This window comes from Humulus lupulus, chromosome 2, assembly GCF_963169125.1.
Source record: "Humulus lupulus chromosome 2, drHumLupu1.1, whole genome shotgun sequence".
Lineage (NCBI taxonomy): Eukaryota > Viridiplantae > Streptophyta > Magnoliopsida > Rosales > Cannabaceae > Humulus > Humulus lupulus.
This window is the reverse complement of record NC_084794.1, coordinates 8,953,831-9,017,975: the sequence shown is the minus strand read 5'-3', so window position 1 is coordinate 9,017,975 and position 64,145 is coordinate 8,953,831. Positions and strand designations below refer to the sequence as shown.

At 38.7% G+C, this 64,145-nt stretch overlaps 1 protein-coding gene, 1 long non-coding RNA gene and 1 other non-coding gene across 3 annotated transcripts; 1 reads left to right on the top strand and 2 right to left on the bottom strand.

Moving 5' to 3' along the window:
- Positions 1–19,989: 19,989 nt before the first annotated feature.
- Positions 19,990–22,242, bottom strand: LOC133813888 (uncharacterized). The gene is made up of 5 exons (XM_062246921.1): positions 21,589–22,242; positions 21,071–21,465; positions 20,761–20,983; positions 20,248–20,685; positions 19,990–20,160 (listed from the first exon to the last, which is right to left on the bottom strand). The coding sequence occupies exons 1-5, from the start codon at positions 22,240–22,242 to the stop codon at positions 19,990–19,992; spliced, it is 1,881 nt and encodes a 626-aa protein (XP_062102905.1).
- LOC133820293 (small nucleolar RNA R71) lies at positions 21,698–21,804 on the top strand. The gene has a single exon (XR_009886712.1). It is a non-coding gene; the product is annotated as a small nucleolar RNA R71 (small nucleolar RNA).
- A 4,437-nt stretch (positions 22,243–26,679) lies between the features above and the next one.
- On the bottom strand, positions 26,680–33,933 carry LOC133817189 (uncharacterized). The gene is made up of 3 exons (XR_009885507.1): positions 33,608–33,933; positions 31,958–32,005; positions 26,680–27,081 (listed from the first exon to the last, which is right to left on the bottom strand). It is a non-coding gene; the product is annotated as an uncharacterized LOC133817189 (long non-coding RNA).
- Between the last annotated feature and the right edge of the window lie 30,212 nt (positions 33,934–64,145).

The following is a 64,145-nucleotide window of genomic DNA, read 5'->3' as shown; positions in this document are numbered from 1 at the left end:
ATTAAATAAGGGTAAAGTTTGAATGTTATAGGGTCAGTCAGCAGCTTTGAATACGTTGAAGGCTTAGTCAAGGCTGTTTACTCCATTCAAACTTAGCTAAAAATGTGTAATTTCGTGTTTAAATATTCAGCGTGTGCCGATATATCGCAGCTATAGGGGGCGATATATCGCAGCACGTAGATACGGAAAACACGAGACGATGCACGGTCGCCTCGGGTATACTGGCCCAGGCGATATATGTAGAGTCCAAGAACTTTACTTAGCTAATTGTTTAGTAGTATTATAGTATGTTTAGTGTTATCATTGTTACTTTGGATTTTTGGTTCAGACCGGGAGTTATTTGGACACTCATAGTAGTACTTATAGATTTTCTAAGTTTAACCTATAGTTTAAGAATATTAAGTATAACCTAAGGTTTGATTAATGTGTCTGATATTAAGGAATATATTATTATATTATAAGGTTTAGACATCAACCAATAGGATTTTAAGCACATGTTTTGAATGGTAATTAAGGATTTAATATTTTTGAGGATTAAATTAAATAAGGGTAAAAGTTTGAATGTATAGGGTCAGTCAGCAGCTTTGAGCACGTTGAGGGCTTAGTCAAGGCTGTTTACTCCATTCAAACTCAGCTAAAAATGTGTAAATTCGTGTTTAAATATTCAGCGTATGCCGATATATCGCAGCTATAGGGGGCGATATGTCGCAGCACGTAGATACGGAAAACACGAATCGATGCACGGTCGCCTCGGGAACAAAGGTCCAGGCGATATATCGCCTATAGGGGGCGATATATCGCCTCCACCAGCATGAATTCAAATACATTTGAATTCTTTTCCCTTCAGCCATTCAAACTCCTTCAACAGTCCAGCATCTTCTGAACGAGTCTTCAGCCTCTGCTGAACGATTATTCAAATGATTTTCACCTAAAAAGCCATTATTTTTATTCAAGTAAAATCAAGATATGTTCATTCCCAAACTCTATAAATAGGACCTAGTACCCAGCCATTATTCACCATTTGCTCTAAGTTCAGAGGCTGCTAGTGTTAAGTGAGTGAGAGAGTGTAAACACTTGGTTTGGGGAAAAACTATAAGCTTAAACATCATAAGCTTATCAAACACTTGGGAAGTAAGTGAGTGCTATAGTATTTCGGTGGATGTTAGATTGATCTTGCAATCTTTGAGGTAAACCCAAAACTCTAGTCCTTTCTGTATTCTATGTTATTTCTTTTCTCAAAACCTTCTACTCAGTCCCCTAACCTTATTCTTATTTTGGTTAGGGAATCCAAGTTCTTAAGCACTTAAGTGGTGGTAAGCATATTTTCGTTTAATGGTTTAGTCTTCCTATTCTCTTTCATTTCATCTCCTTTCTTTAGACTCACCCTTGTTCATTGTGGTTTTAGGAGTGTTCCAAAAGTCCTAACTCAGTCCATTTTATCCCGGTAACTTTGGTAAGGAAAATAGGCTAGAATTAATATGTTATGTGCTTATGTTATATGTTTATGTTATTAAAAGTGTTATGATATGTATATGTGTATGTTTGTAGGCTTGGGCATATGACCCATATGACTAACAAGACCCCAAATGGGTTATGGGCATATGACCTACTTAGCTAGTAGGACCCCATTAACCCCATGGGCATATGCTTGTTTAGTCTATGGGACCCCAAGTAATAATGGCCATTATAATAAGTGTATGTTATATGTATTATGTTAAGTCTTTATGTTTTCTTATGAAATTGTGTATATGACTATGTGTTAGTTTTTTTCCTTGCTGGGCATTAGGCTCACTCCTTTCTGTTTATGTGTAGGAAAATAAGCTTAGAGGCGGTAAGATTCGTGATGCTTGGGAGGATGTGTATCGATGATGAATGGAGTCAAGGGGCCGAGCGTTATCGATTCGAGGATGTAGTCTCCTTTTATGTTTTTTATGGTTTTACATGTATTTTCCGCATTATTATGTAATGTCTTTTATTTTAAATCTTATTTTGTTTTAAAGACAATGGGATCCCAAAATCCTTCTTAGTATTCTGTTTCTTTGTAAATAACTCTTATTTTCAAGTTACTCAATAAATTATGGTATTTTCGTAAAATGTAAGTTTTTATGTATAGTTTCGATAATGGTCCAATTAGTCTAGATTAGTGGGTCATTACAGTTGGTATCAGAGAAAACGGTTCCTTCGCATGAAGTTCTCCTCGATACACATGCTCAAAGCTCCGAATCGGACCGCCAAGTAAGTGTTTAAGTTACAAGTTACAAGTTACTTTGTCTATGTGTATAGCTAACAACTTTAGTGTTTATGTTTCAGTTAAAAATGAATGGAGCTTTAACCTACCAAGATATCCGAGCCATTAAGGCCTTAAAAAGAATAAGGGAGCCAAGAAACACCGTAGGAGCCTTAGAAAGGATTACACGAAGGTTGCTTTTGTTTCACCAAGCAATAGGTGGCCTTCAAGAGGCTAAACAAATAATGCTAAGATCAACAGAACAATATGTATTAGTGATTAGGTTGTTTAAAGATTTCCATCCTGTAATAGCAGCCTTAGAAGAAATATGGGAAGAAATGAATGATGAGGATGAATCACCATTAGCAATGAGATACTATTTCCTCTTAGTTAGGTTTACCGCAAAATTTGAATTTCAATTCACCAAGGAGCAAAAGAATAGGATTCTCACAAACCTTCCTAGAGGGCATTTTGATGCTCATGATAATGATGACTATGAGGCTATAGATGATGATATGTTAGATGACGGATCGGATGTAGAAGATCCCGATTTTTAGATTAGTAGTTTTTATTTGTTTTATTTACTTTTATGTTATGATTGTAATAAGTGAAATTGTTTTCCAAATGAATAAACATGCTATTTGAATATCATGTGTGAGTTTGAAATTTTTTTCACAATCATAATAAATACTAAATAAAATGAATAATGACTGAGTTCGGTGAGGGTGGATACGAATCAATGAACCTGGTTTCCTTGTTGAGAGTTAGGGGGCCTTAGTAGTGGGAACGATTTTACTGATCCCAGCCCTCCCTCAATATGGTTAACTTTGGAACAAAGATAAGTTTCGAGCCTGAGAATTAAGTCATATAGGATGATTAGAAACACACTTAGAAAATAAATATGACTTGTTTTTCTAAGTATAGAAACCCACTCTAATAATAAATAAAGACCTATATAATTTTTCATAAAAAGTCATAATAAATAGGTCCGAGATATGTTTGTTTTAGAATAAGTTTTTGCCTTAGAGCCTATTAGGAAAAAGTTCTAACATGTTTCTTTTAACTGTTAGAACTCTGCTACGATGTCTCTCCGAAGATCTGCTCGCACCAACGGGAACGCTTCCAACGATGTTCCAGCGACCAATGCGGTCCCTACCGTTCGCCGAAGGAGAGTACGTGTTACTGCTCGCCGCAACGCACCGGCACAGCCAGCTGACAACACTGCAGAGATTGCCAGACTACGACAGCAAGTCGAGGAACTTCTGCAGCAACAACGCCAACAGGCTCAATCTCAGCCTCAGCCTCCGCCACAGCCGCAGCCGCAGCCACAGCCAATGGCCCCAGCACCCCAACAAGTTGGTCCGTATGGGGGATGGCCTATGACGAACTACGCTCCTTATCCTGTTCAGCACATGGAGCCAGTGTACGAGAGGTTCCGCAAGCAGCACGCTCCGAACTTCGAAGGGACTACGGACCCCTTTGAAGCAGAAGAATGGCTAAGGAATGTGGAGCCGATCCTAGCCCACATGAACCTTAGTAATGCAGACCGCATATCCTGCGTCTCATCTTTGCTCAAGAAAGATGCCAGGATATGGTGGGACTTGGTCCAGCAATCCCACGATGCTGCCACCATGACGTGGACCCGATTTGTGGAGCTCTTCCACAAGAAGTACTACAATTCAGCAGTGCTTGCTACGAGAGTTGAGGAGTTCACCAATCTGAAGCAAGGGAATTTAACAGTGGCGGAATATGCTCGTCAGTTCGATCGCTTAGCGAAGTTCGCAGCAGAGTTGGTTCCAACCGACTATCTAAGGGTGAACAAGTTTGTTAGAGGACTTCGCCCGAAGATCGAGATGGGGGTTAAACTAGCAAACCCGGGAAACACTTCATATGCCGACGTTCTTGAGACGGCAATTGAAGTAGAAAGGTTGCAAGCCAACGTGAGCAAAGAAGAAGCCAGCAAGCCGGAACCTAGGCAGCAGAGCCAACCTCAGGCCAGTCGGAACAACAATCAATCCAGCAACAGTCAGTCCAACAACAACGGTAACGGACAGAAGAGAAGGCATCCTGACAACAAGCAAGCCGACAACAATAAAAGGGCACGACCAAGTAATGGGGGAAATAGGTCGGGCTACGTGGAATACCCGCCATGTGCCAAATGTCAGAAGAAGCACCCCGGAGAATGCCGTGCCAACACCAAGGAGTGTTTCAACTGTGGTCAAGAAGGGCATCGTAAAAGAGACTGTCCTCAGCAAAAGCCGGAAGGAAAGAAGGACGAAAAGATGGTTCCTGCTCGGGTTTTTGCCTTAACCCAAGGAGAGGCGGATGCTAGCAACAAGGTGGTCACAGGTCAGGTTTCCATCCTCAATAAATTATGTCATGTATTATTTGATTCGGGAGCCACCCATTCGTATATTTCGTTAGGAATGATAGATAAACTAGACAAACCTAGTGAAAGATTTAGAACTAGGTTTGCAACCGAGTTGCCTTCGGGCAAAGTAGTTCTGTCATCACGAATTGTACGAGGCGTACCAATCAAGATTGAGGACAAGGAACTAGAAGGAGACCTGATAGAGCTGGTGATCAAAGACTTCGACGTCATACTAGGCATGGATTGGCTAGCACGGCATGGCGCAACGATCGACTGCAGACGCAAGAAGGTGACATTCGATACTCCTGACGGCCAGAAACTGTGCTTCATGGGACAAGCTTCAGGACTACGCACACCGTTAGTATCATCTCTCAAAGCTCAGAGAATGATGGAGAAAGGATGTCAATCATTCTTAGCCAACATCACGAATGTGGAGAAGGAGACATCACTCAAAGTTGGAGATGTTCGAGTCATACAAGAATTTCCAGAAGTTTTCCCCGATGACTTGCCAGGATTGCCGCCAACTAGAGAAATAGACTTCACGATAGAATTAGTACCGGGCACCGAGCCTATCTCTAAGGCACCATACCGGATGGCACCTACGGAACTCAAGGAGTTAAAGACGCAGCTACAAGAACTCCTAGACTTGGGTTTCATTAGGCCAAGCCATTCACCATGGGGAGCTCCGGTACTATTCGTGAAAAAGAAGGACGGAAGTATGCGCATGTACATAGACTACCGTGAGCTGAATAAAGTAACGATTAAGAACAAATACCCGCTACCTCGGATTGATGATTTGTTTGATCAACTCCGAGGCGCGACTGTATTCTCTAAGATCGATTTACGGTCCGGGTATCATCAGCTCAAGGTAAAGGGGGAAGATATTCCTAAGACAGCCTTTAGGACTCGTTATGGACATTACGAGTTCTTGGTTATGTCTTTTGGTCTTACTAACGCGCCAGCCGCGTTTATGGACTTAATGAATAGGGTCTTCAAGGACTACTTGGATAAATTCGTCGTTGTGTTCATCGACGACATTTTAATTTACTCCAAGGATGAAGTGGAGCACGAGGAACACTTGAGGATAATTTTGACGCGATTGAAGGAGCACCAACTCTACGCGAAGTTCAAGAAATACGAGTTTTGGCTCTCACAAGTGGCGTTCCTCGGGCACATCATATCGAAAGACGGAGTTGCAGTAGATCCATCGAAGGTAGAGGCCGTGAAAGATTGGCCTAGACCAAAGAACGCGTCGGAAGTAAGAAGCTTCTTAGGGCTAGCAGGTTACTATAGAAAGTTTGTAGAGGGCTTTTCTAAAATAGCCACTCCACTCACCAACCTGACCCGGAAGCAACAAAAGTTTAACTGGAATGATAAGTGTGAGGAAAGCTTCCAGTTGCTTAAGGATAAGCTTTGCTCAACACCAGTACTTAGTGTCCCAACACCCAACGACAAGTTCGTTGTCTACTGTGATGCATCAAAGTTAGGATTGGGATGCGTACTGATGCAAAATGACAAGGTGATAGCCTACGCGTCACGTCAGTTAAAGGAGTATGAACAACGCTATCCAACTCACGATATGGAGTTGGCAGCGGTGGTCTTTGCGTTAAAAATCTGGCGCCATTATCTTTACGGAGAACGGTGCGAGATTTATACGGACCACAAAAGTTTAAAATACTTCTTTACTCAGAAGGAGCTTAACATGAGGCAGCGCCGGTGGTTGGAATTAGTAAAGGATTACGACTGCGAAATCCTATACCACCCGGGGAAGGCAAACGTAGTTGCCGATGCACTTAGCCGAAAAAGTTATGGGAACTTAGCAGCCTTATCCGGAATAGAAAAGCCACTACAGCAGGAGCTTATCAGTGCCGGAATAGAAGTGGTTGTAGGCAAGTTGGCTAACTTGTCTATCCAATCGAATATGCTAGAAGACATACGGAATGGTCAGAGACATGATGATTCACTAGCAACGCACATGGATGCAGTCAGAGAAGGCAAGACTACAGATTTCTCAATATCCAGTCAAGGTTTATTGAGATATAAGGATCGGGTATGCGTGCCAGACGATCAAAGTATTAAGAAGACGATCCTAGAAGAAGCGCACAACACCCCATACTCGGTTCATCCAGGGTCTACCAAGATGACTCATGACATCAAGGCAGTCTATTGGTGGCCAGGGATGAAGAAGGACATAGCAGAATATGTATCTAAGTGTCTGGTATGCCAGCAAGTGAAGGCGGAGCATCAACGGCCTGCAGGATTATTGCAACCGCTTAGCATACCGGAGTGGAAGTGGGACGATATAGCCATGGACTTCGTGACGGGTCTGCCAAAGACAAATAAGCAGCATGATTCTGCTTGGATAGTCATAGATAGACTAACCAAGTCGGCTCATTTTCTGCCTGTTAAGACTTCTTATACGGCAGACCAATATGCAGACATCTACATCCAAGAGATTGTACGATTGCATGGAATCCCCAAGACGATAGTATCAGATAGAGGATCAGTGTTTACGTCAAGATTTTGGAGAAGCTTACAGCAAGCCATGGGTACTAAGTTAAGTCTTAGTACAGCTTTCCATCCTCAGACAGATGGGCAGTCAGAGCGTACGATTCAGATTTTAGAGGATATGCTACGCGCATGTGTACTTGACTTCGGAGGATCGTGGAACAAGTACTTACCGCTGATCGAGTTCTCGTACAACAATAGCTACCAGTCGACGATCGAGATGGCACCTTATGAGTTGCTATATGGAAGAAGGTGCCGATCACCGTTGCACTGGGACGAGGTAGGAGAAAGGCAGCTTCTAGGGCCCGAAGCTGTTAGGCAAGCTCAAGAAGCAGTAACGCTTATTAGACAGCGTATGCTTGCTGCTCAAAGCCGACAGAAAAGCTATGCAGATACCAAGAGACGCGATGTGGAGTTCCAAGTTGGAGATCAAGTCTTCCTGAAGATATCTCCTATGAAGGGTGTCAAGCGGTTCGGGAAGAAAGGCAAGCTCAGTCCCCGATTCTTAGGTCCTTTTGAGATATTGGACAAAGTGGGACCAGTTGCGTATAGACTAGCCCTACCGCCAGCACTAGCCGATAGTCACAACGTCTTCCACATCTCGATGTTACGCAAGTATGTGTCAGACCCATCTCACGTCCTCAAGTACGATACCATAGCACTCCAGAAAGACTTAAGTTACGAGGAACGACCGGTTAGCATCCTAGATAGGGGGATGAAGCAGTTACGGTCCAAGAGCTTTCCTATAGTTAAAGTCCTATGGAGCAATAGTTCTTAACGCGAGGCAACGTGGGAGTTGGAAGAGGACATGCAGAGCCGGTATCCGGAGTTATTTGGTAAGTAAATTTCGAGGACGAAATTCTTTTTAGTAGGGGAGAATTGTAGAGTCCAAGAACTTTACTTAGCTAATTGTTTAGTAGTATTATAGTATGTTTAGTGTTATCATTGTTACTTTGGATTTTTGGTTCAGACCGGGAGTTATTTGGACACTCATAGTAGTACTTATAGATTTTCTAAGTTTAACCTATAGTTTAAGAATATTAAGTATAACCTAAGGTTTGATTAATGTGTCTGATATTAAGGAATATATTATTATATTATAAGGTTTAGACATCAACCAATAGGATTTTAAGCACATGTTTTGAATGGTAATTAAGGATTTAATATTTTTGAGGATTAAATTAAATAAGGGTAAAAGTTTGAATGTATAGGGTCAGTCAGCAGCTTTGAGCACGTTGAGGGCTTAGTCAAGGCTGTTTACTCCATTCAAACTCAGCTAAAAATGTGTAAATTCGTGTTTAAATATTCAGCGTATGCCGATATATCGCAGCTATAGGGGGCGATATGTCGCAGCACGTAGATACGGAAAACACGAATCGATGCACGGTCGCCTCGGGAACAAAGGTCCAGGCGATATATCGCCTATAGGGGGCGATATATCGCCTCCACCAGCATGAATTCAAATACATTTGAATTCTTTTCCCTTCAGCCATTCAAACTCCTTCAACAGTCCAGCATCTTCTGAACGAGTCTTCAGCCTCTGCTGAACGATTATTCAAATGATTTTCACCTAAAAAGCCATTATTTTTATTCAAGTAAAATCAAGATATGTTCATTCCCAAACTCTATAAATAGGACCTAGTACCCAGCCATTATTCACCATTTGCTCTAAGTTCAGAGGCTGCTAGTGTTAAGTGAGTGAGAGAGTGTAAACACTTGGTTTGGGGAAAAACTATAAGCTTAAACATCATAAGCTTATCAAACACTTGGGAAGTAAGTGAGTGCTATAGTATTTCGGTGGATGTTAGATTGATCTTGCAATCTTTGAGGTAAACCCAAAACTCTAGTCCTTTCTGTATTCTATGTTATTTCTTTTCTCAAAACCTTCTACTCAGTCCCCTAACCTTATTCTTATTTTGGTTAGGGAATCCAAGTTCTTAAGCACTTAAGTGGTGGTAAGCATATTTTCGTTTAATGGTTTAGTCTTCCTATTCTCTTTCATTTCATCTCCTTTCTTTAGACTCACCCTTGTTCATTGTGGTTTTAGGAGTGTTCCAAAAGTCCTAACTCAGTCCATTTTATCCCGGTAACTTTGGTAAGGAAAATAGGCTAGAATTAATATGTTATGTGCTTATGTTATATGTTTATGTTATTAAAAGTGTTATGATATGTATATGTGTATGTTTGTAGGCTTGGGCATATGACCCATATGACTAACAAGACCCCAAATGGGTTATGGGCATATGACCTACTTAGCTAGTAGGACCCCATTAACCCCATGGGCATATGCTTGTTTAGTCTATGGGACCCCAAGTAATAATGGCCATTATAATAAGTGTATGTTATATGTATTATGTTAAGTCTTTATGTTTTCTTATGAAATTGTGTATATGACTATGTGTTAGTTTTTTTCCTTGCTGGGCATTAGGCTCACTCCTTTCTGTTTATGTGCAGGAAAATAAGCTTAGAGGCGGTAAGATTCGTGATGCTTGGGAGGATGTGTATCGATGATGAATGGAGTCAAGGGGCCGAGCGTTATCGATTCGAGGATGTAGTCTCCTTTTATGTTTTTTATGGTTTTACATGTATTTTCCGCATTATTATGTAATGTCTTTTATTTTAAATCTTATTTTGTTTTAAAGACAATGGGATCCCAAAATCCTTCTTAGTATTCTGTTTCTTTGTAAATAACTCTTATTTTCAAGTTACTCAATAAATTATGGTATTTTCGTAAAATGTAAGTTTTTATGTATAGTTTCGATAATGGTCCAATTAGTCTAGATTAGTGGGTCATTACAATATATCGCCTCCTCCAGCATAAATTCAAACATTTTTTAATTCTTTTCCTTTCAGCCATGCAAACTTCTTCATAAGTCCAGCATCTTTTGAACGAGTCTTCAGCCTCTGCTGAACGATTATTCAAATGATTTTCACCTAAAAAGCCATTATTTTTATTCAAGTAAAATCAAGATACTTTCATTCCCAAACTCTATAAATAGGACCTAGTACCCAGCCATTATTCACCTTTTGCTCTAAGTTCAGAAGCTGCAAGTACTAGGAGAGTGTGAGAGTTAAACACTTGGGGTGGGAAAGTCATAAGCTTAATCATCTTTAGCTTATCAAACACTTTGGGAAGTAAGGTTCTTTGGTATTTCGGTTGTGGTTAGATTGGTCTTGCAAGTCTTTAAGGTAAACTCGAAACTCTATTTCATTTGTTTCATGTTATTTTCTTTCTCAAAGCCTTCTACTCAGTCCCCTAACCTCATTCTTATTTTGGTTAGGGAATCCAAGTTCTTAAACACATAAGTTGTGGTAAGCATATTTCTCAATGGTTTAGTCTTCCTATTCATTTTCATTTCTTCTTCTTCATAAGACTCACTCTTTCTCATATGGTTTTAGGAGTGTTCCAAAAGTCCTAACTCAGTCCATCATATCCCGGTAACTTTGGTAAGGAAAATAGGATAGAATCTATATGTTTATTGCTTATGATATCTTATGTGTTATGTTATGAAATATGATACATTATGAATATGTTATGAATGTGTATGTTTGTAGGCTTGGGCTTATGCCCTATTTGACTAACAAGACCCCAAAAAGATTATGGGCATATGCCTACTTAGCTAGTAGGACCCCACTAATCTCATGGGCATAAGCTTGTTTAGTCTATGGGACCCCAAGTAATAATGACCATTATAATAAGTGTATGTATTAAGTGTTATGATATATCTTTACGTTTATTATGAAATTTATGTTCATGACTATGTGTTAGATTTTCCTTGCTGGGCATTAGGCTCATTCCTTTCTGTTTTATGTGCAGGAAAATAGCTTTAGAGGCGGTAAGATTCGTGACGCTTAGAGGATGTGTATCGATGGTGAATGGAGTCAAGGGGCCGAGCGTTATTCGATTCGAGGATGTAGTCTCATTTTATCTTTTATGGTTTTATATGTATTTTCCGCATTTCTTATGTAATTCTTTTCATTTAAATCATGTTTTGTTTTTAAAGACAATGGGATCCCATATCCTTCTTAGTATTTATTTGTAAGTAACTCTTATTTTACAAGTTACTCAATAAAATTATGGTATTTTCGTAAAAATGTAAGTTTATGTATAGTTTCGTTAATGGTCCAAAAAGTCTAGATTAGTGGGTCATTACATGGGCACTCCTTGATCCTTACATAAACTTGTAATTAGCGAAGCATGTCCATGACCACCAGATGTGGCCCCTCGCGCAATATAACTAATACTCTCTGCGATAAGCCTCCCAACATTGATTGACTTGCCCGAACAAATACAATATAACAAGTATAGGCGTTCAATAGTTACCTCCATTTGTTGAGTGGAAGGCATAAGAGTACTAATAACGAACCTGTTCCAAAGCCTCCCATACAGACTCAAACATGTGGCCTTGATTGATCGTGGAGTAACCATGTCACTCCCCATTTTGTACGTAGAGTCGGGCTTAGTCATTTCCTTTAAGAGCAAATCATAATCCTTTTCATCGGCTCCTGCGCGATAATCATCATCCCATGGATCATTGAGGCCATAGAACCTGTTTATTACTTGAGGAGAATAACAAACATTTTTACGCCGAACTAAGACTGTATGATCATCCCTCTCCACAAAAGCATTGGCATAAAATTCCCTGACCAAACTGATATTGGCTAAAAGTTTGGGCTCACATAACTGCTGCCAATTTCTATTAATAATCATCTGCGGAAGAATGCCATCCAATTCACTTGGTCGAAAGTGAGATTCCACAATCACTGTTTTATTTTTAACAATCCATTCCTCAAATTTGTTTTGATCAGTGGGGTTAACAAAGGTATGAGGAATAATGACATTGGCTCGTTGGACTGTGGACATGGTCTTCGCTTTCTTGGGAGCCATGGAGTAGTTGAATCGCAAAAACACAAATAACAGTCGCTGAACACACTAACAACCCCAAATCAACTCAGAAACACCCAATAATCTCCAAAATATGGCAAAACCGTTCACTGAGTACTTTTATCGAACACTTAGTGTGCAATCGTGAAAAAGTGGTCAAAAACACTCAAACAACCCCACAATATTTCCCAACTATATATGATAATCTCCCAAGATGATAAAAACAATAAACACAAACCAATCTCACAATAGATTCCAAAAATCCGTCCAATGCCCAAAACAAATTTAAGTTATTCAAATTCCTCAATATATCATCAAACACATCAAAACTCAACAATGTACCTTGAAAGCTTGAAGAGGATGATGAAATTGGGGGTGAATCACAGCAATTGTAATGACCCAACTACTCTAGACTTTTGGACCATTAACGAAAACTATACATAAACACTAATCCTTAATAAAACTTACAAGTGAAAAGACCATAACTTTATTTAAGAAACTTGTAAAAATAAAAGTTAAACTTACATAAAATTCAAGTTAGGATATGGGATCCCATTGTTTTAAAATCAAAACATGACATAATTAAAAAGAGATTTACATAACAAAATGCGGAAAGATACATGTAAAAACCATAAGAAACAAAACTACATCCTCGAATCGAAACGCTCGGCTCTTGAATCCATTCTGCCTCAATACACATTCTCTAAGCTTCCAAGAACCTTCCCTGCCACTAAGACCTATTTTCCTGCACATATAAACAAAAAGGAATGAGCCTAATGCCCAGCAAGGAAAATCTAACATATAGCCATATACATAAAAATTCATAGTGCAATATAAAAAAAAAAAAACATACCATAACACATATATCACATACATACTATAATGGCCATTATTACTTGGGGTCCCATAGACTAAACAAGTCATATGCCCATTAGATTAGTGGGGTCCTACTAGCTAAGCAGGTCATATGCCCATAATCTATTTGGGGTCCTACTAGCTAAGCAGGTCATATGCCCATAATCTATTTGGGGCTTGTTAGTCATATGGGTCATATGCCCAAGTCTACAAACATACATATCATAACATATTTCATAACATAAAAACCATAAGATAACATATAAAACATATAGCACATAAATCCTATCCTATTTTCCTTACCAATATACCGGGATGATGAGAACAAAGTCGGGATTTTGGAACACTCCTAAAAACCATAATATAGAGGTGAGTATACTAAAGAAAAGAGATGGAAAGAATAAACTACACCATCGAAATGATACTTACCAATGAAAACCTTAAGTTCGAAGAACTTAGATGCCTAAGAATAGAAAAGACTGAGTTAGGATTTGAGTAGAGAAGAACTATAAGAATCAATATAGAAAGGAACTAGAATTAGGAATACCTTGAATGCTTCTATGACCGAACTATACCTCGAAACTGAAATACACTATAACCTTACTTCCCAAGTATTTATCAAGCTTATAATTCCCAACCCAAGTGTTTACACTTTCACAATAACCTAGCAACTTGCAGCCTCTGAACTTAGCTTGATGAATGAATGAAAAATGCTTGGTGCTAGGTCATATTTATAGAGTTCTAGGAATAAAAATCTTCTTTTTGGCTTTGAATAAAAATAATAAAAATATCCTTCAGCCAAAGGCTTAGGAATTGTTCAAATTTTTCAGAGAGATTTAAGGATTCAAAACTTGATTTTCAAAATAATAAAAACAAATAGAATCCTAACTTCTAACTCCCTAAATCTCGTAACTCCTAAACTTCTCTTCAGTAAAATCAACATATCTGGAGCTGTAGAACTCCGATTTGGACTCTCTTTATACCGTTAGAAAGCTCATTAAATTATCTACAACTTTTAAGAAATACTATTTTTCGACATTCCTAATATAACTGGGTCAAAAACAGGTCGGAAGTTACAGTACCCTAAAGTTACGATAAAACTATTTAATTATCTAAATATCAACTTAATCCACAAATAAATAAAATTGTGATAAATGTCATGCTCCTATCATATTTTGGTGAAGACTAAGTCTTATATTTTTCTTATTTTATCATTAAAATAATAATTTCTTAATAATCATACATATGATAAGTGTTACTATCTTATTGGGTCTATCTAAACCTTATAATATAATCAATATCACTATCAATATCAGTCATATTAATCAAACCTTAGGTTAAAATTAATATTCTTAAACTATAGGTTAAACTTAGAAAATCTACAAGTGTTACTATGAGTGTCCAATTAAATCCCGGTCTGAACCAAAATCCACAGTTATAAACATACTACAACTAATACTAGCTACTACTACTACTACTACTACTACTACTACTACTACTACTACTACTACTACTACTACTACTACTACTACTACTACTACTACTATCTAACTAGCTAAGTAAATTCTGAGACTCTACAGCAATATTCGGCCCTTTGATGCTTGATTGAATGCTTGAGAGAGTGATTTGCTTGAGAGGAAAAATGGGAGAAAAAGGGAATATTTGAAGGAGTGTTTCGGTTCTGGAAGAGAGGGTCGAATTGGGGTTATTTTTGGGGGAAAATAACTGATATGAAGTGATCATGTGCTCCCCACGTGCCATTTTTTTTTCAAAAATTTTGAACAGCCGATATATCGCCTATATGTGGTGATATATCGCCACAAGCTGCCTACAGAAAATCGGTGCCTCTGTCCAGAATGGCGATATTTCGCCACAACCATCACCGATATAGCGCAGCTCCTTTCACTAAAGCCGATATATCGCCATTGATAGGCGATATATCTCCTGGGCACCTGAGAAAATTTTTTGAAATTGCAAATTCCCATCCGAATCTGTTGTCCAGGCGATATATCGCCTACACACAGTTTAAAAATATCTACATACACACATTTTTTTTTCTTTTTATTTTTAATGTTTTTCACGGTTCTACTACACTAAAAGAAATAAAAATAATAATGTCAAACAAGAATAAAAATAAAATACAAAATAATGAGATGCTGTAATGACCCACTAATCTAGACTAATTGGACCATTATCGAAACTATACATAAAACTTACATTTTTACGAAAATACCATAATTTATTGAGTAACTTAAAAATAAGAGTTATTTACAAATAAACAGAATACTAAGAAGGATTTTGGGATCCCATTGTCTTTAAAACAAAACAAGATTTAAAATAAAAGACATTACATAAAAATGCGGAAAAATACACATAAAAACCATAAAAAAACATAAAAGGAAGACTATATCCTCGAATCGAATAACGCTCGGCCCCTTGACTCCATTCATCATCGATACACATTCTCCAAGCGTCACGAATCTTTCCGCCTCTAAACTTATTTTCCTGCACATAAACAGAAAGGAGTGAGCCTAATGCCCAGTAAGGAAAATCTAACACAAAGTCACATACATAATTTCATAAGGAAACATAAAGACTTAACATAATACATATAACATACACTTATTATAATGGCCATTATTACTTGGGGTCCCATAGGCTAAACAAGCATATGCCCATGGGGTTAATGGGGTCCTACTAGCTAAGTAGGTCATATGCCCATAACCCATTTGGGGTCTTGTTAGTCATATGGGTCATATGCCCAAGCCTACAAACATACACATATACATATCATAACACTTTTAATAACATAAACATATAGATAACATAAGCACATAACATATTAATTCTAGCCTATTTTCCTTACCAAAGTTACCGAGATTATGGACTGAGTTGGGATTGTTGGAACACTCCTAAAACCATAAAAAAAGAGTAAGTCTAAAGAAAGGAGATGAAATGAAAGAGATGGAAAGACTAAACCATAGAAAACATACTTACCAACTTATATGCTTAAAAGCTTGGATTCCCTAACCAAAATAAGAATAAGGTTAGGGGACTGAGTAGAAGGTTTTGAGAAAGGAAATAACATAAAATACAGAAAAGAACTAGAGTTTTGGGTTTACCTCAAAGATTGCAAGATCAGTCTAACATCCACCGAAATACTATAGCACTCACTTACTTCCCAAAGTGTTTGATAAGCTTATGATGTTTAAGCTTATAGTTTTTCCCCAAACCAAGTGTTTACACTCTCACACTCACTTAACACTAGCAGCCTCTGAACTTAGAGCAAATGGTGAATAATGGCTGGGTACTAGGTCTTATTTATAGAGTTTGGGAATGAAAATATCTTGATTTTACTTGAATAAAAATAATGGCTTTTTAGGTGAAAATCATTTGAATAATCGTTCAGCAGAGGCTGAAGACTCGTTCAGAAGATGCTGGACTGTTGAAGGAGTTTGAATGGCTGAAAGGAAAAGAATTCAAAAGTATTTGAATTCATGCTGGTGGAGGCGATATATCGCCCCCTATAGGCGATATATCGCCTGGACCTTTGTTCCCGAGGCGACCGTGCATCGATTCGTGTTTTCCGTATCTACGTGCTGCGATATATCGCCCCCTATAGCTGCGATATATCGGCATACGCTGAATATTTAAACACGAATTTACACATTTTTAGCTGAGTTTGAATGGAGTAAACAGCCTTGACTAAGCCCTCAACGTGCTCAAAGCTGCTGACTGACCCTATACATTCAAACTTTTACCCTTATTTAATTTAATCCTCAAAAATACTTAATCCTTAATTACCATTCAAAACATGTGCTTAAAATCCTATTGGTTGATGTCTAAACCTTATAATATAATAATATAATCCTTAATATCAGACACATTAATCAAACCTTAGGTTATACTTAATATTCTTAAACTATAGGTTAAACTTAGAAAATCTATAAGTACTACTATGAGTGTCCAAATAACTCCCGGTCTGAACCAAAAATCCAAAGTAACAATGATAACACTAAACATACTATAATACTACTAAACAATTAGCTAAGTAAAGTTCTTGGACTCTACAGATGCCTCTCAAATGCGCTGTCGTTAACGTCATTTAGCCGGACGCTGCTCTTCTTGAATTTAAGAATCCACCAGTGTAATATTGACCTTCTTCTCAATTTCGCCTCCATAGTAATGCTTCACCCGCTGTCCATTAACTTTAAACGGCGAAGAATCACCTTGTTGAATCTCCAACGCCCCGAATGGAAACACTTTTGTAACAATGAATGGCCCCGACCATCGAGACTTTAATTTTCCCGGAAATAACTTGAGACGGGAATTAAATAACAGCACCTTATCGCCCACTTGAAAAGTCCGATTGACAATATTATTGTCATGCCATTTCTTTGTCTTCTCTTTGTAGATTCTTGCATTCTCGTAGGAATCATGACGCAATTCATCTAGCTCATTCAGTTGAGCTAGCCTTAATGCTTTCGAAGCGACCAGATTGAAATTCAACTTCTTTAACACCCATTGTGCCCTATGCTCCAGTTCAAATGGCAAATGACAAGCTTTACCATATACAAGACGGTAAGGAGACGTACCAATTGGCGTTTTAAAAGCTGTCCGATAAGCCCATAACACATCATCAAGCTTATTCGACCAATCCTTTCTATTAACTTGCACCGTCTTCTCTAAAATCAGCTTAATCTCACGATTTGAAACTTCTGCTTGCCCATTTGACTGCGGATGATATTCCAATGCCATCTTGTGTTTAATTCCATACTTCTCCATTAAGGAATCAAAAACCTTATTGGAAAAATGAGTCCCTTCATCACTTATAATCGCTCGAGGTGTGCCAAAACGAGAGAAAATATTCTTTTTCAGAAACTTGACTACCACCTGAGCATCATTAGTTGAAGTAGCAACTGCTTCAACCCACTTACTTACATAATCCACCGCCAACAAAATATACAAATTACCAAACGACGGTGGGTAGGGTCCCATAAAGTCAATACCCCAAACATCAAATAATTCAACCTCTAATATATTAGTGAGAGGCATTTCATGACGTCTTGAGATATTACCTACCCTTTGACAACGATCACACCGTTTCACATAGCCATAGCTGTCTTTATACAGAGTAGGCCAATAAAATCCACATTCAAGGACCTTTGCAGCAGTCCTTGCTCCCCCAAAATGTCCACCAGTAGGTGATGCATGGCAATGAAACAAGATGTCCTGCATTTCTCTTTCAGGCACACATCTTCTGATAATCAAATCCGGACATTGTTTGAATAAGAAAGGATCATCCCAGTAGTAGTGCTTCACATCATGATAAAACTTTTTCAATCTCTGCCCTACAATTTCTGGTGGCACTACGTTGGCTGCCAAATAATTCACATAATTGGCAAACCATGGCACCAACTCATCTTCCATTGCAAATAATTGTTCATCTGGGAAACTCTCATTAATCTCTCCTGCAGCAAGTTCTGACTTATCCCCCAACTCAAGTCTTGATAAGTGATCCGCCACCAAATTCTCTGTACCCTTCTTATCCCGAACCTCCATATCAAACTCTTGTAAAAGAAGTACCCAACGAATCAGTCTAGGTTTAGCATCTTTCTTAGCAATAAGATGCCTGATTACTGAATGATCAGTACACACAATAACTTTGTTCCCCATCAAATAAGGCCTGAATTTATCGAATGCATATACAATGGCAAGAAGCTCTTTCTCAGTGGTGGCATAATTCAACTGAGTGCCATTTAGTGTTCTGCTTGCATAATAAATAGTCTGGAATACATTGTCAACACGCTGCCCCAGAACCGCACCCACTGCAAAATCACTTGCATCGCACATTAACTCAAATGGCTGATCCCAATCCGGTGAAATTACTATACGTGCTGACACCAATTTCTGCTTTAGTATCCTGAAAGCTTCAAGACACTTCTCATCAAACTCAAATGGCACCCCATTCATCAACAATGCCGAGAGTGGCTTAGAAATCCTGGAGAAGTCCTTTATAAATCTTATGTAGAACCCTGCATGACCAAGGAAACTTCTCACCCCTTTCACTGAAACTGGGGGTGGCAAATTCTCAATAGTAGCAATCTTAGCCCTATCAACCTCAATACCATTCTTAGACACCTTGTGCCCAAGTACTATGCCTTCATTTACCATGAAATGGCATTTTTCCCAATTCAATACTAAATTCGCCTCTTCACATCTTCTCAGCACAGCCTCCAAATTCCTTAGATAATCATCAAAAGAAGACCCCATAACAGAGAAATCATCCATAAAGATCTCAATGCTTCATTCCACCATATCAGAGAAAATAGCCATCATACACCGTTGAAAAGTGGCTGGGGCATTGCATAGACCAAACGGCATACGACGGAATGCGAATGTACCATATGGACAGGTGAAGGTCGTCTTTTCTTGATCCTCAGGAGCAATGGCTATTTGATGGTACCCTGAATAGCCATCCAGAAAACAGTAATACTGGTGTCCAGCCAATCTATCTAACATCTGATCAAGGAAAGGCAGTGGAAAGGGATCTTTTCTGGTTGCTTTATTTAGTTTACGATAATCTATACAAATCCTCCAACCAGTTACGGTACGCGTTGGGATAAGTTCGTTATTGTCATTCTGCATCACTGTAATCCCTCATTTCTTAGGGACTACCTGAACTGGACTTACCCAACTACTATCTGAAATGGGATAGATCACCCCAGCATCTAACCACTTCAAGATCTCCTTCCTTACCACCTCTTTCATTGCTGGATTCAATCGACGTTGTGCTTCAATGGAGGGCTTACTGTCATCTTCCATCAAGATCTTGTGCATAACTGTAGATGGACTTATTCCCTGAATATCTGCCAACGTCCATCCAATTGCCAACTTATGGGTTCTCAACACCCTTAACAGTTTTTCCATCTCCTCATTAGAAAGAGAAGAAGACACAATGACTGGTAAAGTCTCCTTCTCACCCAGAAAAGCATAGCAAAGATGTGCTGGCAATGATTTCAATTCTAGCTCTGGAGGTTTCTGAACTGATGGTAATGGTCTTTCAGGTCCTTGGCCCAAATCTTCATATTTTCGATTATAAATTGGCCCTTTAGAATTCATCCACTGTACACACTCTTGGACCTAACTGTCTAACTCAGCATCTATATCCCCAATTGTCAAACTCTTTTGAAGTGAATCCTCTGTAAGATTGATTTCTGCCACCGCTTTCTCTACCTGGTCAACTCTGAAACAACTATCATTTACATTTGCAAACTTTAACGCCTTAAACACATTGAATACCACTTCTTCACCCTGGACTCGAAGTGTCAGTTCACCTTTTTGAACATCAATTAAAGCCTACCTAGTAGCTAAAAATGGCCTGCCCAGAATGATAGGTACATCCATATCCTCCTCCATATTCAGAACGATAAAATCAGCAGGAAAAATAAACTTATCCACCTTCACAAGAACATCTTCAATAATTCCCCTTGGATGTTTCACTGAACGATCTGCTAACTGTAATGTGACTGTTGTAGGACTAGCCTCCCCCAAACCAAGTCTTCTTAATACAGACAAAGGCATCAGATTTATACTCGCCCCCAAATCACACAAAGCATGCTTACATTCAAACTTCCCAATTGTACACGGTATAGTAAAGCTCCCCGGATCTCTAAACTTTTGGGGCAACTTCCTCTGCAATATCGCACTGCACTCTTCAGTGAGCGCCACCGTCTCATAATCTTCCATCTTCCTTTTCTTTGACATAATCTCTTTCATAAATTTCACATACCTAGGCATCTGCTCTAATGCCTCAGCAAAAGGAATATTGATATGCAGCTTTTTGAATACCTCTAAAAACTTAGAAAATTGTTTATCCAGTGTAGTTTTTCTAAGCCTCTAAGGATATGGAACTTGAACTGGCTGGTTATCAACAAAGGGAGGACACTTGTTTGAACCCTGGTGGTCTTCAGTCACCCCATTCGCATTTTTATCTGATTTCTCACCCAACTCTTCATTCTGAACCACTGACTTTTGTATACTAGGCTGCTCCACTTGCTTACCATTCCTCAACGAAATTGCTTGACAGTTCTCTTTAGGATTTACCACGGTATTACTAGGCAAATTCCCTTGCTGTCTGTTATTAAGCATGTTGGCCAAATTGCTTCGAATAGAGGATCTGGTCTCAGTCATGAATTGAGTCTGAGTATTAGTGAGAGTCAACAAGGTTGCTTGCAAATCATTAGGCTTTTCTGGTTGATCTTGCGGTCTAGGCTGGTGTGACGATGAGGCTTGATTCATAGGCTGTTGTGACATGTGTTGCTGGTATGGTCCTTGAAACTGTGACTGTTGGCCCTGATTGTTTCTCCATGAGAAATTTGGGTGATTTCTCCACCCAGGATTGTAAGTATTGGAGAGTGGGTTTTGATAAGGCCTCTGAAAATTACCAACTGCCTGTACCTGAGCCTGATTAACTGGCATATTACCATACATGTTAGCCGTTGTACACTGTTCATACAAATGAGGCCCTCCACATAATTTACACACTGCTTGCATCTGTATAGACTGGGCTTGAGCTGAGATCCTGTTTTGTTGCAACTGCTTTGTCAATGAAGCAACCTGAGCAGTTAAAGCAGTGATAGCATCTAATTAATGTACCCCAGCTACTTTTCTCTGTGAGGTATCTCGTTCGGCAGGCCACTAATAATTGTTCATAGCCATCTCCTCTAACAATTCATATGCCTCATCAGCCCCTTTACTCATGAAAGCACCACCTGCTGCTGCATCTATTATAGTGCGAGTAGTACCGCAAAGCCCATTATAAAAATTGTGGACTAACATCCACTTCTCTATACCTTGATGAGGGCATTTCTTGAGCAGGTCTTTGAATCTTTCCCAAGCATCGTACAATGACTCTCCCTCATTCTGATAAAAGTTATTGATTTCTCCCCTCAACTTAGCAGCTTTTGCAGAAGGAAAAAACTTTGAGAGAAACTTCTGAGCTAGTTCCTCCCATGTATTGATTGAGTTGGCCTGTAGAGAAATAAGCCAACTTTTTGCCCTGTCCCTTAGTGAAAAAGGGAACAATCTCAACCTTATTGCATCATCGCTCACCCCATTAAACTTAAACGTTGCACATAGCTCAAGGAAGTTCACTATGTACAAGTTAGGATCCTCATTGGGGAGACCACCAAACTGGACAGAAGTCTGGACCATTTGTATCATCGCCGGCTTGATCTCAAAGTTATTGGCAGTAACCGTCGGCGGCCTAATGCACGAGTGCACTCTTGTGACAGTAGGGAGCACATAATCTCTTAATGCTCGCACATTTTGGTCCTGAGCGATGTGATTTGGACCATCATTATTGTTAACCCCGTCTCTTTGGTTGGCAGCCATTGATGCTTCCAACCTCTTTTTCCTTCTGTTTTGTCTGCAGGATCTTTCGATTTCAGGATTAACAGGCACAAGATTTGCAGATCCTTCACATCGCAAACAAAAGATTCACCTATTAAAATAAAATTCGACAACTTGGATTAGTTCAAATAATAATAACAGCCAAATTAGAATAAAAATTAACTATTTTGATATTAATAGAATATCAATTCCCCGGCAACGCCGCCAAAAACTTGTTGCGAATTTTTTTTTACTGCGCAAGTATATGCAATTGAATAAACAAGTAATAGTAGTGGAAATACAGTATCGTTCCGTCAGGGAATTGATCTAATAATTACCAATAGCAAACTTTTATTTCTATTTGACTAATGAAAATTTAATGAAAATTAACAATGAACAATAAACTAGGAAAGCAAAATTTAATTAACGAAATTTAATATAAGCGAAATATTAGAGCATTCTAATTTCATCAACCTTCAATTCTATTCAATCAATAATACAACTAATATGTTTCTTTGATCTATGATTATAGCAAGTTTACTATTGACAATTCTATTCTTTCTCAAGATATAAAATATTCAATTTACTTGTGAATTATCTACATGTCTGTGATAAATTCTACACATAAACCGCATTAAGAACAAAAACCTAATTGCTACACAAACCAATTTGATACTTTCGTCCTAAATTGAAATCTATGTCTATTGTCTAAAGCTATTCCAATTCTCACTTTTCAGATATTGAATTAAAACCAATAATCATGCAAAAGATGGCCAATCAATTACAAGCATTAAACATAAGAACAATAGATAACCATAAATTCAAAGATTCATAAAAATTGCATTAAAGACGAATAGAATATCCAGTGACTACATTAAAATACTCTAAATAAGAATTTAGTTCATAATATTAAACTTCATCACACAATCTAGAATTCAAAAGCATAAAGAAAAAAACAAAATAAAAGTAGATTCTTCTTTGTTTCTTTTCCTCTATCGTCAGAATGCTTCTTCTTTTCTGTCTCTTTTGATCTTCTTTTTATTCTTTTTACAAAAATCCAAAAACCTACGAATTTCCATAAAAATTTCTAAAAATGCCCTTGTGCCGATATATCGCCTATAATTCTGCGATATATCACCTACTGAATGTACTCGATAAAAACGCAATTTCTGATGTCGTTTCTGCTCAGCCGAAATTTGAAATTCCTCAAGAAGCGATATATCGCCCAAGACAGGCGATATATCGCCTATATCACATCTCCAAATATTAACCAATTTCGACTACTAAAACAGATATTTATCCAAATTCTCGAACAAATCAGAATTATAACGACACACTGCACAAGTTCACCAAATAGATTAAATAGAAACTTTCTCTTGAGAAAAACAACCAAATCAATCTGAAAAGGTTATAAATAAGCGTATATTTTGTACGCTTATCAATTTCCTCCCATTTACATCATTTTAAGTAATTCTCATTCTTGAAGAGACATTGAAGGTACTTAGGTACATAATCTTGAACCAACTTCTTGATATCTATTTAAACAAATTTTCAAATACTTGATTAGTGCCATTTTCTTAAAATCATTGTGTGGAGTGAACCAGTGTTTATGATTCTGGAAATTTTTTTCGTGTATTGTTTTTAGTAAAAGAAATCAAAAGGATTCACGAGCTTGTTAAAGCCATTTGATACCCTTATTCTTTTTTTTATATCCAAGTTACCTAAATCAACTCGTAGGCTTGGATATGTTCTAAACGAATTAGAATCTAAGTATAGATAATATTACGCATGTGTATATATGGTTCCCTTGTACTTCGATAAGTCTTAGGCGTACTAGAAAGAAATGTTAGAAGTAGTAGACAGTGGCAGACCCAGGAATTGGTTAAAGGGGTGCACAATTTTCTTTTTCGAAACACATAATATAATATGCTAAAAAATTAATTAAAAAAAATAAAAACTACATTTATTAAAAACTATAAAAGTTATAAATAAGTGTTTTTGATAAGCTAAAACCAAATTTGATTATTATATAGATGAGCATTAGTGAAACTTTAACTCAAAAAACAATGTGGGACTTTGCAATTCTTTTTATTTTAATGTTGAGAACATGTTTATAAGTAATTAAATATTAGCTATAATTACTTATTTCAAAGAAAACAATTGGTGGGGTGGCAAATGTGACTTTCACTCTCTTTAATGGTCCAAGGTTCGAATCAGCTGGATCCACCCTTGGTAGTAGGTATGGTGAATAGAGAAACTGGAAAGAGTTTGATTTGATAAGTCATTGGTTGTGCTAGGGTATCATTTTATATTAGTTTCTTTTTTATATTAGAATTTTATTTTATTTTTTTATATGGAACACCTTTTTCCATGCTAACATTACTTTTACATGTATACAATATACTAACTCGATTCTCAACTTATATTGCATTTATGTTTATTTTACCGATCATGGTACTTGTAGTGGTAGTGCACACCGATTGGAGGCCGAGAGGTATTTTGCCTCCTATAAAAAATCAAAGAAACTTGAGTTACCATAATCTTTTTACAGAATTATTATATTTGTTTTTAATATATATATTATTAAAAATTAATTAAAAAAATAAAAACTACACTTATTAAAAACTATAAAAGTTATAAATAAGTATTTTTGATAAGCTAAAACCAAATTTGGTTATTATATAGATGAGCATTAGAGAAACTTTAACTCAAAAAACAATGTGGGACTTTGCAATTCTTTTTATTTTAATGTTGAGAACATGTTTATAAGTAATTAAATATTAGTTATAATTACTTATTTCAAATAAAGCAATTGGTGAGATAACAAATGTGACTCTCACTCTCTTTAATGATCCAAGGTTTGAATCAGCTGGATCCGCCCTTGGTAGTAGATATGGTGAATAGAGAAACTGGAAAGAATTTGATTTGATAAGTCATTGGCTGTGCTAGGGTATCATTTTATATTAGTTTCTTTTTTATATTAGGATTTTATTTTATTTTTTTATATGGAACGCCTTTTTCCATGCAAACATTACTTTTACATGTATACAATATACTAACTCGATTCTCAACTTATATTGCATTTATGTTTATTTTATTGATCATGGTACCTGTAGTGGTAGTGCACACCGATTGGAGGCTGAGAGGTATTTTGCCTCCTATAAAAAATCAAGGAAATTTGAGTTACCATAATCTTTTTACAGAATTATTATATTTGTTTTTAATATATATATATATTATTAAAAATTAATTAAAAAAAATAAAAACTACACTTATTAAAAACTATAAAAGTTATAAATAAGTGTTTTTGAAAACCAAATTTGGTTATTATATAGATGAGCATTCGAGAAACTTTAACTCAAAAAACAATGTGGGACTTTGCAATTCTTTTTATTTTTATGTTGAGAACATGTTTATAAGTAATTAAATATTAGCTATAATTACTTATTTCAAAGAAAACAATTGGTGGGGTGGCAAATGTGACTCTCACTCTCTTTAATGGTCCAAGATTCGAATCAGCTGGATCCGCCCTTGGTAGTAGATATGGTGAATAGAGAAACCGGAGAGAGTTTGATTTGATAAGTCATTGGCTGTGCTAGGGTATCATTTTATATTAGTTTCTTTTTTATATTAGAATTTTTTTTTTTTTTTTATATGGAGCACCTTTTTCCATGCAAACATTACTTTTACATGTATACAATATACTAACTCGATTCTCAACTTATATTGCATTTATGTTTATTTTATTGATCATGGTACCTGTAGTGGTAGTGCACACCGATTGGAGGCTGAGAGGTATTTTGCCTCCTATAAAAAATCAAGGAAATTTGAGTTACCATAATCTTTTTACAGAATTATTATATTTGTTTTTAATAAATATATATTATTAAAAATTAATTAAAAAAATAAAAACTACACTTATTAAAAACTATAAAAGTTATAAATAAGTGTTTTTGAAAACCAAATTTGGTTATTATATAGATGAGCATTAGAGAAACATTAACTCAAAAAACAATGTGGGACTTTGCAATTCTTTTTATTTTTATGTTGAGAACATGTTTATAAGTAATTAAATATTAGCTATAATTACTTATTTCAAAGAAAACAATTGGTGGAGTGGCAAATGTGACTCTCACTCTCTTTAATGGTTCAAGATTCGAATCAGCTGGATCCGCCCTTGGTAGTAGATATGGTGAATAGAGAAACCGGAGAGAGTTTGATTTGATAAGTCATTGGCTGTGCTAGGGTATCATTTTATATTAGTTTCTTTTTTATATTAGAATTTGATTTTATTTTTTTATATGGAGCACCTTTTTCCATGCAAACATTACTTTTACATGTATACAATATACTAACTCGATTCTCAACTTATATTGCATTTATGTTTATTTTACTAATCATGGTACTTCTAGTGGTAGTGCACACTGATTAAAGGCCGAGAGGTATTTTGCCTCCTATAAAAAATCAAGGAAATTTGAGTTACCATAATCTTTTTACATAATTATTATATTTGTTTTTAATATATATATATAATATTTTAAGTTTAGAGAATGCTGTCGAGCAATAACATCAGCAGATGTTGTTGCAACCCGATACAACATGCTAACAAGAGAGCATCTTCTGCTCAGCACATGATTGACTATCTTTGGCCATGGTCTCATGTTGATTTAGGTTATTCAGCTTTTAAGCATCTGGACTATATTAAGGAGTCTAGAATAACCACTGAAGAAGAATATCCATAATAAAAAGCAAGTGGTTATATTGCATTTATGTTTATTTTACCGATCATGGTACTTGTAGTGGTAGTGCACACCGATTGGAGGCCGACAGGTATTTTACCTCCTATAAAAAATCAAGGAAATTTGAGTTAGCATAATCTTTTTACAGAATTATTATATTTGTTTTTACTATATATTATTAAAAATTAATTAAAAAAAATAAAAACTAAACTTATTAAAAACTATAAAAGTTATAAATAAGTGTTTTTGATAAGTTAAAACCAAATTTGGTTATTATATAGATAAGCATTAGAGAAACTTTAACTCAACAAACAATGTGGGACTTTGCAATTCTTTTTATTTTAATGTTGAGAACATGTTTATAAGTAATTAAATATTAGCTATAATTACTTATTTCAAAGAAAGCAATTGGTGGGATGACAGATGTGACTCTCACTCTCTTTAATGGTCCAAGGTTCGAACCAGCTGGATCCACCCTTAGTAGTATAGATATGGTAAATAGAAAAAATGGCGAGAGTTTGATTTGATAAGTCATTGGCTATGCTAGGGTATCATTTTATATTAGTTTCTTTTTTATATTAGAATTTGATTTTATTTTTTTATATGGAACACATTTTTCCATGCAAACGTTACTTTTCATGTATTCAATGTACTAACTCGATTCTCAACTTATATTGCATTTATATTTATTTTACATACTAACTCGATTCTCAGAGAGGTATTTTGCCTCCTATAAAAAATCAAGAAAATTTGAGTTACCATAATCTTTTTACAAAATTATTATATTTATTTTTAATATATATATATAATATTTTATGTTTGCAGAATGTTGTCGAGCAATAACATCGGCAGATGTTGTTGCAGCCCAATACCACATGCTAACAGGAGAGCATCTACAGCTCAGCACGTGATTGACTATCTTTGGCCATGGTCTCATGTTGATTTAGGTTATTTAGCTTTTAAGCGTCTGGACTATATTAAGGAGTCCGGAATAACCACTGAAGAAACATATCCATAATAAAAAGCAAGTGATTAAGGAATGAAATAGTTATTTGTAAAGAAAAACATTAATTCATTTTTAAATTTTTTATGTCTAACATGTTTTTTTTTATATTTTTTTTAATTATATTTTTCAGTTTGATTTGGTCTATGATATCCATGATTACGGTTGTGTTACTATTGAAGAACACATCAGCGAAATTCTAAAGGAGAGGCCACCTGTCATAGGTGTCGAGCTAGAAGAAGCACTTCGGGATGTGAAAGGAGAATGAGGCATTTACACTCCCTCTTATGAAACACCATCAAGTTTGCACGGGGTGCTCCTCGTTGGAGAGGGCACGAGACAATTAAATACTCATTGACGAATGAAATACTTAAAAAACCAATTATTGGCTAATACAAAATAGTTGGGGTTCGGATTAGGGCATAGGAGGTTTCGGGAGAATTATAAAGGACAAAAAGCAATTGAATTATTATATTTGTTTTTACTATATATATTATTAAAAAAATAAAAACTACACTTATTAAAATCTATAAAAGTTATAAATAAGTGTTTTTGAAAACCAAATTTGGTTATTATATAGATGAGCATTAGAGAAACTTTAACTCAAAAAACAATGTGGGACTTTGCAATTATTTTTATTTTAATGTTGAGAACATGTTTATAAGTAATTAAACATTAGCTATAATTACTTATTTCAAATAAAACAATTAGTGGGATGGCAAATGTGACTTTCACTCTCTTTAATGGTCCAAGATGCGAATGAGCTGGATCCGCCCTTCGTAGTAGATATGGTGAATAGAGAAACTGGAGAGAGTTTGATCTGATAAGTCATTGGCAGTGCTAGGGTATCATTTTATATTAGTTTCTTTTTTATATTAGAATTTGATTTTATTTTTTTATATGGAACACCTTTTTCCATGCAAACATTACTTCTACTTGTATGCAATATACTAACTCGATTCTCAACTTATATTGCATTTATGTTTATTTTACTAGTGGTAGTGCACACCGATTGGAGGCCGAAAAGTATTTTGCCTCCTATAAAAAATCAAGGAAATTTGAGTTACCATAATCTTTTTACAGAATTATTATATTTGTTTTTACTATATATATATTATTAAAAATTAATTAAAAAAATTAAAAACTACACTTATTAAAAACTATAAAAGTTATAAATAAGTGTTTTTGATAAGTTAAAACCAAATTTGGTTATTATATAGATGAGCGTTAGAGAAACTTTAACTCAACAAACAATGTGAGACTTTGCAATTTTTTTTATTTTAATGTTGAGAACATGTTTATAAGTAATTAAATATTAGCTATAATTACTTATTTCAAAGAAAGCAATTGGTAGGATGACAAATGTAAGTCTCTCACTCTCTTTAATGGTCCAAGGTTCGAACCAGCTGGATCCGCCCTTAGTAGTATAGATATGGTAAATAGAAAAACTGGCGAGAGTTTGATTTGATAAGTCATTGGCTATGCTAGGGTATCATTTTATATTAGTTTCTTTTTTATATTAGAATTTGATTTTATTTTTTTATATGGAACACATTTTTCCATGCAAACGTTACTTTTACATGTATTCAATATACTAACTCGATTCTCAACTTATATCGCATTTATATTTATTTTACATACTAACTCAATTCTCAAAGAGGTATTTTGCCTCCTATAAAAAATCAAGAAAATTTGAGTTACCATAATCTTTTTACAAAATTATTATATTTATTTTTAATATATATATAATATTTTATGTTTGCATAATGTTGTCGAGCAATAACATCAGCAGATGTTGTTGCAGCCCGATACAACATGCTAACAGGAGAGCATCTGCAGCTTAGCACATGATTGACTATCTTTGGCCATGGTCTCATGTTGATTTAGGTTATTTAGCTTTTAAGCGTCTGGACTATATTAAGGAGTCCGGAATAACCACTGAAGAAACATATTCATAATAAAAAGCAAGTGATTAAGGAACGAAATAGTTATTTGTAAAGAAAAACATTAATTCATTTTTAAATTTTTTATGTCTAACATGTTTTTTTTTTTATATTTTTTTTAATTATATTTTTCAGTTTGATTTGGTCTATGATATCCATGATTACGGTCGTGTTACTATTGAAGAACACATCAGCGAAATTCTAAAGGAGAGGCCACCTATCATAGGTGTAGAGCTAGAAGAAGCACTTCGGGATGTGAAAGGAGAATGAGGCATTTACACTCCCTCTTATGAAACACCATCAAGTTTGCACGGGGTGCTCCTCGTTGGAGAGGGCACGAGACAATTAAATACTCATTGACGAATGAAATACTTAAAAAACCAATTATTGGCTAATACAAAATAGTTGGGGTTCGGATTAGGGCATAGGAGGTTTCGGGAGAATTATAAAGGACAAAAAGCAATTGAATTATTATATTTGTTTTTACTATATATATATTATTAAAAATAAAAACTACACTTATTAAAAACTATAAAAGTTATAAATAAGTGTTTTTGAAAACCAAATTTGGTTATTATATAGATGAGCATCATAGAAACTTTAACTCAAAATACAATGTGGGACTTTGCAATTTTTTTTATTTTAATGTTGAGAACATGTTTATAAGTAATTAAATATTAGCTATAATTACTTATTTCAAATAAAACAATTGGTGGGATGACAAATGTGACTCTCACTCTCTTTAATGGTCTTAGGTTCGAATCAGCTAGATCCACCCTTATATATATATATAATATTTTATGTTTGCAGAATGTTATCGAGCAATAACATCGGCAAATGTTGTTGCAGCCCGATACATCATGCTAACAGGAGAGCATCTGCAGCTCAGCACATGATTGACTATCTTTGGCCATGGTCTCATGTTGATTTAGGTTATTCAGCTGGCCATGGTCTCATGTTGATTTAGGTTATTCAGCTTTTAAGCATCTGGACTATATTAAGGAGTCTAGAATAACCACTGAAGAAGAATATCCATAATAAAAAGCAAGTGGTTAAGGAACGAAATAGTTATTTGTAAAGAAAAACATTAATTCATTTTTAAATTTTTTATGTCTAACATGTTTTTTTTTTATATTTTTTTTAATTATATTTTTTAGTTTGATTTGGTCTATGATATCCATGATTATGGTCGTGTTACTATTGAAGAACACATCAACGAAATTCTAAAGGACAGGCCACTTGTCATAGGTGTAGAGCTAGAAGAAGCACTTCGAGATGTGAAAGGAGAATGAGGCATTTACACTCCCTCTTATGAAACACCATCAAGTTTGCACGAGGTGCTCCTCGTTGGAGAGGGCGCGGAGACAATTGAATACTCATTGACGAATGAAATACTTAAAAAACCAATTATTGGCTAATACAAAATAGTTGGGGTTCGGATTAGGGCATAGGAGGTTTCGGGAGAATTATAAAGGACAAAAAGCAATTGACTGTTACAGCTTGGTATCCGGTGGTAAGAAATGATACCTGGCCCATTCTCCAAGGCTGAAGAAGAGGAAATTAACAAATTTGACAAATATTGTTGCTAGCAGCTTTATTTATATATATGATCCATGGTTTAACAGGGTATCATTTATAGCAAGTTGGAGGTGCTTATACGAAAAGTTATTGAAGACAAAGACAATACTTTTTTTTTTTTTTTTTGCTTTTTAGAGGATTTATGCAACAAGGCCACATTTATACATTTGGGGTAGTATACTCTTCTTTTAGACTTACTATTCATTATAAACTTACTATGACAGTGCAACTTAGCCAATAAAGATTTCCGGGGCAATGATCAAATGAAAACATGCCTATCTCCTAATCAAACAAACCAATTCCAAATCCAACCTAATTTTGAATCTGATGTCAAAAATAAAAATAAAAGCAACATTATTAAAAAAAAAAATACTCCAACAACGATACGAAAATAACCTATGGAGCTGTGCTGAGTTCAGAAAGAATTATACAGCAAAGAAAAACTTAATCAATACCTTTCTCCCAATCAAGCAAACTAACAAAATTGAACCTCTGTTTTGAATCTGATTTCAAAAAATAAAAATCACAAACAATATGAAGCTCAGTTTAGATTCTTCTTCTAATCGTATATCAACATAAGCCTATATAAATAACCACATCTTAAATTTATTTATAAACATAAGCATATATAAATGACCATAGCATATACAACAAGTATTACGTATCTGAAGTTCTGAACATTTTGTTATAGATAAGAAGTGAAACAATTTAAAAGAAATCGGATACAATAGATGGTGCAATTGTTTCAGTTTTCACGGTTCTATTACCAACAAGTTTTTTCCCTTTTCTTGCTTTAAATAAATGCAATAACAAATGAAAAATTCAACTCAAAAACAGAGATTAGATGAATATATCACACAAAATATATCACAAACAGAGATTATGGCCAAGCCATGTACACAAAGTATATCACAAATTAGATCTTCATTAACTGGTGTAATAAACTCTACTTCATCATAGATTTAAAGTTTAATCATAGTAAAGAGAAAGATTTAATATCTGATTTCTTAATCAAAAACATGACATGATTCAAGTTTAAGAGTTTGGGGATGGCTTATACTTAAGACCAATGGTCGCGGTGCTGCCGATGGTGGTGGCTAACGAAAAAGGAAGAAGACTGCTGGTGTGGTGGTGGTGTCATGAGAGATGAGTGAGGAGGACTGAGAGAGATAGCGACTGGCCGAGTTTTAGCTTTAGGGAATATGAGACATTTATACTTACGGTTTTTTTTTTTTAGCAATTTATACTTGGGGTTTTAAGCGTATTAAAAAAAAATTCCCATCATTACTTATTTTCCAACCAAGGCTAATAAAGAAAATGGCCGACCTGAAACCGAAAGTCAAAAATGTAAATATAAATCACCTAGCTAATCCCCACATTATTAAAGCTGCTTGTTAAGAACTGAACATATTAAAAAGGATGAGCATTATTTGTTCACATAGCAGTGAGATAAAAGTACTATAAGAGGAAAAAAAATAGCATTTGCCATAACCCATAAAAGATAAGCCAAGAAACTAACTCAGATTGTCCAAAAAAAAGTAGGAAAAAGTGCGTATTGAAATTTCAACCAAGCACGAAAGAAAGTAAAACCAACCAAAAGAAGGCTTCAAAAGTAGAAAATAGACACATAATAAAGCTAATCTATAACGTCAAAACTACTTAAAATGCAGTAAACCAGAACCATTTAATCTAAAAAATTATGTAATACTCTACTCTAAGGTACCAAACTTATGAAAAAACACGAAAATACTACAAAGTTAACATTATCAGTACTATGAAATATTGAAAAATTGTAAGGAAATTCATAAGCTAACCCAGTTGACCTTTTGCTTGTCATTGCCGACCCTAAATATCACTCAGCAGAGTTTCCTTGAGAGAGGAAACCTGGTCCAAAAATCTTTATAAACTAAAAACAGTCAAGTATAAACACACATCAGAAAAATAAATATTCAAAATCTATACCCAAAACAGAGGAACAAACGTAAGAACTCAGAGAAATAAACACAACTATAAATATATATATATATATATATATATAACGCACCCAAATAAAACCAAAGGCCTTAGATCTGAAACTAAAAACCCACTTTGAAAAACCTTGTTACCTATCGACCACGCTGTGCGCCCCGTTCCAAACTATCGACCACTGCACCAGTTCGAATCAGTACCAAAACAGAGTCGGGGAAACATCGTTGTGAGCATCTATGGTCAGTGAGAGAGAGAAGTTGAGGTGAAGGAAAACTAGAAGACTGGAGAGAGGCAAAGAAACGCGAAGGTTTGGGTTAGAGGGGAAGAGGCTGGCGACTAAGGAAGGAAACCTGCGGAGGGGAGGGGAGGGGAGGGGAGGGCGGAGGGAAGGGAAGCTAGCGCGGAGACCCTAGCAGAGGTAAAAGTACATGGCTAGCGGTATTTTTTGAGAAGAATTGTTTGAAAAGAATATTCTGAAATAAAAAACTTAAAAATTATGATCACGATTGGTTGTGAGTAAAATTGGTTCAACGTGATTAAATTGTGCTTTGAGTTTTAAAAAAATTGAATCATTAATTATAATTGATATTAAATTTAAAAATATAATAAAAATTAAATAAATAATTAGTTAAATTCAATCTGAATATTATTTTAATTTTATATATTTTATATATATATATAAATTATATAATATTAAATACATATTATTATAAATATAATGTACCAAAATAATAAAGTAATAATAATCATTATTATAAAGATAAAATATCAAAATGATAATTTAATTAAAAAGCATATAACAAAGCATTTTCCAAGCCCAAAAAATTATTTGCCAAGAACCGCCCCTTTCAAATATAAACATGAAGGCAGCCCCATTTACACCTTAGAATCAGATAATAACATCAACCCAGGAAAGGATTTTCCTCCGCCATTTTTAATGAACAATTGAGAGCTTCTATTTCATAGCATATTAAAACGATAAACTCTCATAACATATGTAAATATATATACATACACACACATCTAAAGTATATTTTAAAGATATCTTATGTGGCTGATTACAGAGAAGAGGTAAATCTGGAGTTGGAGCAGACTAGACACAATTAGGAAGGGTTGGAAGGTATCATTGACATAAGAGAGATGGAGAAGCTATGTCTCGGAGGGAAAGGGAGTAGAAAGAGAAGTGATGGAATTTGATTTTAGAGATTTTGCGAATAATTATCACAAAACGAAGAAAACGTAGCTTTCTCTTGTTTTATTTTACAACATAAAATTTAGATATCAATTTAGATTTTATTTTAAAAAACTAACTACCAATTAAATATTATTATGGGCCCATATATTTTAAGTTTTCAAAATGATAAATTGTATCCAGTTATACAACCAATGACACCCATAATTTTCCCTTCTATAATACTTTAACATCTAAATTTCTTTTTATATATATTTACTGGTTGTTATTTTCGTGTCAAGCGTCAAGTAAAAGAATATATTTTATACTTTCTAATGGTAAACTAATATTATAAATTAAATAAATAGCGCAAATTATTAAAGGAAAATTTCAAGCTTTATGCCTGATAACACACTAATTAAAAAATATGATAAAATTATGGGACAATTCTTCTATAGGAGATTCACTTTAAGCCCTATTGGTGGGGCTCTTAGTGTTTTTCGATCCGTGAACAGTTTTCGGTGCAAATTTTTTTTTATGACCGTGCATATTGTAGCTATTTAGAGCATCCTGTAAACTTTCAGAAAATTCCGAATAGTTTACAGTACCAAAAACTAGGTTCAAACATGTTGTTTTCCACGCGCATAAAAAAAATTAGTCACGAGTACAACAACATGTTTGAACCTACTTTTCGGTACTGTAAACTGTTCGGAATTTTCTGAAAATTGGCAGGATGCTCTAAATAGCTACAATATACACAGTCATTAAAAAAAAGTCGCACCGAAAACTGTTCATGAGTTAAGAACACTGAAAGCCCTACCGGTATAGCTTAAAGTGAAGCCCCTATAAGAGAATTCCCCTAAAATTATGTGGCATTTTTTAATATAGTTTTTTTATTTTTTATTTTTTTGATTATAATGCCCTTCTCATTAACACTTCTCTTTCTCTCTCAATCTATCATTCACACTCTCCATTCCTCTCTCTCTACTACGGCGACACCACCACCACCACCTCGCCATTGAAGCTCTTTTTCACACTCAAAAATCATTTCTCTCTCTCATTTCTCCTTTGGATCTCTACTCATGATAATCCTTTGGATTGAAGCACCTACCCCCATTAACACCACCATCGAAGTACCCATTAAAGGACTCGTCAAAATTGTGTGTTCTACATACAAATTTTAAGATTTGACATGATCTAATCTTGTAGATCTCAAAAAATACCAAAATTTAAAATAAGAAAATCATATGAAACGGACATTTGAGTGAAAATATATGAACCTCCAAAGTTTTCGTCAAATTTCAGCGCAGATCATCGAAACAACATCGACTTTGTATTGAAATTGCATTGATTTTGCATCGAAAAAACATCGTTTTGGCCAAAGATCAAGTTTTTATGATTGCATCGAAACAGTATCGATTTTGTATCGAAAAAGCATCAATTTTACATCGAAAAAACATCGTTTTGACTTTCATAATTGCATCGCTAGAGCATCAATTTTGCATCGTTTTGGTAAAAAAAAAATCAAGTTTTCATGATTGCAACGATGCAAAATTGATGTTGTTTCGATGCTCTTGTGATGCAATCATGAAAACTTATTTTTTGGTCGAAACGATACGAAACCTCAAGCATCTTTATAGGTCATTGGATTGAATAAAAAACATATTTTAGGTATCCAAGGGATGATATTTGTCCAAACAAAAGTAAGGGTAAATATAATGTAAAAACCATTTACTTTGTGTGCTTTTTTTAACTAAATATTTTTGTACAATTTTGAATTAAAATAAAGTGCAAAGTGCTACAAAAATAGATAAAGTGCAAAGTTTTTTTTTTGTTTTGAAATTGAAATAGTGTAAAGTTAGTAAAGTATGTTTTATTCAATTCTCATCAATTTCTTTTACAAATTATTTTGAAATAAATTTATTTCAATTCAACATGTTAAATCATTTTATGATTTTTTACAAGTATTTTTTGTAAATCCTAATATAAAAATAAATTTAAAAAATTGATGAATATCGTAATGAAAGTTTAGTAATATTTCATTATTAGGATATTTGTTTGTGAATATATTTATAAAATAACTCATAAAGATTAAAAAATAGTCTTTTTAGTTAAAAGTTTTTTATTTTGTTATATGCTCATATAAATATATATGTTACACGAGATGAAATAAATGATATTCAACTTGAATTCTATTGAGAAGAGATGCACATATATATACAAAACTAGAAATTTGTCTTAGGAAACTATACAATCGGGAAACTAGAATTAAGGTAATTAGATAGCTAAATACAACTAATATACAACTAACACTCCCCTCAAGTTGGAGTATAGATATTAATCATATCCAACTTGTTACATAGATAATCAATCCGAACTCCATTCAAAGCTTTCGTGAAGATGTCTCCTAATTGTTCTCTAGCCTTCAGATATCCTATAAAAATCAAACCTCGATGAATTTTCTCCCGGAAAAAATGACAATCAATTTTGATATGCTTAGTTCGCTCATGAAATACAGGATTAGATGCAATATGAAAGGCATCTTGGTTATCCCACCACAATTTTGTGGGTACTAAATTTTTAAAACCTACTTAAGTCAAGAGTTGATATATTTACATTATCTCGAACACAAACTATATCATATCCCTATATTTTGATTCTGCACTGGATCTTGACACAACATTTTGTTTCTTACTCTTCCATGAAACCAAATTTCCTCAGACAAAAACACAATAACCTGAAGTGGATCTTTTATCCATTTTGGATCATGCTCAATCAGCATCTGAAAAACGTTCAATATGAGTGTGCACATGATCTGTATATAAAATACCACGTCCAGGTGCTCCTTTCAAGTAACATAAAATTTGCTCTAGCGCTGCCCAATGATGAACTATTGAGGATGGCATAAACTGACTGACAACACTAATCGAATATCCAATATCTGGACGAGTCACAGTATGGTAATTCAGTTTTCCAACCAACCTTCGATATATCTCGGGATCTTCGAATAGCTCCCCATCTCCAGTAAGGTAAATGTTTGTAGTCATTGGAGCACTACAAGGCTTTGCTCCCAATTTTCTTGTCTTAGTTAGTAAGTCAAGAACATATTTTCTCTGAAATAGAAAGATACATTTTTTATTCATCATGATTTCAACACCCAAGAAATACTTTAGCATCCCCAAGTCCTTTGTGTGAAATTGAGTATGAAAGAAAGACTTAAGAGAGGAGATTCCCATAGTATCACATCCAGTAATAACAATATCATCCACATACACAACTAACAAATGTAGAATACACAATGGTCAAACTTACTTTTCATCATACCAAAATTTTCGACTGCCTGGCTAAACTTCCCAAACCAAGCATGATGACTTTGTCTCAAACCATAAAGAGATTTCTGTAGACGAAAAACTCTCTCAGACTCCCCCTGAGCAACAAACCCGAGAGGTTGCTCCATATACACCTCCTCCTGAAGATCACCATGAAGAAAAACATTCTTGATATCTAGTTGATGCAAAGGCCAGTTATGAGTAGCCGATTTTATTTTATTTTTCTTAGGATTGGGAGAGGTTTTTTTTTACACTGGCAAAGCAAAGAAGCAGCATGAGGTTGGGTGTATGGCTAGGTCTAGATTCCATTCCATAGAGGCATTAACAATCAAACATGGATGACAATAAAGATCCACTTCTAACATGAGCAAGACAAGGAGTGAAGAAGATGAGGAGTTGAAAGTCACAGCAGGCATTTTATTATGTTCGTTTCTCACCTAAAATTGAAAATACTAATCTACCTCCATATGTTCAATACCTACTAATCTAGTCTAAAAAGCCTCACCCCAAACCCCTCCACCACTACCAAAAAAATTACTAATCTACTAATCTTTGGAAAGTTTTAAGGAACCAACAGACACATTGTTGGTGGGGCAAACTCTGAGTCAAAATCTTCTACTAGAGAGTTGAAAGTATCATCTGAGGTTGTTAAGGAAGTTAAAAGGCTCAAAAAGAAGCTCGGGCAGTATGTGAAGAACTGTAGTTCATGTTCTCTGGTAAACTGCAGCTGCAAGAGTGATAGGGCAAGCAGTGGAAGCAGTGCAAGCAACAGAAATGGATATGTGCACTCAACAGCTTATGGCAGGAAGCATAATGATAAACATGTCCTATGTGTATACCAGATGAGACAACAGAAAATAGTATGAAAGAATTAAGAACTAGTGACTTTAGTTTAATATGATATTTTTTGTATTTTAATCCTTGTATCTAGTTGGCTTTATTCTTTATTTTGATTGGCTGAGGTATCTTATTCTTTATTTTGTCACTTATGAAGAAGAAAGGTTGATCATTCCTTGCTTTTGACCTCACTTCTTCCTCTTTAGAACTAGTTTGTTGAACGCATCATCTCTTGAGACTTGCATTGGTTAAGCAAGCACCTGTAATCACTTAACCATGTATTTGGTACCTATTGGCCACTTTTGGCACCATATAGCCTTAAATGATAATTTGAAATGTAAATCATTAGTAATAAAGGCTTGAGGTTTATACATCCGTGTGTTTTACAATTTAATGATTGTGGTTTGTATTTTGATTCATGCATTGCCTATATTAATTAAACTATAATGGGGTTCTTTGGTACTTATGCATGAACGTGGTGCCTATTTTACCACTTATGACACCATTATGATGTTTTGAAGAAAAAATAATAAGGCTTAAGGGCTTGTGATATGCATTTTAAGGCTAAGACTTTATATTTTAAGGGTTATGGTTTATTGCATATAAGGCATGTGGTTTACATTTAGATAAATGCATTGTTTGTATTAATCAAGCTATAAGGGCGCTTATGCAAGAAATTGATGCCAATTTTGCAACTTTCGGTGCCTTTATAGGGATTTGAAGAGAAAATCATAAATCTTAATGGCTTGTGGTTTACATTTTAAGGCTGGTGGTGTACACTTTAAGTTTAGTGGTTTATATTTTAACGTTGGGGTTTACATTTTAAGGCTTGTGTTTTACATTTTATGCCTTGTAGTTTACATTTTAAGCATTGTGGTTTACATTTTAAATGATTGTGGCTTAAATTTTAAAGGGTTGTGGTTTAGATTTTAAAGATGCATGGTTTAAATTTTAAAGGATTATGGTTTTAATTTTAAAGAGATGTAATCTACATTTTAAGTCTAGTGATTTATATTTTAAAGGGTAGTGGTTAAAATTTTAAAGGGTTGTGGTTAAAATTTTAAAGCTTAGTGGTTTAAATTTAAAACATTATGCTTTAAATGGTCTTGATTTATAATTAAAGTTTGATGGATAAATTTTTTATAAGATATTTTGGGAATGATAAGATATTTTATTTTTAAATATTTTAACAAATTTGAAAATATCAAAATATCTTTTAACCAAGTTTAAAATATCTAGTATTATCTAATAACTAATTATGAAGATTTTAAACAATAAAAATATCTTGAATGATCTGATAACTAATTTTAATATTTTATTTATAACAAAATAAAAAAAATATCTTAAAATGTCCTGATTATCAAATAACAAATTCAAAATATTTTAAAAAGCAAAAATATCTATAAAATTATCAGATAATCAATTTTAAATATTTTAAACCTAACTGCACAAAATATCCAATTTAAATTTTTTTTTTTTTTGCGAAAAAATGCCGTGCGCGGGTTCCGGCACCGACGCCGTATGGACGTCCGTACGGATCCGTACGGCCAGGTCTCGCCGGCGGCTCCATGTGTGCCCAGCACACACACTGCAAAAATCAGTCCAAAATTTAAAAAAAAAAAAAACTGTGCAGTTTTTAAATCCAAAACAAGCAAAAAACAACCAAATTATTGCTAAATGTACATAAGAAATCATAACACATACACCAATAACATGTACCATCCAATTAACAACTAACATATCAATCAATTTCATACATGTTCATGCATGAAAATAAACTAGCAACCTATGTCTCTGAGGCCAATTGTTGGAAATACTCATTGCGGGATCTTTATTTATTTTCATGCAATTTACATATTATCAAACAAACATGGAAATTCCTAGAACATGCTCCTATGAAATTGATACAAATACAAAGTAAAGTAAAAACTTACATCACGCAGCAGAACTGGAACAACTCCATCCTTCAATCTATCTAACCCTTGATTCCTTTCTGTAGCAGAGTATTATCAAGAGATTGAACAAGATCAGCAACACAGTCTTCCTCACCAAGCCTTTGATCAACCTAGAATTAGTGTGGGCTGGTTCTCAACACATGAGATAGAGATCTTGCAGAGAAGAAGAAGAGAGAGTGGCCAAGAAAGGTTAGATTGTCTAGGTTTTTCACTTACCAATCAACTAAAACTCCCTTCCTTCTCTTTGAAAACCCTAGATATCATATTCCTTATATAGGCAACTTAATGAGATTTATTTAAATTTAAATGAATTAAAAATAATAAATAAAAATAAAAGCCTTGGGCTGCCATAAATAGACTTGGGCTCAATCTCTTTGTTTTGAATTTAAATCCCAACTGGGCCTAAATTCAAAACCTTTTATTTTTTTTATTAATTAATTAAATCTGTTATCCCAATTTCCTGCATGGCCTTGGGACCTTCGTCCAGGCCCATTGTCAGGGGCTGTTAAGCATGCGGGCCCAGCCCAAGGCCCCTTGGTACGAAAATGTCCGAGAGGAGGGGTATGGGCCGGGGGTGCATGTCTGGGCCCATTAGGGGGGGGGGGGGGGGCAGTGTCACGGGCCGGCTATTTGGGTACTCCAACTAGACGGAACATGCGGCACTTGCAGACTCTTCAAGCTAGCAAGTCAGCCTACAACACACACCTACAGGCAAACAAACTCAGCGGTTAGCCACATACACATCTCGGACATGCAACGGGCAATAACGAAGTATGAGAAAGCACAAAGCAAGTCATTCCTAGGAACGTCCACACAACACAAAGCACACAACAAGGCAAGTGGCACACAATGGCCCAACGAAGATAACAAACGAGTAGCACATAAGCAACAAGGAAGCACACATGAGCAAGTATGGATAAATGTTATTTTATTAATATATAGCCTTGATAGGGCAAGGGAGTACACAGCTTTTGCCCCTATCTGCTGATGGCCATGGTGCTTCCCTAAGTCACCAGGTCACCTCCCCCTAAGGAGCCTTCTAGGGAAATAAAGTCTTCCCAGGAACATATATGATTTTTGTCTGGGAGACATATGCAATATTACAAAACTGCCACTACCCTATCCCATGAGGTTGCTTGGTGCAAGACTTGACTAATGATCAAGCACCAAGGCATGCTCATTACAAAATGGCCCCATGTGGGTGTGCCAAAGGGGCAGCATGCCACACTCTCCCCCACTCAATCCTTCGACGTCCTCGACGAAATAGCTTGTAGATCTTCAATCTTCTGCGTGAGCTTCTTCAAGTCTTCCGCCCTTTCCCAGCTGATCTCGTCATCTGCGAGCCCCTTCCATTTTACCAGATATTCTTTATGCTTTTTACGGTCAGTGGTGACCGTCCTTTCCGCCAGGATTTCTTCAGGTTGACGCTTGCTCCTTGGCTGAACGATGACTCCTCCTCTGGTTGACTGGTTGCGCTCTGGATTTGCTGGATCTTCATGATACGACTTCAAGTTGCTGATGTGAAGGACCGGGTGTATCTTCATCCAGGCTGGTAGGTCGACTTTGTAGGAAGTTAGGCCAACTTTTGAGATGATTGAGACCGGACCCTCGTACTTGCGAACGAGTCTGATGTCTTTGTCCCCTCGGAATCTCAACTGTTCGGGCCTCAGCTTGATTAACACTAAGTCACCTACTTTGAACTCCAGTTGTCTGCGCTTCTGATCTGCCCACTTCTTCATTCTTCTTGATGCTTTTTCTAAATAAGCTCAGGCAATCTCTGTCGTTTTCTTTCAGTCTTTCGTGAAGTGAAAGGCTCGCGGGTTCCGACCGCGATATTCATCCAATGTGTGGGGCATCAGTGGTTGCTGTCCATTAACAACTTCAAAAGGGCTCTTATTCGATGAAGAACTCTTTTGAGAGTTGAAGCAAAATTGAGCTGCATCGAGTAGTTGCGGCCAATTCTTCTAATTGGCATTGACAAAGTGGCGCAAGTACTCCTCCAACATCCCGTTGAATCTTTCTGTCTGCCCATCTGTCTGCGGATGGTAGCTCGAGGAAATGTTTAGTTGTGAGCCCAAGAGATTGAATAGTTCGGACCAAAACGTCCCAGTGAATCTTCCATCTCGGTCACTAACGATGTTCTGGGGCACTCCCCAATATTTGACAATATGCTTGAAAAATTGTTTGGCTGTCTCTTCTGCCGAACAGTATTTCGACACTGGGATGAATGTTGCGTACTTCGAGAATCTAGCCACGACCACTAAGATCGCACTTAAATCCCCTGTCTTCGGAAGACTGGTGATAAAGTCAAGCGACACACTTTCCCATGGTCGACTTGGGACTCGCAAGGGTTCCAACAAACCCGGTGTCTTGTTCCTATCGACCTTGTCTTGCTAACAGACGAGACAGGTCTTGGTGTACTCCACTACATCATCTTGCATTTGTGGCCAGTAGTACCCCTGCTTCAAGAGTGCGTGGGTTCTCTGCCACCATGGATGACCTGCCCACAGGGTGTCATGACACTCGCTTAGTAATGCCCTTCGCAAATCTCCAGCTTTCGAAACATACAAGCACCCCCCTTTAGCCCATAGAAGATCATCCTCCACCCAAAACTGGCGAGTCTTGCCTTCTTTTATGAGCTTCAGGATGGTCTTGACCACTGGGTCTTTCTCCAGGTTTTCTTTGATGCGTTCCTTGAGTGGAGTGTTCACCACGCTAGCCGACAAACTAGCCAAGACCTTTAGAGTCGCCAACTCCACTTTGCAACTCAAGGCGTCAGTTGCCTGGTTTAAGCGTCCGGCCCTGTGCTCAAAACGGAAGTCGAATTCCGCCACAAACTCCTACCATCGAGCTTGCTTAGGGGTCAGTTTCGGCTGAGTAAGGAAATGACTCACAACTGCATTATCCGTCTTCACTACGAACTTTGACCCCAGCAAGTAATGCCTCCACACTCGCAAATAATGTATAACTGCGAGGAGCTCCTTCTCCTGGGCAGTATACCTCCTCTCAGCTTCAGACAGCTTGCGGCTCTCATATGCGACCGGGTGGTCTTCTTGCACTAATACCCCTCCTAGAGCATAATCTGATGCATCCATCTGTACTTCGAAGGGCTTGCTAATAGATGGCAAGGCAAGAATAGGATCCTTCATCATGGCTTCTTTCAGACTCTTGAATGCTTCAGCACACTTGTCATTCCACGCCCAAATCACACCCTTTTTCAGAAGCTCGGTCAAGGTTGTCGCCCTTCTTGAGTAGCCGTCCACAAATCGTCTAGGCCCAAGAAGGAGCGGAGTTCTTTCACGTTTGTGGGGGCTTTCCATTCCTAGATTTCCCTCACCTTCTCCAGATCCATACGAATACGGCCACGTTCCACCACGTGGCCTAAGAACTTGATGCTCTCCTGTGCAAACAAGCATTTCACTCGCTTCACATATAGCTGGTTCTCTCTCAACTTCTGAAACACTCGAGCCAAGTGTTCTTGATGCTCTTCAATCGTGGCGCTATAAACCACGATATCATCCAAGTACACCAACACGAACTTATCTAGATACTCGTGGAATACTTGGTTCATTAGTGTACAGAAGGTAGCAGGTGCATTTGTCAACCAAAACGGCATTACCCGAAACTCAAATGCTCCGTATCGAGTAACACACGTAGTCTTTGGTTCATCCCCATCTGCAATCCTCACCTGATAGTAGCCCGATCTCAAGTCCAACTTTGTGAAGTATTTGGCTCCACTTAGCTAGTCGAACAAATCAGCAATCAGAGGGATGGGGTAGGTGTTGCAAACTGTCACCTTATTGAGAGCCCTATAGTCGATGCACAATCTCAAGCTCCCATCGTGCTTCTTCTGGAATAACACCGGTGTGCCAAATGGCGCCTTCGACGGTCTGATGAAGCCTGCCTCCAATAACTCTTTTAATTGCTTTCTCAATTCTTCTAGCTCAGGGGGTGCCATTCTGTATGGCGCTTTTGTTGGAGGTTTCACTCCGGGCACCAACTCTATCTGGTGATCAATCCCCCTCTTTGGTGGCAAGGCTTTGGGGAGTTTATCTGGCATCACGTCCCCATACATCTTTAAGACCCTCGTAATTTCTAGTGGAACGATTTCTTCCACTACTTCTTCGAACACGGTGGGTACAGCTACATAAGTGGGCTCCTGCTTCTTCACACCCTTCTTGAACTGTAAAGCTGATAGAAGCTTCACACTAGGGGGTGGTTTCACCTTTGCAGGCACCATTGACGGAGTCTCTCCCATTATGAGTAAGCTTCCAGTGGCAGGAATTGGAATGGCACCTTTCTTGGTCAGAAAGTCCATTCCCAAAACTACATCAAAGTCGTCCATATGGATGACCACCAAGTCAGTCTGCCCCTCCCACGTGTCGATTCTCACTTTTACCCCTTTAGCCACGCCAGATGTGGCCAAGGTTGACCGCTTTCATGCGGCCTGCATCTTTCTCCAGCTTCAGTCCCAGTCGCTTTGCTTCAAGTTCAGAGATGAAGTTGTGGGTGGCACCAGTATCAATCATCACGCTTTTGGCAGGCTTGCCATTGATAGTGGCATCCACGAACATTAGCCCTTTCCCCAGGGTCTTCTTCCCTTTCTCGCCATGCTTCTTGAGAGCATTTAACAAGCGGACAGCGCCCATGTGCGCGTACTCTTCGTCTTCCTCTTCTCCGTCGCCCTGTTGTTCTTGGCTAATGAGGGCATTCAGCTGGCCCCTGTAAGGGCAAATTGCCGACTTATGTGGGCGGGCCTTTGCAAAGCCAACAAGCGAGCGGCTTCTTCCCTGCAGCAGCATCTGTCCCACTGGAAGAATTGGACTCAACTGTCCTCTTCTCTCCCCCACTCTTACCCGGCCAGGACTTCCCAGACTTCTTACTCCCAGTGCTACTTGAGCTGGTTGGAGGAGTAGCCCTTTTCGGCAGGCTGCTCTCCGTAGTATAATCTGTTAAGCGTTCGGCAGCAGCTTGAGTGGTGGCCAGATCAGACACACGCTGCCTTTGAAGTTCTTGTTTGGCCCACGGTTTCAGTCCCTCGAGGAAGCAGAAGAGCCTGTCCACTTCGGACATGTCCTTTATATCGAGCATAAGTCCCAAAAATCTTTTTACATATTCTCGGACTGTCCCGACTTGTTTGAGCTCTCTTAACTGGCGACGAGCTATGTAAGAGACATTTTCTGGCAGAAATTGCGTCTTTAATTCCCTCTCCAGGTCTGCCCAAGATGTGATGGTGCACCTGCCATTCTCTATGTCATCATACTTGGTCCTCCACCACACCTTCGCATCCCCTGACAAATACATGGTAGCCATGGCAACCTTTCCGTCTTCCGAATCGGCCCGCACGACTCTAAAGTAATGTTCCATGTCAAGACTCGTGGACTAAGGCTTGTTAACGCCCCAACCATGTAAAAACCTCGTGTTAATCTTCTACTCTTATTATTATTAGCCTTACCTAAAATACATTAATATAGTTGCCGAAAATCTCGGTTAACAGTTTGGTGCTTTCGTTGAGAGCTGAAGGAAGCTAGTGCTAACATCAGACCTTTACCACAATGGTGAACACGCGACACACAACCTTCGACCCTAGCAATCCAGAGAAGGGCAACAGAGACCTGATGCCTTCACAACATGTCCCTCAGGATCTGCCCGAGAATGCGCCTCCTCAAACATCTCACCAAGACGAGTCACAAGACTATGAGGGTGGGACAGAATACGAAGAGGAAAACGAGGAGGAATATTATGAAGAGGAAAATGAGGGGGAGTACCACGATGAAGCTACGGATCCCAAGACCCCCGAAAGAGAGCCCGATCAGCAAGACTTGGAGGTGACCAGACTAAGGCAGCAAGTCCTGGATCAGGAAGCCAGGATCGCTGAGCAAGCGGAGGCGCATCGACGGATGCAAGAGTCTCTCCAAGCCCTGCAAGCACTCATGGCCGCGTAGGGTCCAGCAACCAATCCCGCAACTGGCCCACTTCCAGAGGCGCAGCAACCTGTTCCATGAGAGCGAGCCGGGGTCCCCAAAGGAGCCAGCCCGGCCCCTCCCCCGGAGCCTTTTCCTGAGCCAGCTCCAGGAAACCCGGACAAAGAGCGACAGAAAGTCGGTGGAAGGACCTGGGAAAAGACCACCCCCGTCGCAAAAGCTGGGACCCGTTCCCGGCCGCTCCCTAGGAAAGAAAAGGTGCGCCCCGTCCCAAGACAAGGCCACCCGATCAATCCGCAGGGGACGCGATCGTGGAATGCACAGCCCTGACACGCCCCAGGGCGAGACGGGCGGGAATGATCTCTGCACCCGAGTGCCTCGGTTAACAAGAACCATCGGGAACGGCCTCGTCGCGAAGAACGTCATGCCCTCAGTTCAGGAGACGACACTTCCCGAATAGACTTACGCGATGGGCTGAACGCTCGGAAGGAGCGGGCCCGCAAAGAAAAGATCCTCCCCCGAGGTGGCGACCTCAGGAGCAACATCAACGACAGAAGGAACGAGAGAATCCCCCTAGAAGATGGCACAGCCAGGCAGCTCATGGAACAGATGGCTGCGTTGAAAAAGGTCACGGATCGCCTGGTCCGCAAGCAAGAAGGCGCGGACACCGACTCCGACGAAGAAGATAAAGAGCCCTGCGGAAGGCACATCCTGGACGCCATACTCCCCAAGGGGTTCAAGATGCCAAGCCTCACCACCTATACTGGAAACACCAACCCCAGGGACCATTTGTCCCGATACAACTGACTCATGACAGTTGCCCATGTCAGCGATGACGGCAAGTGCCTCTGCTTCTCAATCACTTTGGGCAGTCCCACCGAAGAGTGGTGGAAGAGACTTAAGCCGGGGTCCATCCAATCCTGGTCCGGGCTGCAGTCAGCGTTTCGAAAGAAGTTCGTGGCCGCCATGAGGATGGATATGCAGATCAGCGCTCTCGCAAATATTAAGCAACTCCCCGTGGAAACACTGAGGGCCTACATCCAGTGCTTTACTGAAGAAGCCTCCAAGACGAAAGTGGACGACGGACAATGCATGGTGGCACTGCAGTCCGAAATCTGGGCTGGGTCCCCCCTTTGGGATGACATGCAGCGTAGCAAGGCTGCTACCCTGGAAGAGCTCATCAGGAGGGCCTAAGGATTCATCAACTGGGAGGAAGCTCAGATCCAGGCTTTCGGGTGGCCTCCGGCCCCACAGCCCGTCCCCCAGTCGTTCCCGGGATATGGGGGACAATTCCCGGCGCAGTCCTACATGCCCCCCATTTCCCCAGGATCGGCCGTCGCGCCTGGGGTCAGCTACACCCCTACGGTGTACAGCCCTGCCACTTCAGGGTACGCCCCGGCCCAATCCACCCACTTCTCCGGTTATGGCGTCGCGCCGCCGGGGCAAAGCATGGCCCCTGTCGTGGCCCAGCAGTCACAAACAGGAGTGACTGAGGCGAGCGTGAACCCCTCCCAGGGGAAGCGATCGGGCAAAGGCCAGAACCGTCCCGAGCCGGTCAAGAAGGGGAAGAGGGGCTACGAGCCCCAATATTCAGAATACACCAACCTGGTGGACACCAGGGAGAACATCTATCTGGCAACAGAAAGGCCGGTCCCTCCCCGGACGAACGAGTCCGGGGATATAAAAAGAGGACCGAGCCCAAGGCCGGTCCCACCCCGGACGGACAACGTCCGGGGGTTAAAAATAAAGAGGACCGAGCCCAAGGTCGGTCCCGCCCCGGACGAACGATGTCCGGGGGTATAAAAAGAGGACCAAGCCCATGGCCGGTCCCACCCCGAACGAACGAGTCCGGGGATATAAAAAGAGGACCGAGCCCAAGGCCGGTCCCACCCCGGACGGACAACGTCCGGGGGTAAAAAATAAAGAGGACCGAGCCCAAGGCCGGTCCCGCCCCGAATGAACAATGTTCGAGGATATAAAAAGAGGACCGAGTCCAAGGTCGGTCCCACCCCGGACGGACAACGTCCGAGGATAAAAAATAAAGAGGACCGGGCCCAAGGCCGGCCCCACCCCGGACGAAACGATGTTCTGGGGTATAAAAAGAGGACCGAGCCCAAGGCTGGTCCCACCCCGGACGGACGACGTCCGGGAGTAAAAAATAAAGAGGACCGAGCCCAAGGCCGGTCCCGCCCCGGACGAACGTGTCTGGGGATGTAAGAAGAGGACCGAGCCCAAGGCCGGTCCCACCCCGGACGGACAACGTCCGGGGGTAAAAAATAAAGAGAACCGAGCCCAAGGCCGGTCCCGCCCCGGACGAACTATGTCCGTGGATATAAAAAGAGAACCGAGCCCAAGGCCGATCCCACCCCGAACGGACAACGTCCGGGGGTAAAAAATAAAGAGGACCGGGCCCAAGGCCGGTCCCACCCCGGACGAACGATGTCCGGGGGTATAAAAAGAGGACCGAGCCCAAGGTCGGTCCCACCCCGGACGGACGACGTCCGGGGGTAAAAAATAAAGAGGACAGAGCCCAAGGCCGGTCCCGCCCCGGATGAACGAGTCCGAGGATGTAAAAAGAGGACCGAGCCCAAGGCCGGTCCCACCCCGGACGGACGACGTCCGGGGGTAAAAAATAAAGAGAACCGAGCCCAAGGCTGGTCCCACCCCGGACGAACGATGTCCGGGGATATAAAAAGAGGACCAAGCCTAAGGCCGGTCCCACCCCGGACGGACAACGTCCGGGGGTAAAAAATAAAGAGGACCGAGCCCAAGGCCGGTCCCGCCCCAGACAAACGATGTCCGGGGATATAAAAAGAGGACCGAGCCCAAGGCCGGTCCCACCTCGGACGGACAACGTCCGGTGGTAAAAAATAAAGAGGACCGAGCCCAAGGCCGGTCCCACCCCGGACGAACGATGTCCGGGGGTATAAAAAGAGGACCAAGCCCAAGGCCGATCCCACCCCGGACGTCAAAAAATAAAGAGGACCGAGCCCAAGGCCGGTCCCACCCCGGACGAACTGTGTCCGGGAGATAGAAGCATCCGGTTTGCCCCGGGGCAAAGCCGTGGCCTAAAGTTGATGAAAGGAGATCAGAACTCCAAGTTAAACTAAGCCCCGATGGCCCTGAACTTGATGCCAGGATTAAAAACTCGGCGAGTTAAGTCGTTGGGTCTAGTCCAGGCCGTTGGAGCCGGAACTAAAACCTCAATCAATTAATCGTAGCAACAAAATAAAATTTCTACTCGGAGCAACGAAAGGAAGCCTACATAAAAACCAGAGAAGGTAGCAGTGTTTTAAACTTAATTACAAGCCAAAAATACTAATGAAATTACAAGGCCGGGATTCGGGCCTACAACTCGTCCGCCCGGACGTCCGCGTCCTCCTTCTCCTTGGCCTCGAACTCGGCCCGCTTCAACTCCGGATCAGGGAAGATAAGGAGGTTCATGCTCTTGTCCTTGCACCAAGCCATGTAGATGGACTCGTCAAAAGTGACATCCAGCAAGCCCTCGGCCTCCTCCTTTTCGCGGCAGGTTGTTTCGTGCGCCGCCTTCTCCTGAAGGAGAGAGTCGCCCAGTTCGCAGACCCGGACCTTCAAGGCCTGGATCTCCTCCTTATCCAAGACGGACTGAGCCGCGGCCGTCTCCAAAAGTATCGCCTGCTCATCGGCCTCCTTTGATTTCCGAGACAACTCCTCTTCCAACCCGGCCTTGGCGCGGTCGAGCTCCTCGCGCTCTGTCTAGGCACGGGCCACCTCCCGGCCAAGGGCTTCCTTGGCGGGCTCCCTCTGATTCACGGCCGCCTCCAACTCCAGCTTAGCCGTCTCCATCTTCATGGCCAGCTCGGCCACCAGATCGGCGCTCTGATGGGACAACAGGTCAACCTGGAGCAAAGAAAAGTTAGAAAATAAAATCCTCATCAACAAGTAAGAGAAGGAATGTAAGAAAAGTAAAAGTTACTGCGGTGGCCTGGTGGCGGAGAGCCTGGGAGATAAACAGTACGTCTGGGTTGGCTATCGTGGCGTACCTCTTGAGCTGGAGGTTGGACATGGTGTTCCCTATCTGGTCTACCAGGTCAGCCGCCAGGGGGGCCGTGTCCTGTCCGAGTTTAGGGCGGAAGCCCACTTCGGCGGCTGGCCGATCCACGATCGTCTGAGGAGCGCTGAACTCGGCAGGACGCTTCGCGAATTCAACCTGATGACGGATCATCAGGGCTCTGTAAGTTTCGTCCCTCCAGCCGCGACCGTTCTCCCAGGTACGGTTAATGAGCCGGGACTGCTCATCCTGCAAGACGGACTCCCCTTCCTCGAGAAGAGTCGGGCGTATGGGGAGAATGGGCAGTGCAGGGATCTCCTTCGTGGCCAGCCGACTCTCACCATGTGACTCTTCAGCCAAGCCAGCTCGCCTCATCTGGGGCCTCTTCCTGATATTGCCCTCTACGGCACCAGCATCCGGGCCCCTCTTCCCCGAGCTTCAGCTGACCGCCGCGCCGGCCTCCAAGTCAATCACGGGGGGCTGGGCGGGGGCGGAGATTGCAGCGGGCTCCACGGCCTGGAGGGGGACCGTGGCTAGGACTCCTTCACGGGGACAGGGATCCGTCCCGGACAGGTCCTTGGTAAGGTTGGGCTCCGGGCCCGTCGCCTCATTTTTCTTCCTGGCCGCCTTCTTAGCCGCCTTGTCCTTGAGGAGCCGCCTCATTACGCTGGCAGGGGTTGACATATCGGAATCCCCTGCAAAAGTACAGAAAAAGGGAGTTAGGACGATAAAACGAACAGATAAAAACACGCAAATCAAAGTTAGAAATGACCCGGGACGAACCCTCATCTATGCCCTGGGGTGACTCAATTCCTCTAAAGCAAATGAATGGACCTGATCCCCTATATCGTCCGGGTTCAGGAAACCCCTGTACTGGAGGAACCCGGATAAGAACATGAGGACCTTCGAGCCTACGGGGACGGGAATTGAAGGTCTCATCTCCCCATCAGCCCCAAACGCGGGGCCCGGGGGTACTAGCCTACCTCTAGCTAAGTCCCCGACTCGGGGAGCATAAGTTAAGATTAAAGGGGAGTTACCTCGCCCCGATACGCTAGCCCCGGGAGTCCCAATGTTTGGTAGGGCATCTTCGAAGAGCTCCTCCAGCTCCTCTGAGGTGGCCGCCTCTGTCGGGGCCTGGTCCTTCTTGCGCTGGGCCGCGTCGGCTCGCGCCACTCTTTCCACACTGGCAATGTGATCCAGGGCCAACTGCTCCCGGACATCGACGTTCTTCTTGCAGGGGATGCCCCGAAGGTTCGGGATAACAATGGTCTGGGTGGCCGCGAGCATCCCGACTAGTCGGAGATTGTCGTTCGTGACGTAGCCCCCCATGTCCAGATCCTCCGCGCTCAACTCGGAATAAAACCTCCTCCTTTCCATAATGAACTCGGTAAGGGGAGTTTAAGCGAAAGGCCCTGCCACCCGGAAGATATGATAAGAGACGACTAAAAAGGATAAGGAATAAAAGAGAGGACCAGGAAAATACTTACCCACTCGCTGGAAATCCAGCAACAGTGTGGGGTTCTTGTCCACGAGGAACCCGGACGTCAGGAACCAGTAATGCCTGACGTCTTGGGGATGCCTCAAGGAGCTGGTAGGAGCGGGATAAACACTCCGCGGCTTCAGTCTATAAAAGTCGTCCAGGGTCTTGTCCTTGACGTTGACCTGCGGCTCCAGCTTGTAGAAGTACAGGATCTCTGCAGGGGTGGGCTCTGCAACGTCCTTTGTGATGCAAAACACCCGCCATTCGGCAAGTAGCCGGTAGGCTTGAGGTAGAAGTTGGAACGGTGCAATTCCCACGTACGTCAAGAACCACACAAAATAGTCGTGAAGCGGGAGCGTTGCTCCCGCGCTAATGTAGCCAGCGCTCCAGGCTCCGAATCCTTCCACGGACGTATGTGCCCGCTCCTCGATCCTGGCCACGCGGTTGTGAAAGAGTCCCAAAGTTGATTCGATGCCCAGACGCTGCTCCAGAAGCAACATCATCTGGTAATTCTGGAACAGGTTGGGCGTCACAACCATTTCCCACATGTTGCCCTTGGGCGTCTGGGATCCAGAAACGACGACATGGGCCCTATTGACCTCTTCTTCATAATGGAGCGTAACGCCCGTTGCCATAGCTGATGATCTGGGAACAAAGAAAGAAAGCCAAGCAGTCAGTAACTAAACCCAAGAAAGTTGGTCAAGGTACGGGGGGTCTCCTAAGGACTGCTTGGAGCCCCTTCGGATCAGGTCCAGGGCACCGAAGAGCCACGGGACCTTGATCGAGAAAGAAGGAAACTACTAAGACCCGCCCTCTGTCCGGGAAGCATTTGGATACAGAACAACCCGAACCAGGCGGCCTTCCTAACAACTCCTAAATATAAAGCCTAAATGCACGTATTCAAAGAACATCATAAGTTCATAAAGTCATCAAGAGAGTCAGGGGGACTTACTGTGAGTTGTAGGCTGCAGAAGGTGGTGGTCGTCCGACTGTAAGGACGGCAAAACTTCGTTCTTGAAATGGTGTAGCCGGTTTAGCAGTTCGTCGACAGGACAGGCCCAAGACGCGTCTTCAGGTAGAAAGGCAGAAGTTGGGGTCCTGGGGAACAGGCGGTGGCGCAGAGTCAGCAGATGGTGGTATATGCCATCGGCGATGTCGGACATGCAAGGCTCGAGCAAAGCTTATCGTTTCCTAAACTGGTTCGAGGGTGTAAAAGTGCCAAATTGGCTTTCGTGGGGTATTTATAATGGCCCCAAGTCTTGGCCTTCGATCCAACGGATAGGTGTCTCCTCATCGGACGGTCAGGAGTCCCGCAGGGACATTTATGAGTCCTCTCAGGTTGGATCCTCGCCATCTCAGATCTAACGGCCCAGGAGGGGCGGATGCCAAAGGTCACCCCATCCTACGGTCCACCTCATCCCAGGGACATTAATGATGGACCCCCGTGCGGATGGGACGCTTCGTGACGTGCGCTGACACGCTAGCCTAGGCCTAGCGACCCTTGGGAGGGCTAGGCAACCTTTCAAGACCTGTGCAGCAATCGCCTGGTGACACGTGTACCCTTGCCACGAAGAGGGACAAAGGTAAACGTCCCCAGATATTGGTAAACGGTCTGGGCCAAGCGTTCGTCCAGTACCACGGCCCTCTGTCACGGACCCGCGATCCCGAGCAAGAACTGGGGAGGCAACCATGCGAGCGTCCTGGGAACGATGCAAACCTCCTCCTGGCAGGCCTAGGCAAAGGCTTGGGGGGTAAATGTTATCCCCATTTCCTGCATGGCCTTGGGACCTTCGTCCAGGCCCATTGTCAGGGGCTGTTAAGCATGCGGGCCCGACCCAAGGCCCCTTGGTACGGAAATGTCCGAGAGGAGGGGTATGGGCCGGGGGTGCATGTCTGGGCCCATTAGGGGGGGGGGCCGGCATGGTCCTCCGGGTCCCGTCCTCCGAGACGGTCATCCGGGAGACGGGCAGATCGTTCGAACGCCCACGACATACGCGTCCTAGTCCCGGACCCTGGTATGGTCCGGGCCTGCGGTAAATGAAGAGGGACAAAGGTAAACAGACCCGGATCACATCGTCCCCCGTTGGAGGGGCCAAGCGTCCGGGAACCTGAAGCTGCCCCACTCCGCGTGGGCGTTGTCCCCACTTTTCACCTGCGGAAAAGGCCACCTCGGGATTGCACGCCGTTGTTTTAGGTCTGCGCTGCCAAGTACTCTGACTGGTCTTGTCTCTTGAATCTGCCTCGTAACTCGAAGTGTCCAGACCAAAAGCGTCGTTTTGTCGGGCGAGATATGGCTCTTGAGCCAATGTATTGGGCCTTTGCTGATCTGGATTTCATGTATGTTGTATCTTTTGTATTGGGCTTCCACTAGAAAGGCCAAGACTACCCGTGTCTCTGATGGGCCCGGGTCATACCCAGCCCAAACCCAATGTTCCCATAGGCCTATAAATAGAAGCTATAGAACACTATAAAAGGGATCTCTCTTCAACTAAGATACAGTAACTCTGTAAAAATACAGAGAGAAAACTTCATTGTAAAAGGTTTTCCAAGCTCTAATACTACTGTTGACTGCATTTTTAGCCAACGACGTGAGAACGTCAAATACGACAAACCTTCAAGAGAATTTAAAACAACACAAATGGTTTTAATAAAGAAAATAAAGAACACACAAGATTTTTATAGTGGTTCAGCCCCGATTGTTGGTAATAGCCTAATCCACTTAGAGTTGTGATTTATAGATCCGTACTCAAGATCAGATGGACTGAGCCAACTGAGTTTCTTCAGTACAGATTGCAAAAATACAAGAATTCTCTCTTATTTCAGCACTTTTCTCTCTCTAGAATACTTAGACCCAATTTTCTCTCTCTAGAAAAAAGAAGCAGAGGAAGCCCTTCTTTCATCCCATAAGCCCTCTATTTATAGGCTTAGAGTCATACAACTGATATCCCTTAGAATCGGGATATTTTATTATATTTATTACATTTAAATTACAAAGAAACATTCAAAATTCAAAATGTAACAAACCCCCCATTTGTGGGAAGAATGAGAGATTCCCGCATATCTTGTTGAAGTTGTTTCTGGGAATCTTGACTTAGTCTCCTCTAGCTAGTTGATCCACCTCCTACTGACCACTCATGCAAGTGTTGGTCGGACGTGCATGGTGGTAGGACATGCATGGTGGTAGGACATGTTTTTGTGGGTCGAACGTGCATGGTGGTAGGACATGCACTTCTCTCCTCTAACATGGCACTCTCCTCTAGCATGCCATGTTTCTCCTTGAACCAATCTCCTTGGCTTCTCACCTCGGATAGGTCCGAGGTAACCTCCTTGGCATCTCACCCCGGATAGGTCCGAGGCAACCTCCTTGAAGCTTCTCACCTCGGATAGGTCCGAGGCAACCTCCTTGAAGCTTCTCACCTCGGATAGGTCCGAGGCAACCTCCTTGGCATCTCATCCTTGGGATCTCCTAGGATCACCCTCTTGGGGTCTCCTAGGACCACATCCTCCTTGGGGTCTCCTAGGACCACTTTCTTGAGTTCTCCTCTGACCTCATTCTTGGGGTCTCCTAGGATCACTCTCTTGGGGTCTCCTAGGACCACATCCTCCTTGAGGTCTCCTAGGACCACTTTCTTGAGTTCTCCTCGATGCACCCTCCTTAGCTCTCTTAGGATGCACTCCCCTTAGCTCTCCTAGGATGCACTCTCCTTATCTCTCCTAGGATGCACTCTCCTTAGCCTCCTAGGATGCACTTTCCTTAGCTTTCCTCGGACCAAGGTGCACTTGGCTTGGTTATGACATCTTTCAAGCAGTCCAAATTCTTCGTCAGTCTACCGGGTCACTTTATCACAACTCTGAGGAGTCAATGTATTTATTGACTATTTAATGTGTCTTTTACGGACCATGTACTGCCATTTGTCACCCTTATTGCCACGTTATTGATCTCCAATTTTTGGGTATAACAACTACAGACTCGTGGACTATGGCTCGTTAACGCCCCAACCACATAAAAACCCCGTGTTAATCTTCTACTCTTATTATTATTAGCCTTGCCTAAAATACATTAATATAGTTGCCGAAAATCTCGGTTAACAAAATCCTTATTCAAATTAACTAATTATAATTTGAAACTTAATTTAATATTATTTATTTATATTGATACCAATTTATCAATATTAATAAATTTACCCAAAGATTCTCTTATATTCTCTAAATCTCATATCTCTGTAAATTTTCCAAAATTGACCTAGTCAACTTTAAAAAGCCTAATTGATAATTAAATCAATTAATTGAGACATTCTAGATGATTTACTCAAAGGTGATGCGGGGACCATGGATCCATGAAATCAAGCTCCAACAAGTTACCGTGAATTTATTTACGAATAATTTCACTACCTTATTAATTCCTCGTGACTCCACTATAGACTCGGAATTGAACTCTTGAATTCATAGAACGTATTTTAAAAACCATAAATACGTTATCCATTGTTATAGCCATTACAATCAGTCAATCCTCTATCGATGACTTACTAACGAGCTGGGTGCAAATTACCGTTTTACCCCTCATCAGTATTTTATCCTTAACTCCCACTAAGTTCCTTATAAATGATATTTCCGTGAACTTAATCACAGAAATGAGATCTCAATCATTTAACCTTTTGAATAAAGCAATTAAGGAAATCATCTTTTCACTTCTCATACAGAAGTTATAGATTTTGTATCTATGAATAATACTCCCACTCAATTACACTAATAAATCTCCAAGATGTAAGTATGGGCTAGACCGTAGGGTAAGCTGGTAACGAACAAGTCAAAAGATTTATATAATATAATTAGTAGAATATTATCACTCAGAATTAAGATCGACTTAATATATGGTCAACGTTGTGACATTGATTAGATTTGATAACAACGATACTTATTTATCAATCAATAATCAATATCGGTCCTAGTCCGATGTAACTAAATACATCAGATCTTATCTACTTGGTCGATGCCTTGGACAAGACATTACACCCTGATGTGTAAGTAGATCATATCGTAGATTGCCTAATCAGTGAAAATCCAATGCACTGATCTAATCTTAGGACTCGTTCTTTTGAACATATAATTACAACTATAATCCACTGTGACCTAGTCACTATAATTGTAACTATCCATATGTTCGGGATTTTATAAATGTTTGTATTATTTCAATAATCATGTAATAAAACAAGCAAGCAACACGGTTGTCAAACTAAATGATTTCTACTACTTTTATTGATAATATGAAATCGTGCTACATGTCCAACATGGTTTTATAAGGACATAAAACCCAACAGCCTAAAGGATTAAAACTTAAACCTTGTGGATTAAATTTTGATGTCATTTAAGTTTAGTGGTTCATATTTTAAGTTAATTAAGGCTTATGGTTTAAATTTTAAGGCAAGTGGTTTAAATTTTAAGCCTTGTGGTTTAAATTTAAAGCCTAGTGGTTAAAATTTCATAACTAAGGGTTTAAAGATACTTAATTTATAATTTAAGCTTTGGTGGAGAGATCAACCCTCTTGAAAGGCTGTGCTAGGAGAGTTTGAGCCTCTCGAATGCTCATTTGTAAATCTTTCATTGTTATTAATAAAGTTGTTCTTGAGAAATTTCATTATTGGATTTGGAAACTAAGATAGAATTATTCTTACCTAAGAAAGATCTATCATGTAATAAAAAATCTTATGCAAAGAATAACATCTATTTACTTTTGGCAGATCATAAAGATGGCAATACTAGTTGCAAATAGGAAAACAGACAAACTGCTGATGGTGGACAATTGCACCACAATAGAGATGCTGCAAGTTTAACAGGTGTTTCTAATACAAATAAATTTGTGGTAAAAGGAGTGGCAACTACCAATTCTAAAAAATCTAATGACGCTTTGAAAATGCATGACATGGGATCATCTGTGACTTCTCAATCAGAAACTCCTTCGACTAAAACACCTAAAGGAAAGAATGGGGGCATATTTAAGTACCTCCGAGGTCCTATAGTTGGAGATGTTTAATACCATTAGTCAGCTGCTTTAAGCTGTTATAAAGAAGCCAAAAATGCAGTGACTAAATTTTCATTTGGTTTGGGAGAAACTGCAACCGGTTGTTAAAAATATAGGGTGGGTATGCAATGCACTTGGGAGATACAGACTTGAAATGAAAGATCTGAAAAAAGAAGAAAGCGCATTTGCAGATACGATAAAAGCATTTAGAGAAGTTTCTAACCACACTAATATAATAGTAATAAACTGTAACTTAGGTCATGGTAGGAGAGGATTAGCTGAAGTGATGCTGTCAAAAATCAATGATCTTGAGGTACATAGAATTTTTCATGATGCATACAGCCATGCTTTAGAGATTGCAAAACTTGAATATTTTGAATCACTTATATTTTATGAGGCAGTAAAGTCTGAATTAAATACCATGGAAGGAGAAGATAAGGCTATCTTAAGCAGCCTGCGAACAGAGGTATATACACAATTTTCTCATACATATCTGAGGCTTGGCCTGCTTTTGGCAAGGAAAGATGTAACTACGGAAGTTTATGGAAGTGGAGTCACGGAAGAGGAAAATTTGTGTTTCAGTATTCTTAATGGCAGAAGAACAAGAAAAGAACTGCAAAAGCATGAGATTTCAGCTAATGTTGCCATTAGGGAGGCATTGTCCGTGTATGAATCACTAGGAGAATTACGCAAACAAGAGGCTGCATATGCTTATTTTTAGCTAGCCTGCTACCAGAGGAATTATAGTTTGAAGTTTATAGAGACAGGTCACAAGAAAAGTAACTTTGGTAAATGTGAAGGTAACACTCTCGTACGGGTCAAGAAGTATGCATCTCTTGCTGAAAGGAATTGGCAAAAGGCAATGGACTTTTATGGTCCAAAATCTCATCCCACCATGTATCTGACCAGACTGATGGAGAGATCAGACCTTTTATCATGCCTTTCAAATCCTTTACACTCAAATCTGGTATGATTTTCTACTTGACATTCAATTTGTTTCTCTTCATTTTGATTTGCAAATTTTTTTCTTTTAATAATTGGTATTCATCCTTACGATTTTTTAGAGAATGCTCACTTTTTTTCCCCCTCAGACTATGCATTATTGAAATGCTAACAAACATTTAAAATGTTTAGACATTCAACTTTACTCAACTAGGCCTTGCCTACATAAATCTATTTACAGAATCTCTACATGTAATAAGGTCCTTAAAAAATTTCAGAAACAAATTTTTTAAGATAACTTGAAAAATACCTACTTGTAGGATAGTTAATCAAACTTAGCTACTAATTCTATTTAGTTCAATATTACCCGGGTTATTAGTCACATTTCTCATTCTACCCTTAAAAACACTACTTAGGAGTTTAGCGTAAAAAAAAATTCTTCACTTTAAATCAATTTCTAACGCCAGCTACATCGGACTCCTCTACCTCCACAATCGTCACTGCGCCTCCCAACAATACCATCATCCCTCACAGTAAGTTTTCTTCATTTTGAATCACATAATCTAAATAATTACTTCTGGTAGGGAACATCTTCAATCATGAAATACTTCCATGATCAAAGCACATTAGTTGAACTAATAAAATCTTTAGTTTAACTTATGAACATTAGTTGAATAATTTCATCAAACACATAGTATGCATAGAATCATTATAGCGCACGTAAAAACATAAATATTGAATCCTCCAAGATAAACTAAACAAAGAAAATAAAATAATAACAAAATATAATTTAAAATCATAATCAAGTGAGGAAAAATAAAAATTCAAGTGTATATGAATAAATTCATAACTAAGGAAAGATCATATCAAACACTATTGAAAATAAACTAAAATAAACAATAAAAACAAATCTATTGAGGCATAAAAACAAGTTTAAGGAGACATGAAACAAGTTTAAGGAGGCATAAAAACGTATGACTATAGGGGTATAATAGGTATATTGATTGAAAAAGTGGGTATTATACTAAAACTTAAAAATTGTAGATAAAAAAGAAATGGGTTACCTACAAGGGGCTACTGGATCTAATTTCTACAACTTAGGGAGATAATAGTTCTAATTGTCTAATTTAAAACTCCCTTCTCTAATAGACATAAACCAAATCAATAACAAAGCATAATGGTGCCAATTTTTAAGATATATAAGGGAATCCAAAGCACCCAACTAGTTGGAACTGCATCAACTCTTCCATATTTAAGCCTCAAAACCTCCTCCTATAAAAATAAGATCCCCAATATTTTAATTATGTAAACAAAACATAAATTCAGCAACACCCTACTATTAAATGAAAATCAACATCAAAAATAAAATTTTAAAGAAAGGCCAATATCTAATTGAGATTAAACTGACTACACTTTAAATTTTAATGCTCTAACATTTGTCTCTACTATCCAAGGAACTCAGATAATTTAGCTAGCCTCGCGACTGATTTGAGACAATCTACCCAGAATTCCATTTCAAATTGGGGCAAAGTTAGATCCTAACTCTTCCTATGTAGTTGGTTCCCAATACATATATATTAAAATAAATCATTGATAAGTAAAGAAAAATAAACTTCCTTGAAGAAAATATAGAAAGAAAAACAACAAAACAGCCACCATCCTATAAATTAAAATAAAAAACAACATGAAAAAGATACTAAAAAATGCACAACTATACCAAAGAAAAAAGATAGGATAAATGAACTTATTAGGAAGATAAGTATAAAAGGGTAGACATAATACTACTATTATTCTCTAATACTAAGCTGCACTTTCATGGAATTTTCTTCAGTTAGAATGCTCAGCAGGTTTCTATTTCTTCCCAGGAGAAACTTCTTAGACTTGTTTTTCTTCTAATGGCACTTCTATTTTTCAAAAAATAAAAATAAAAAACTCAACATATGTCTGCCTTTGAGAAATAATTATTTTCTTTCTAAAAGACCAAGTTGCCAAAAATGCTCACAACTCAAGGCTAAAAACTATTTTTATTATATGTAATAATAATGGTAACTAACAGCCCATGTGAAAAGAATTAAGTGTGAAAACTTTTTATGAATATTATTCTGTTTTTTGGTTATTTAATTGAAGGAAATTCCTTTGTTTGGAGTAGCACATAGAATATAGGAATAGTACAACTTAATTTAAAAATTAAAACATAAAGAAAAGTAAAATAAAGATTAAAACCATTACAGCAAGAGATAAAGCAACCAAATAAAGACTACCACTCAAGTAGTCACAAGTTTTTGAGGAGCTACTCATTAAAGCAACCAAAACATTTTATAAGTTGTTTTTACATTTTATTTGTTTTTTATTTCAAAAAAAAAAAGTTTGCCATAAGGGATTCTTCTCTAAAGCAGTCAAAAATATTTATAAGTTTCCAATAAAGGTAGTCACACCTTATTGTGACCTTCGAGCAAGTGTATAAGGTTAATAAGAAGTGTCATTAGAGTGCTCGACAATTATAAGGAGAAACCTATGCCACAAATACCGGTTGCTCATAAGAAAAGACAAGCACCCAGAAGCATATTCTAGATATTGAACACACGTGAGAGTGCTCGAGATTCACAAGGAGCACCCACCGAGTGCTTGTACATTATAAAATAAGAGTTGCATACAAGTCATTTATATGAGAAAACATGTTCGTTTCGAACAGGATCATAAGTTTATTTATAACGAGCACGTTATAAGACAGAAGTAGCAGACAACTCACAAGGGAAAGCGAACAAAGGAGGAGATATAGAACTCCTCACTGTATATATTTGAGCAAAGATTTGGGGGACAAATGTTGCACATATTTTTTAGCGCACATAAAAACAAAGAAAATGACAACGAGTTGGGTTCATGAGCAGAATGGAAAGAATTACATTCAACCAAGAAATTATGTCTGCTCACATATAGGACAACTGGTTCATATGTATGATTGCGCACCTATCTACTTGAGCAAGTCAATGAAATAATTATAAGGAATCTAAATCGAAGAGAATAAATATATTATCAAATCTAAAATATTTTTCAATTAAACAAGACCACTTACTTAGGAAACAAATTAGATATTCCTTTTGAATATTTGGTTTTTTTTATTTGAATTTATTATGGCTGTAACAAGATAGAAAATATCCATTTATGATAGGTATCTGAAATTCAGATAAAGCCAAAAGGCTTCCCTATGAATAAGAGTCAATACTTTCAGCATACAAAAGCTATGCTGAAAGTTAGATTAATAAAAAAACGCTAGTAGATGTTGATAATTCTTTGTTGATGAGAAATCGACTCTCGAATTCCACCCGGATTCATTGTTTCTTCTCGGCTATTTAATTTTATATTTCTAATAACATTGCTTCTCAAATTTCTAAGAAGGGAAAATATTCATTTGATATATAATGAGGACTTTCATCAAACTAATGGAGGGCAAAATATTAAACAAAACTCTTTTACATACCCTACTAGAAGATAAACTAGGAGATTGTAGAGTTGGCATGTTTTGTTTATGGATCAATGCCTCAACATCTTAAGGACTCAAGATTCATCTCATCAATGATAGGTTGATCATTGTTGCAAACAAAACTCAGCTATGAAAATGACAGGAGTAAATCATATAATGCTGATCCAAAGAATGTGATATCTAGCTCAAATGAAAGACACAATGAGTAGAACTACTCCTATACATTCCCATACACATAAATGTGTATACATAATACAAAACCAAGAGACAAATTTAAAGAAAAAAAATGAACATCAATGAGTACTTTCATCAAAACAAACACAAGCAATAATAAAAATATTAGATAAGAAATGGAAAATTTTCATTTGATGTTTAATGAGGAATTTCATCAAACAGATGGAATGAAATATATTAAACAAACTAAATTATCATACCTCACTAAATAGGTGGTTCGAAGAGGCACTAGAACAGTGGAGCTGATGGACCCAAAACGGGTATGTTTTAAATATTTATACTCACAAGCGCACAAATCGTATTTATAGAATAGTTTTCATGTAAGCACGAGATCGAACCCAAAAGAGTTGTCTAAAATCAAAAGGAAAACTATTTTAAATCAAAAGTAATAAATTCTAACCTAGCTTCCAAAGATTGATGAGTTTTAATATTATGAACATAAAATAAAAGATTGAAAAATAAAGCTATTTAAGAGAATAAAAATAAACCAATAATAATTTGAAAATAAGTGTTAAAAGAAAAGATTATTAAGATACTAGAATTCACAAAATGTAAGTTTAATAATATTTATTAGTATATTGATTCCCAAGTTTTAGTAATAGTTAAAATAATTCAAACTATCATTTTCCAAATAGATTTATAATTTTAAGCACAAATTACTTCTAAAAAGATAGGATTTTTTTTCACTTTTCAAAATTATAATTTCAAAGCATTTAGTATCAATCTAATGAAATAACAAATAAATCAATGAACATTATTTAAAAGGCAAAACATAATATTTTTGTTTTAAGCATGGATGTGTACAATTTAATGACACATCTTACACAAAGAATATTATGTTTTTGCACTAATTAAGAACAAAGTGTAAATATGTTCTAACAATCTAAAATACAAGATTTTTAAGATGAAAGAAAATATTTGAAGAAGAAAATCTATAAACTTTATTGCACAAAATGGGAAATCAACATACAAAATAAACATTATCTAGTTACAAGTTGCTTCATCATGATCTTAATAATCTTATGAAAAAGAATAGAAGCTCATAACTATAGTAGAAATTACAAAATAAATGACATACATAGTTGCAAAATGCTCTTGAAAAACCCAAAATGGAAGAGAGAATGGTAGAGAGAAAATGGGAGAAAAGAAGATGGTAACCAAAAATTAAGCACCCTAAAATGGTCTTGAAATTCCATATTTATAGCCAAAAAGATATTATTAAAATAATCAATTTAAATTAATTAAATTGATTAGATTAATTAAATAAAATAAA

Excerpts from the sequence above, each read along its gene's own strand:
- LOC133813888 (XM_062246921.1), bottom strand. The coding sequence starts at position 22,242 with ATGGCTGCCAACCAAAGAGACGGGGTTAACAATAATGATGGTCCAAAT. Across the intron at positions 21,466-21,588 it reads TGAGTAAAGGGGCTGATGAG|GTTGCTTCATTGACAAAGCA; the intron begins GCATATGAATTG and ends TTAACTGCTCAG. Across the intron at positions 20,984-21,070 it reads AATGATTTGCAAGCAACCTT|ACAGCAAGGGAATTTGCCTA; the intron begins GTTGACTCTCAC and ends GCTTAATAACAG.